Source organism: Rhinolophus hipposideros (genome assembly GCF_964194185.1).
Source record: "Rhinolophus hipposideros genome assembly, chromosome: 18".
Taxonomy (NCBI): domain Eukaryota; kingdom Metazoa; phylum Chordata; class Mammalia; order Chiroptera; family Rhinolophidae; genus Rhinolophus; species Rhinolophus hipposideros.
The window spans coordinates 53,345,394-53,417,482 of record NC_138064.1 but is presented as its reverse complement, the minus strand read 5'-3'; the positions used below and the strand labels follow the sequence as shown (position 1 = coordinate 53,417,482).

Sequence of the window (72,089 nt, the reverse complement as noted above, 5' to 3'; positions counted from 1 at the left end):
CTGGATGTAGGATTCGTAGCTTTCACTAACTGCATAAAAACAATCAATATATCTATGTCCTTGTGTGCTCCTAATGGTTCAGTTTTTGTCTGTGGAAATAATAGAGCTTATTCGCAGCTACCTCGCAACTGGACAGGATTATGTGTATTAGCCTCCCTTCTACCTGACATAGACATCATCCCTGGGGAAGAGCCAGTCCCGATTCCAGCCATAGATCACATGTTTGGGAGATCCAAACGGGCAGTACAAATTATCCCCTTGCTTGTAGGCCTGGGAGTTAGTACAGCTGTAGCCTCTGGGACTGCTGGCCTGGGGGTCTCCTTAACCCAGTACACCAAAATATCTAGACAACTTATCTCAGAGATCCAGACCTTATCTAGTACCGTTCAGGACCTTCAAGACCAGGTAGATTCCTTAGCAGAAGTAACCTTACAAAATAGAAGGGGTTTAGATCTATTAACTGCCCAACAGGGAGGCATCTGTTTAGCATTACAGGAGAAATGCTGTTTCTACGCGAATAAATCCGGGATCGTCAGAGACAAGATCAGACAGCTACAAGATGACCTAGAGCGAAGAAGAAAAGAATTGGCTGCCAATCCACTATGGACGGGATTGAATGGACTATTGCCATATCTCCTCCCCTTTTTGGGCCCGTTACTATCCCTATTGCTGATTGCCTCGCTTGGGCCTTTCTTATTTAACAAACTTATAGCCTTCATTAAACAACAGATTGAAGCCATCCAGGCCAAACCCATACAGGTCCATTACCACCGTTTGGAAATGAGAAACAAGGGTGGCTCATATTTGTCATTAGACGATATATGATAAGACCCCCTTCCCCTGTGAGATGGACTGGACAGTCAACGACGGGTATGACCAGGAGTCGGGTTCACTGTGATGTCTGGTGACAGGGTCACATTAATGCTAAGATTCATGGTTGACTCACTGCTCACCCCACATCCTGGCAACCTAAGACAGACGCAGTCCCCGAGGGGCCATCTCTCTATTCCTCAAAACAAAATAAAAAAGGAGGACCTGTCCGGGGCCGGCCTGCCCAGACCCGCCCAGACATGCCCGGGCTTGTCTGCACCTGGCTGCCCCTGGGCCACGCTTAAAGTTTCGATTCTATTGTTTAAGTTTAACTTTCGATTTCTCAAACAGCCCGCCATGACGAAGCACCCTCTGATTGGTCGGTCCCCATATTGGGAGACCGGGTGTTTCTTTGATGTGCCTAAATCTATATATACAAGCTGTTACCTTCAATAAAGAGAGACTTGATCAGATTCCTGTCTTGTCTCCATTTCTCGCGTACCCCTGTCCCCCCGAGCCCCTATTTCTCCCCCAGGTCTTCCGTTGTCGATCCTGCAGGTCGGGACAGTGTATAGTGCTGCAGTAGACGTAGGAGTGCATAAAGATTTTGAATTGGAGTTTTGGGTTTCTCCGGATAGATACCTAGGAGTGGAATTACTAGATCATAAGGTAGTGCCATTTTCAGATTTTTGAGATACCTCCATACTGTTTTCCATAGTGGCTGCACTAATCTGCAATCCCACCAACAGTGCACAAGTTTCCCTTTTCTCCAAATCCTTGCCAGCAATTGTTTGTTGATTTATTGATGATAGCCATTTTGACTGGGGTGAGGTGGTATCTCATTGTGGATTTTATTTGCATTTCTCTAATGATTAGTGAGGTTGAGCATTTTTTTTCATATGTCTGTTTGTCATCTGTATGTCCTCTTTAGAAAAATGTCTCTTCATGTCCTCTGCCCATTTTTTAATTGGGTTGTTTGTTTTTTTGGAGTTGAGTGAGTTTTTTTATAAATTTGGGATATTGTGGGGACAGAGCCCCAGAAAGCAGTTTCCAGGCTCTCAGCCTCACATAGAAAGGTGCTGGCCCGCTATGAAAGGCAGTGTGGAGGTTCCTCAAGAAATTACGAGTAGAATTACCATATGACCCAGCAATCGCTCTCCTGGGTATCTACCCAAAAAATCTGAAAACATTTCTCTATAGAGACACGTGTACTCCAATGTTCATTGCAGTTTTGCTTACGGTGGCCAAGACATGGAAACAACCAAAATGTCCTTCGATAGATGAATGGATAAAGAAGTTGTGGTATATATACACAATGGAATACTATTCAGCGTTAAGGAAAGATAATATAGGAGCATTTGTGACAACATGGATGGATCTCGAGAGTATAATGCTAAGTGAAATAAGTCAGACAGAAAAAGCAGAGAACCCTATGATTTCACTGATATGTGGTATATAAACCAAAAACAACAAAAGAACAAGACAAACAAATGAGAAAGAAAAACTCATAGACACAGACAATAATTTAGTGGTTACCAGAGGGTAAGGGGGTGGGGGTGGGTGATGAGGGTAAGGGGGATCAAATATATGGTGATGGAAGGAGAACTGACTCTGGGTGGTGAACACACAATGGGATTTATAGACGATGTAATACAGAATTGTACACCTGAAATCTATGTAAATTTACTAACAATTGTCACCCCAATAAATTTAAATAAAAAAAAAAAGAAAGAAAGGTGCTGGCTTGGGTAGTAAATGGCCATCAACTGTGATCAGATGGCCATCAGCTGTGGCTAGTTGGCCATCAGCTGTAACCCATAAGCCATTGGCCACTAATATAACTGCTGTGGCTATGCTAGCAAAAAAAAAAATGAGGGGCTAGCAAGAAGATGGTGGCTGGCAAGCGCGGACTGCTGTTAGGACGGCTGGTTGCAGATTATGTAGATCCTGCTTCCTGTGTCTCCAGCCCAGCCGCCAGCGGGAATGTAGTAGTATGACTCCCCTACTTATGGCTCCGTGGATGTTTCTTTTTGGCCTCACCATATTCTGCGTTCTTATGTGGGGAGCGGGAGCAGAGACCCCACAGGACACCCCGGGTGACAGATATTAACTCCTTATTGTATATATCATTGGCAAATATCTCCTTTCAGTAGAATCCCTTTTTGTTTTATTGATGGTTTCCTTTGCTGTGAAAAAAAGTTTTTAGTTTGATGTAATCCCACATGTTTATTTTTTCTGTTACTTCCCTTTCCTGAGGGGATATACAGTGGTACCTCGGTTTCGAACGTCTCTATTGATGAACATTTTCATTTATGCATGCTGTAAACCCGGAAGTAAATGCTTCGGTTTTCAAACACAACTCAGAAGTCAAACATGTCACATGGTTTCCGCTGAGTGCAAGATCCTGAGGCCTAGCTGTCGGTTGTTTTGAACATTTCAGATGTTCGAAAACCGAGGTACCACTGTATCTCAGTAAAAATCTTAGTCTGTGTAACGTCTGTAAAGTTTCTTCCTATATTTTCTTCTAGGAATTTTATGGTTCAGGTCTTATTTTTAAGTCTTTAATCCATTTTGAATTTATTCTTATATATGGTGTAAGGAGGTGGTCCAGCTTCATTTTTTTGCATGTGTTTGTCCAGGTTTCCCAGCACCATTTATTGAATAGACTGTCTTTACCCCACCATAAATTCTTGCTTCCATTGTCATAGATTAAATATTTAAAAGCTCTAAAGTGCAGCCAGAGTCGAGACTCACTAGGATTAAGAGCGGTCTTTAAGAAGTCCTCACCTGCTAGCCATTTCCCTTGTGTTGGGTAAGGCACTATGCGCAGGAAATTCAAGAGTAAGACTCAGTCTCTATCTTCAAATGGCTCCAGGAGCTGGAAAGCTGCTATGTTTTCTAACAAAGACTTGTCGGAAAAGAGCTCCACCCCCACCCCCAGCTTTATTGTTTAAACTAGGGCTGGCTGGGGCTGGGTTTGCCTAGAGAGAGCTGAACTGAGTTTAACAAGCCAGGCTTTGAAAATAAAGAACAACCTGGACTTGTGATTGGCCTCTAAAGCGGAGGGCAGAGCCCTTAATTTGAGGAATCTGATGCTGTCTCCTGGTAGATGGTGTCAGAATTGAGATGAATTATAGGATAACCGGCTGGTATCACAGAGCATTGCCTGGTGGTGTGTGTGTGTGTGTACTGGGGAAACTTCCCCCTACACACACACACACACACACACACCACACACACACAGATAGTGGAATTGGGGTGCAGAATCCATATAACTATGTCCCTAAAAGTGGAATTGCTGGATCATATGATAACTCTGTTTAACCCTTTCAGGAACTTCCAAACCATTTTCCAGAGCAGATGTACTCTTGTACACATTCACCAGCAGTGCATGAGGAGTCTAATTTCTCCACATCCTCACCAACATTTGTTATTATCTGTCTTTTTTATTGTAGCCTTCCTATTGTGTGTAAAATAGGATCTCTTGGTTTTGATTTGCATTTCTGTAATGGCTAAAGATGTTGAGCATCTTTTCTTGCGCTTATTGGCCATTTGTATATCTTCCTTGGAAAAAATGTTTATTTGGATTCTTTGCCCATTTTAAAATTGGATTATTTTTCTTTTTATTGTGAATTATAAGAGTTTTTTCATATAATCTAGATACAACTCTCTTATCAGGTGTGTTATTTGCAAATATTTTTTCCCATTCTGTGGGTTGTCTTTATGTTTTCTTGAGGGTATTTTGAAGCACAAATGTTTTTAATTTTGTTGAAGTCCAATTTATCTACTTTTTCTTTTTGTATTTTTTGGTGTTGTAGTTTAGAAGGCTTTGCCTTATCTAAGCTTACAAAATTTACTTTTATATTTTCTTTTAAGAGTTTTGTAGTTTTAGTTCTTACATTTAATTCAATGATTCGAGTTAATTTTTGTGTATGGTATAAAGAAGGAGTCAAATTGAATTCTTTTGTATGTGGATATCCATTTGTTCCAGCACCATTTTGTTGAAAAATGATTCCTTCTCATTGAATTGTTGTGGCACCCCTGTCCAAAATCAATTAACGATAAGTGTAAGAGTTTGTTTCTGGACTCTCAATTCTATTCCACTGATCTATTTGTTCTCATGCCAGTCTTGTTTAGTTTAGCTTTGTAGTGAGTTTTGAAATCATGACTTTGTTCTTTTTCTAGGTAGTTTTGGCTATTCTGAACCCCTTGAATTTCCACATGCATTTTAGAACACGTCAGTAAATTTCTGCAAAAAAAATCATCAGGGATTTTGATAAGGATTACATTGAATATTTGACCATTTGAGGGGGTACCTATTGCCATCTTAACAATACTAAATCTTCCAACCCATAAACACAGGATGTCTTTCCATTTATTTAAATCATTCTTCATTTCTTTCAACAATTTTTAAAAAAGTTTTCAGACTATACATTTTGTACTTCTTTTGTTAAATTTATTCCTAAGTTTTTTATTCTTTTCACACTATTGCAAATGGAATTATTTTTCTTAATTTCATGTTCAGATTGTTCATTGCTGCTAGTGTGTAGAAATACAACTGATTTTTGTATATTGATATTGTACCCTGCAACCTTGCGCTGAACTTTGTATTTGTTCTAATAGTTTTCAGTGGATTCCTTAGGATTTTCTATATACAATCTCATGTATATAGAGATTTTCCTTAGGATTTTCTATATACAATCTCATGTCATTGGCAAATAGAGTTGTTTTTCCCCACATTAAAAAAAAAAAACAACTTTATTTTTTAGATCGGTTTTAGATTCATTGCAAAATTGAGAGGAAAGTACAGAGATTTCCCATCTACCCTCTGCCCCCCACATGCACAGCCTCCCCCACTATGAACACCCCTCCTCAGAGGGTAGGTACATCTATTACAATTGATGAACTTACATGGGCACATCATCATCACGTGGAGTCCATAATTCACACTAGGATTCACTCTTGGTGTTATATAGGCTATGGGTTTGGACAAATCTATGATATTTGTCCACTATTATAGTATCATACAGAGCAGTTTCACTGTCCGATAAATCCTCTGTGCTCTGCCTGTTCATTCCTCCCTCCTCTTCAATCCCTGGCAACCACTGATCTTTTTACTGTCTCCATAGCTTTGCTTCGTCCAAAATGTCAAATAGTTGGAATTACACAATATTTAGCCTTTTCAGATCGGTCCTTTCACTTAGTAGTATACATTTAAGTTTCCTTCATGTCCTTTCATGGCTTGCTAGCTCATTTCTTTTTAGTGGTAAATAATATTCTCTTGTCTGGATGGACCACAGTTCATTGATCCACTCACTAAAAGACATCTTAGTTGTTTCCAAATTTTGGCAATTTATGAATAAAGTTGCTATAAACATCCATATATATGTTTTTGTATAAACGTAAGTTTTCAACTTGTTTGGACAAATACAAGGATCACCACTGTTGGATCATATGGTAAGAACATAATTTAATTTTGTGAGAAACCGCCAAACTGTCTTTCAAAGTAGTCACACCATTTTGCATTTTCACCAGCAATGAATGAGAGTTCCTGCTGCTCCACATTCTCATCAGCATTTGGTGTTGTCAGTCTCAGGATTTTGGCTGTGCTAGCAGGTGTGTAGCAGTATCTCCTTATTGTTTTAATCTGCATTTCCCTGATGATATATGATGTGGAGCATTTTTTCGTGTGCTTATTTGCCATCATCTTCAGTGAGGTGTCTCTTAAGTCTTTGGCCCATTTTTTAATTGAGTTGTTTGCTTTCTTATTGTTGAGTTTTAAGAGTTCTTTGCATATTTTGTATAATAGTTGTTCATCAGATATATCTTTTGAAAACATTTTCTCTCAGTCTGTGGTTTTTCATTCTCTTGACAGTGTCATAGAGCTGAATTTTTTTAATGTTAATGAAGTTCAGTTTATCAATTCCGTCTCTTATGACTTGTAGCTTTGGTGTCATATCTAAAATGTCATTGTCAAACCAAGGTCATCTAGATATTCTCCTTTGTTATCTTCTAAGAGTTTTAGAGTTTTTCATTTAGATTTATGATCCATTTTGAGTTAATTATTGTAAAGGGTGCAAGGTCTGTGTCTAGATGCATTTTGTTTGTTTGTTTGCATGTGGATGTCCAGTTGTTCCAGCACTATTTGTTCGAAGGACTGTTTTCCTCCATCATATTGCCTTTGCTCCTTTGTCAAAAATCAGTTGGCTTTATGTATGTGGGTCTATTTGGGGCTCTATATCCTGTTTCATTGACCTATTTATTCTTTTGCCAATACCACATTGTCTTGATTACTATAACTTTATATAAGTCTTGAGTTCTGATAGTGTCAGTCCTCCAACTTTGTTCTTCAATATTGTGTTGGATATCCTGGGTCTCTTACCTCTCCAGTAGACCTTAGAATCAGTTTGTTTACACCCACAAAATAACTTGCTGGGATTTTGTTTGGGATTACACTGACTCTATAGATCAAGTTGGGAAGAACTGACCTCTTGAAAATATTGAGTCTTCTTATTCATTAACATGAATCTTTCTCCATTCAGTTCTTCAATATCTTTCATTAGTGTTTTGTAGTTTTTCTCGTGTAGATTTGTACATATTTTATTACATTTATACCCAAGTATAAATACAAGGAGTCCTAATTTAATTTTGAGAGTGCTAATGTAAATGGTATTGTGTTTTTAATTTCAAATTCCACTTGTTCAGTGGAAGCAATTGACTTGTATATATTAATCTTGTATTCTGCAACCTTGCTATAGTTACTGTATCAGTTTCAGAAGGGCTTTTTGGTGATTCTTTCAGATTTTCTACATAGATGACTATATCCATATAGTTTTGTTTCTTTCTTTCCTATCTGGATACCTTTTATTTCACTTTCTTGCCTAATTATCCTGCTGGAATCTTCAGTACAATCTTGAATAGAAGTGGTGAGAGTGACATCCCTTTCTTGTGAGTATGTAACCTTTTTAGAGTAACTTGAGGTCTGTGGTGGACAGAATAGTGGTTTCCCAAAGATGTTTACGTCCTAATCTGGAACCACTGAAATACATTAGGTTATATAGGAAAGGGAATTAAGTACTAATCAGCTGACTTTAAAATAGTGAGATTATTCTGGAATTTCCTGGTGAGCCCAGTGTGATTATAAGGATCTTTAAAAGTAGAAGGGTGATGGGAAGAGAAAACCAGAGAGATGGCATTGTGAGAAGGTCTTGGCCTAGTGTTGTTGGCTTTGAAGGTGGAAGAAGATGACTGTGAGTTGAAGAATATCAGGAAGCTGGAAAGGGCAAGGAAATGAATTCTCCCCTAGAACTTCCACAACAAACACTGACACCTAGATTTTAACCCAGTAAGGTCCATTTTGGACTTCATGCCTCATATCAGATTCTTCATACCAGAATTATAAGATGATAAATTCATGTTCCTATTAAGTCTGTGGCAATTTATCACAGCAGTCATAGAAAACTAATACCAGGTCTAATGATACTTTTTAAAAAAATTAAATATGTTGGGATAAAATTGGTTAGTAACATATAAATTTTGGGTTGATTTCTTTATAATGTGACATCCATATATTCTATTGTGTTCTCACTACCAGAATTCTAGTCTCTTTCTGTTGCCGTATATTTGACCCTTTTACTTTCTTTGTCCTCTCCCATCCCCCTTCCCCTCTGTTAACCACCATTCTGTTGTCTGTACCTATGAGTTTGTTTTTATGTCTTGTTTATTGCTTTTTGTTTTATATGCCACATAAGAGTGAAATCATACAATTCTTGTCTTTTTCTGTCTGACTTATTTCACCTAGCATAATACTTTCAAGATCCATGTTGTTGCAAATGGCAATATTTCACCTTTTTTTATAGCCGAGTATTTCATTATATACATATATGTACCACATCTTTACCCAATCATTCATCAAAGGACACTTACCTTGTCTTGGGTTTCCATGTCTTGTAAATAATGCTGTATATGAACACAAGTTGTTCCTTTTTATTGCTGAGTAGTACTCTATTTTATGGATGTCCCAGATTTGCTCAACTATTCACCTATTGAAGAACATTTGGGTCCATTCTAGTATTTTGTTATTACGTATAAAACTGCTTTGAGCATTTGTGTACAGGCTTTGTGTGAATATAACATCATTTCTCTAGGATAAATATCTCAGAGTTTGATTGCTGAGTAATGCATAGTTTTGCTAATAAATTGCCAAAATGATTCCAGAGTGGCTGCACCATTTTTCATTCTTACCAGCAATGTAGGAGAAACCAGTTTCTCTGCATCCTTGCCAACATTTGGTATTATCACTGTTTTAAATTTTAGCTGTTGTAATAAGTGCATATAATATCTCATGGCTGTACTTTGCATTTCCCAAATGGTTAATGATGATGAACATCTTTTCATGTTTTTTGCCATTTAATGAAATATCTGTTTATGTCTTTTGTCCATTTTCTAATTTTTTTCATTTACAGTTGAGTTTCCACACACACACATATATATATCTCCAAAAAATGTGTATATATATATCCAAAAATGTTTATACATATAGCCAAAAAAGTGTGTGTGTGTGTGTGTACAGCCAAAAGGTGTGTGTATATATATATAGCAAAAAAATGTATACACATTTTAAGAAAGGAAAACGATTAACAAGTCACATTTGACTTCCGCAATTACAAGAGGTGCTCAAAGTGGTTGCCATCAGCATCCAGACACTTCTGATTATGGTGAACTTGAGCAACATTGACCAAAGTGTCCACTTGTATACATTTTGTTGGCACCCCCCGTATATAAATATATAAATATCTAGATATAAGTCCTTTGTTAGATATGTGTAATTATATACGTTAAAAATTAACTTCAATTATGTAAGTAGTACATGAATGCATTCTTCATTTAAATATTCTACAACAAGATAAAGTTTAAACCCTCAGATTCATCCTTTTCCACCAGTTTGGGGTAACCATTGTTATGTATCTGAAGTATATCCATCCAGATATTTAAAAAATGCGTTTTTTAAGATAAACTCATAGAATGTACATGGTGTTGTTTTGTAAATGTGTTTTACAAAAGTGTTATAATGTTTATATCACAGTGCAAGTTGCATTTTGACAAGAATATTTTAGCAATCTCTGTGTGCTGATAAACACGTCTAGTCTGTTCCTGTGAACTGCCGTGTGGTACGTATTGTTCTGATGACTAGGGCACGTTTAGTTTGGCCGTTCCTCTTTTCCTACACGTCTTGGTGTTCCCGGTGCTCCTTAGTAAACAGTGCTCCAGGGAATCACCTTGCACATGACTCTGGAAACATGTGCAGTTGTTTCTCTCTTTCATTTTTTTTCAGCAGCTTGAAACATCACCAATTTACTTTCTTACAATTCTGTACATTGTAAGCCTGGCGTGGTCTCAGTGGCTGACATCTAGGCTGAGTTCTCTCTGGAGGCTCCAAGGACAGTCTGTTTCCTTGCCTCTTCCACCTTCTAGAGGTCGTCCACATTCCTTAGTTCACGGCTCCAGCTTCAAGGCCATCAACAGCAAATTGAGTCCTTCTCATACTGCGTCACTCAGACCCAATTGTTTTTTTAGAGAGACACAGAAAAAGGGAATTTTGTGATTAAGGTATGTGCTTTTTATATTTTAATAGATCCTGCCAGATTGCCCTCCTAGATGTGTGTTTCCCCACACCCTGGCCAACAACCACGTATCTTTTGAATATAAAGCCTCATAACCGCAAAGAGGAGAAATGTCTGAGGTGGGCTTTGAGGAGTGGAATGTAAACATATTGCTGGTGAGGGTACCATGTGGAGAGCTCCCACGTACTGAGTGTGTTCTATGTCAAAGGTCACACACTTTCAGTTCCTCTCTATTAGAAATTGATCGGAGAAGACTAAGCAGACACGAAGGCTAAACTCGATGCAGTTTCTGGATCAGATTACAAAACAAAGTTTCTGGGAAAACTGGTGAAATCTAACAAAGTCTAGTCTAACTAACTGTATTGCTCCAGTGTTATTTCATTAGTTGTGACAAGTGTGCCCTGGTTGCTAACATTAGGAGTCACTGGGAGAAAGACACACGGGAAGTCTGCACCAGCTTTGCAACTTTTCTGTAAATCTAAAATTAGTCTAAAAAACTTATAAAAGACTTGAACATGAAATAAAATACAAGGTGTAGACCCTATTTGGATCCCGACTCAAACAAACCAACTACAGAAATTTGAACACAGACTGGGTATCAGATATTAAAATTATTTTGTTAGGTATGATAGATACATTTAATGAACCAAAATCACCTTGGCCTATTGAAGGTGCATGCTGAAGTATTTATAGGTGAGAAGAGATGACAGCTGGTATTTTGGGTAAAGTATTTATGGGTAAAGTGATAAAATTACTCGGGGTTACTTTAAAATACTCTAGAAAAAATGTAGTTGGGGAAAAAGACGAAAATGATTGGCAAAATGTTGGTAACTTATTGAAACTGGATGAAAGGTGTGTGGGGGCGGTTCTATTCTACTTTCATGAATAATTTTTCATAATAAAAAGTTAAGTAGATAACACTGCTCCGTGGGTGTTAGTGACTTCCCACTTCTTATTCTGGACCTTTTCACACCTGATAGCTCTTTCTGTGTCGTTTTACACTGTTCACAGGAACCTGTCTCTCTCCTTTCTGCTCTGAAGGCTCCTCGTGGCTATTTTCTCTCTGCACCAACTCCATTCACTTCAACAAGTACTTTCTGAGCAAATATGTGTATGGGGCCCCGTGACGCCCATGGGACGTGATGGGTAAAAGCAGACCTAGCTGCTAACACATTGAACTTCCAGTCCAGGGGGGTCCACGGACATTACATACTGTGCCAATCAGTGTAACTGCTACTAAGGGTGTTCTGTGGGAGAGAGCCGGTATCCTTTAAGGATTAATCCATAAACAAGCAAGCAGACAAGAGTTGGCATGTGATGTTGCAGCTCCCAGGGCCGCAGCCTGCTATTCCTGGTCCTTCCTTCCCTTGAGTTCCCTTTCAGCAGCGGTTGAGAAGTTAGCTCTCACACCTGCTCCTTTCCCTTCCAATTCAACAAGCCACGACTCCCATTTTATTTTTGGCTGTTTCAAACACTCTGCCCTTAGGAGCATTTTCTAACTTCTAGATGCTTGCAAGCACCTAACCCTTCAGCTGTTTGTTTTCCTTGGGCTTTTGATGAAAACAACCTCGTCCTTCTATTAGATTAGCCAAGAAAATTATCACAGATCTCACAGCCTTTTAACCAGATGTTAGATGCTCCCCGCCCTCTCTAACCCCTGAATTTGAGTTTCCATGAGGACTGAGAATACAGACGGCCAAACCTCGCTCTTGCCCACTTGCCACGCATCTTCAGGCAGCTGTCCACATGGCTGCATTCCTGGCTGCTGGAGCAAGGAATGGGAATGAAATCATTTTGCAGTGAAAAAATATAGGAAAGCTTCCGACCCGCCAAAGGAATGCTGCCTGTGTAGTGACATCACAGAGCCGGCTGTGCCGACTCCACAGCCCCACTCTGCACAAGGTGCTCCCTCGGGCACTTCTCTCTCAGCAACCGGGCTGCAAGCAGAGGCTTCTTTTCTGTTCACAGCAACCTCTTCCAACTTTCTGGAGACAATCATGGAGTATGTGGCCGCAGCCTTGGGGACATCTTGGGCATTCCCCACCTCAGCACAGGCTACTGAGTAACTTTAGCCTCCACTCTGCTTCTCCTTCACTGTGCAGTACAAAAGAGCATGGACTTGGGAGCCAGACTTTGCTTCCAATTTCAGTTAATACTAGCTTTGTGGTCCTGGGCAAGTTATTCAACTGCTCTATGCTTGTCTCCATTTGCAAATCAGGGGATAATGACAGCACCTACTTCATTGGGTTAATATTAAATTTAAATATATATAAATACAGTATCTTGATATAGGGTGCATTGTTTGCTGCCATTACTGTTGGGGTTGAAAAACATTAATGCATTAATGTGGCGTAGTCCAGAGTAAGGAGCCCCAGCGTTCATCTCATCTTTAACTTCATTTCTGTCCTGTGCGTGGGGCACACAGACGTCCTTCAGTGTCAGTGTCTGTTCTTGCCCCTCACTCATATTTGTCCTTGACCTGTTGCGTTCCCAGCAGTGCCTCTAGTAGCAGTCCATAAAAAGCTATTGAAACTAAAGGCATGAACGACGACCTCTGTCGATCTGCCACTCGTGACTTCCAAAGTAGTTTGCTAAAGGAGACTCCCAACACTTGGTTGAATAACAAGAATTACTTTGAAAACTTTATAGAACTTTTGGTAAGTGCTTTGATAGTTCTTTTAAGGTAGTAATATAAGGTTGCTAAATTTGTTTTATATCCTTGTCACAAAATTTTGAGAAATGACATTTTGATTCAGTTTAAGACTAGAACTTAACCTAACCTTGTTTGGTGGATATTTAACATCACACTTGGTACTGTTAAAAATGGGTCCATACAGTGAGGTTAAAATGATGCTAATTATAACTTAAATGGGCTCGTTCTGCCATTGCTATGAGTCAAGGAAGAAGTTACAATGAATGGATTTGAAAGGCTGTGCTCACAACTGGGCCAGATCATTTTTAACCACAGGCTACAGAACAGTTCACAGGCTGCTATTTCTCACCAGACCCCGAATGAGAAAGAGAACAGCCTGGAGCTTGGTGAAATGGTAACAGGGTGGCTACTTCTGCCACAATTTGGGATTAAACAGTCTCTGGGGATCATTCTGATTAGAAAATGAATATAAAGCTGTCACCTATTCTGCAGTTTAGTAATATGCTCAAAGTAATGCACACATTTGTGACTTTCATGACAGCTAAGGGTATCTTCTGTGTCACGGGGACGTGGGATTCTTCCACTTCTGACCCGATGAAACCTGAGCAATGACACTGCTGTGGGAAATGTGGTGTGACACAAAACCAGTCCCTAAACTGACAGCTCAAAAGATTTTCTTTTGAAGTCTCTGGTGAAGACGCCCAGGTTGATAACCCTGAATTTGACCTGGCATACTGTCAACATCAGGTAACACCACAAACATTTTTACAAAAGGAAGTTTATTGGTCTTTAAATGGCTCAAATTGCAAATAAACCAGTCGGGTAGTGGCATCAGCCTAAGACATGTGACGCATCTTTGTCAGTTGGCTTCATAGCACCTCAGTACCCAGGAGAGGAAGGGTCTCAAAGCAAAGTGACAATGTTAGTGGTTAGGACCCCTGGTTACATAAGACTGCAATGAGTACACAGGGAGAGCGCTGGGCCCGCGGGCGGGCCAGGGTTACATTGGTACTTTATTTCTGCACATGGCATAGTCTATGAAAAGGACGAAATGAAACATGTACATCTCAAACCCCTTACGGACAAATATTTAACATGACAAGCTGGATGTAATATCTAAAGAGTTGAGTTTCTAAAACGCCTATTTTTGTTAACTTTACGTACACGTCTGTTACCTGGAATGCCTGAACACATCTTTGATTTACTGAAATGAGGACTGAATAAAAAGAAAGAAAAGCTCTGTGAATCAACTGTTTTAGCTCCGTTCCAAAGAAAAGAAAAATCTGACAGTGGTGGATTTCCCAAATAATGTACTAGCATCCTTCCAGCCGGCGCACACACAACAGTGACACAGCTCTGAGTATGGTCTGTGCACGCCGGACGTGTTTTCTGCACTGGACTCACGTTTGACTGCTTGAGGTTAACTTCAGGAAACTGTAGCTACAGCGTTCTTCCTTACGAACACAGACTACAAACACCAGTAACTCCTGTAGAGCCAACTGTACCCTCATGAGTACACATTTAAATATTAACAGGTGGCAAGCAGGAGTATTTCCCCAAGGTGTTCTAGTGCGAAATGCATTAGCACTATTGCTGCTTTTCCTGGGCCTGCTCCCAAGAGATCAAAAACTGAACACATGATTAACACTTGCAGAAAGGGATTTCCAGGGACCAGCAGCAAAAAGAAAGAGCGGGCTCACTAAACCAAGTGGTACTGAATCCTCGGTCTAAAACAATCTCACAAGTAGACACTGCCCTGCATTTTAAACCACCACATAGTTAATCAGAAGCAATCAGAAGCTCTGGAACCTTCTTTCAAGAACCAGAGTATGGCACACATTTTAAATTTGGACAGACTCCTAGCAGTTATTTCTCAAGAATCTTCTATACAAAAGCTGTACTCTATACGAGGCATATACTCTCTCACCAGGACACACAGGGCAACGGGCCCATGGCGCCAGTGAGGCCACACCCAGTATGATGTAACTGGGTATTTTTCAGTTTCTAAATTAAGGCATATTCAAAAACTTCCATGTACAAGTTTACACCACTTTTCTAAGTTAATTGCCAGGTAATTAATATAGGCTCACATATGAATTACTTTCAAGTTAACTATATGCAACAATCATGCCAAAGAGTTTTCTTCTCTATTCTGCGTAACAGTGGTTTAAAAAAAGTGGTACAGTTTAACTATCATGTTCACAATTGTTATGTTCAAGGCAGTAGAAGACCAAGACATTTTAAAATGATATAAAATTTGAGCTTTATAATAAACCAGAGGAAGCAGCCTTTCCTCCCATTTCTCACCCCCATTCACCTCTAACAGAGTAAGACTGCCCTAAAAACACAAGCTCAGACGTTACATTCAGGACCGGGGTAACTGTAGGCAAATATGAAATAAGCTGAAATTTGCTTCTTGGTGAAGCCACGTTAATTTCTTTTTTTTTAAATGAATTTGACGTTCAGTGCAGTTCCAATTCATGCTTTTAGTGATACATAACAATTTCCAAAATATTAAAGTAATTTCAGTCAATTGAGCCTTCAATGGCAATGCTTATAAATTATATTTATTAGTATGGTCAAGATAAGAAAGGAGTTTGGGCTTTGATTATAAAATGCAGCATCTTTCTCTGATTCTCTTGGCTAAACTTTTCCTCTTCTTTTTTCCATTCTTTTCTTTGCTGTCTTCCATCTTTCTGGCTCGAATTTCCCTCATTAAATCAAAAAATACCTACAAAGAAGAAAACAGGGTAAATAAAGCAAACATAACAGGGGCTTGGTAGTTCTCAGAATCACAGCAGTAAACTTTGCGAGTAAGAATAAGTAACAGGGGTGTCAAAAAAATGTCTACACATTTCAAGATACATTATCTATATATTACTTTACGAAGTTGAATTGAATTACAGTTGGCTCTACAGGTAGCAACGTGTCGTATGACGTCCGCTCAAAAGATGGTGTTAATCAAATGACTGATAGCGTCACCAGCAACAGGCAGGACAGTCAAAGAAAATGGCAGAAGCACAGTTGTCGTTTAAGGAGCGCAAGACCATTTTGAAGAGGTGTTTGAAATTTGAGAACGTTGTGGAAGTACAAGGACGATGGAGGTGTGAATGTGCAGCAGAACCTCCAGCACGCCTGACAAGTGCACACATTTGTTTGTGGTAAGTGTGAGAGACACGGCGCTGTGTGTGACGTGCACATGGGAAGATCTGGAGGCCTCGCACAGAAACAAGTCCTGCTGCTTCTGCTGTGGTGCTGGAACTGTTTACACGCTCGCCACAGAAGTCGACCGAACAATTTTCGCCGTCACCAGAAGTGTCTGGACGCTGATGGGAACCACCTTGAGCACCTCTTGTAATTGCAGAAGTCAGACGTGACTTGTATTCATCTTTTGTTATCGGTACACATTGAGTATTACAATTTTAATACAGTTTTCCTTTCTTAAAATGTGTATACATTATTTTGGTACCCGCTGTATTTAAGAGTTCTTGTTTGGGGAGTATAGGGAGAAGAAAGCACAAAGCACTACTTCTTTAAGTATACTAGGAAAATTGGGAAATTTCCTGATTTTAAGATAAAAATTAAAAAAGCACTACACATAATAGCTCCAAAGATAAAACTCAATGGATGATGTCTAAATTATGAAAAAACCTAACTATGGAAAACATAGCAGATTTTAAAAAGAACGTGATTTACCTATATGTAATGACATGGAAAGAACTACAAGACCTATTTGTTGTGTAATTTAAAAGGCAAACCACTGAAATTATCTATCTACGTACACAGAAATACTACATAATAGATATATGCTATATATTTATACACTATAAAATCCTATTTATACAGGTGAAAACAAGCAAATACAAACTTTCCCTTAGATTCTGTATGCCCACCTCTAAAATGCAGGCAAATATTTGGAAAGACACAAGTGTTAGCAGTGGATACCACAGGCAGGGGAGGGGAGTAGAATTTGGGCAAAGAGTGACTCACTTTTTCCTCCTTATGCTTTTCTTTCCATATCATGAATTTTTCTTTACACAATAAGTATGTGTTCATGTACTACTTTAATAATGAAAAAAACAAAAATACTATTAAAGAGCCAGAGCATTTAGCTAGAAAGGTACTAATGGGTCATCAGATGAAGCTGGCACCCAGTGTGTACACAAGAGGCTTTGTTGGGTGGTCCTCTAAGTTCTGGGGGACTCCTCTGTGACAGGCACTGCCTCTGAGCCAGGTTAGGCCCCAGCCCGACAACTCTGATGACAACGACATTACAAAGCTTTTTCACGGGGGCGGGGGGGGGGGGATTTACAATCTGCCTCTTTGAAGCATCTCCCCAGTGGTCGGTCTATTTGGGGTTCAGATGAGGATAAGGCATCCGGCAGGGAGCTAGTTTGTTTTGTGTGACAAAACACGATCCTTTCCCATGAAACAGAAGGAGACAACAGGAACACTGCTACCCCGGAACATGTGCCGCAGGTGTCTGTAGTGGACGACACAGTATGGGGACACCAACCACTCTGAGTAAATACTGAGGCGAGAACATGGGTACCTGGGGGCCATTCCCAGAGCCTGCGGATGCCACTACAACCCTGTGAACTTGAACCAGGCACGGAATCGCACTGCACTTCAGTTTCCTCAGTTAAAAAGCGAGCATGAGAAGAGTATTAATGCTTCACAGCGTTAAAGATGAAATGATTAGTGCTTGCCATGGTGCCTGGCTCCTGTAAAGCTTTAACAAGCACTAGCTATTTTAACCATTATGTTATTTCCTCAGCAAAAACAAACAAACAAAAACATGAATATAACCTAATTCTAGAAACTGAATAGTAGCTGCAAGTTACTTTTCTGTAGCCCCTGAGGTACTTTATGTGGTAGCGACTCTTCAGACGGTAGCAGTACCAGAAGTTAGTTTCAGCATAAACTTGTACCTCAGTTTACATGCAGTCTCATGTAATGTAAGTCTGCTCTGGAGACGTAACCAATGACTAGACAGTATGTCCCACAACTGGCCCCGGCAGTACTGCGTATGAGCTTCTCCAGACTCGCCCCTCTCCAGCAAGAGGTGGCGTCTACTCCCCCGCCTCCTGAGCCTGGGTGGGAGTCTGACTACTATGACCAGTAGAATGGGGTGGAAATAATGCTGCGTAACTTTGGAGGCGAGCTTTTCATACAAGGCTCCTGGTTTGCATTCACCTGTCACACTTGCTCTTGGAACACGTAACTGCCACCCGCTGTAGGGAAAGCCTAAACCAGCAATGGTGGAAAAGGTCACCTGGGCAGGGATGGAGGTGTCCCTGGACAACGTCCAGCAGCGACTGGCTGAATTAGACGCGGTAAACAAGCCATTAAACCAGTTTGGATGCTTCCAGTCCCCAGACTTGAAGCTTCTCAGACTTAAAGCGGCAGACCTGAGGGGCACAGACGCCACTGCATGCTGTCCAAATTTTTGGCCCCCTGAGTCCGTGAGCATAATAAATGGTTATTTCACCATTAAGTTTTGGGGTGTATTTTTTTACACATCCATAGTAACTAAAATAGCTTTATACCTTTAACTTTCCTCTTTTGAAAAGTAATACATGCAAACGGCAAAAAAATTCAAACACAGAAGTCCAAAGGGGTATTTACAGTGAAAAAAGCATTTCCCGGTGATAGTTCTCTGGCGACCACAGGTACTAGATTCTACATATCCATCGGATGTATGCACGCGCCCGTGCGCGGGCGAGAATTTAAAACCCAGATGCAGCAGATTCAGATGCTGCTCTGCACTTCGCTGTTTCCTCACTTTATGCTGAAGGCCATTCGCTACCAGCACACTCAGGCCTTCTGCTGTCTTGGTAATGGTTGCACAGTCCTCCGTTATACAGACACACCACAATTTTAACCGGTCCATCACCGGAACGTGAACATTTGGTCTTTTGCTTCTTCTACAAATAATGCTTCAATTACTACCACTGAACATACATTTCCATGCAGATGTATGATTTTATCTGTATATAAATTTTTAAAGCTTAAATTGTTGAAGTTATAATTTTGATAGATGATAGTCAGACTGACCTCCACAAACACCTGCGAGTTACTGTTTCGCTATACTCTGGTCAACAGTATATTATCAACCTGTTGCTTTATTTTCCAATGTGACAGGTAAAAAAATGTCATATTTTTAAATTGCACTTCCTTTTTTATAAGAGAGACTCAGGCTCTTTTCAAGTTGAAGAGTGATTTGCATTTCTTTTCTGTGCATGCCTGTGTATGTTTTGGACCATCTGATATTGGTTTTTCTTACTGTCCTGTGAGAGCTCTGATAATGCACACCACCATACTTTCCGAGGGCCTCTGATGCCTGCCAGCAGATGACACTACAAGGACTGTTAGGAAGCAGCGTCACAGCTTGGACAGTTACTGTCCCCTCGCCTCCCTATGCCCCTTCGTTCCAGTAGGTTTTAGACTGTGTTCTACAACCTGCTCAAGACATCAGCTAGGAGGAAACAAAGTAGATATGTATACTATGATAATGTTCAATATTACCTTTCAAAATCCCAAACACACTGAACCTTAAAACACATTTTCATTAATACTGTCTAAAACATTTGCGTAACTTTAGAAAAAACTGTCATACTGAATAGAAATCTTGGAGCATTCACTTTGTACAGATTTCTTGGACCTATAGAAATCTGACCATGTGACTAAAAAATTAATCAGCTTACGACAAAAATGACACTGTCGTTGAGATCTACAGTAAATGAACAGAAAAAATCGCTAATATATTTAACCTAAGGGTTTTTGGATCAGGGTTATAAATCTGCAAGTATAAGCTCTAAAACCTGAGGACACCTCGAGCCCAGGAATCTGTGTTTATCAAGCTGTGTAGCCATTTTTCAGTTAGAATTTGAGAGGGAGCTGATAGGCCTAGATGGTTGGGGGCTGAAAAAGGCCCCACCTGGAGGGCTCTCAGCACCTGTGTGGCCTCAGCCCAATGGGCAGGCTTCCTAAAGACTGAAGATGGCCTCCGGCAGAAGGAAATGCACCTGGGAAGGCTCCTAGACGTGAAGTAAAGGTGTCCTTCAGTAACGGTGTCCCTCGTGGTCTCCAGGAAGGGCCAATCGGAACACAGTGGGAAGATAAAGAGAGCGAAGGGTTTCCCTTTCCACTCAGGGAATACCGAAGTTGAAGGTGGGGAGTGTAGCTGTACTAACAGAGGTCTGAAAATCCTCTAATCTAGGGCTCCTTCATCTTGGGAGGTCCCTTGACATCTGAAAACTTAAATGGGGCCAGGCAGTTGTCAGCTCTGAGGAATCACACAATTCCTTCTAAATTATCCAGCTCATCAACGGGTGGGGAAAAAAAAAAGCAGGGATTCAGGTCAGGAACTTTGTCAGTACTAAAAAAAAAGTGTATTTAGCTGCCGTGTCTCATGTTTTAATGCCTCCCGGAAACCCAGGGACAAGGTGAAGTCCCATTCCTACCGTGCTGTACTTGAGCATTCAGGGCTGATAAAGATCAACATGTGTTAAATGGCTATTTGAAAGTCTCACACCCTCCAGACAAACGGCCTAGTTACAGCAAACAAACCTACTGTAACACCAGCAGTAAGGAGAGTGGCCTTTACCTTGTCAACATTAGCACGCGTCTTAGCTGATGTTTCCACATAGTTAACATTCCACTGGTCGGCTCTGGTTTTCGCCTCTTCTACAGAAACCTGCCTTTTATCTTCTAAATCTGATTTGTTACCAACCAGCAGAAATGGAACATTCTCATCTTCTTTTACTCTTAAAATCTGCTCCCTGGATACGAGAAAATGAGAAAGAAACATTAACATCACCTCTATATGTTAAAGTAACAAAATAAATACTATCTGCAATGAGCATTTATTTATGTTTGTGTAGAACAATCAGCTCATTTATTACATGGCAGGAAATGAGCAGCACCTCTTCCTTATTCTACCACCGGTCATTTGAGTCACACCTTCACTTCACAGACAAGGAAACATACACCAAGACAGACAGTATAAATCTGGCAGATCAGGTACGAAATGACAGTGTCAAATGCAACTTCCGCTAAATGCTTTCTAGGATCCCATCCAGGATTCGAGACATTTAGTCATCACATCTCCTCAGATTCCACTTGGCTCTGACACTTCTCGGACATTCCTTTTTTCTGATGACCTTGACTGTTTTCAGGAATGCCCGCCAGGTAATTTGTAGAAAAATGTCTCACCTGGTATTTGTCTTTTTCTCATGATTAAACTGGGGTGATGGGATTTGGGGAGGAGGACACAGAGTGAGAGGGTGCCTTTCTTATTATATCCTATCACATCAAAGGTCCAACTAAATGTTTTCAAAGCCCCACATATGCCAGGCATATCTGGAAGTCAGCTCTTGAGTACAGATTTTCTATTTAGAGATAGGTTACATGCTGTGAAAGTGTCTCCAATTTTCAAGGTATCATGACCCTGCCCTTCCTAGTTACGTGACTCTGAGCAAAGTCCTTCTTTGCCTCAGTTTCCTCATTTGTAAAATGGGACAATACCTTCCTGAGCCGAAGTACTAATGGACTTCCCACTCAGCCTCACTAACCACTAGGAATGTGAGATTGACTCAGGTATTTGTGACTCTAGCACTTCTGGTCATAGTCATTGATTTATTTCTTAATAAATCCGTACTAAGCTATGAGTCATGTGCTTCAGGAAACCCATACTGAAATTACAGTGTGAATAATGCTACCAGAAACATGGCCCTGGAAAGCTTGGACCTACAGGTTCAGAAGCGAGAAGACAATGTTCTTCAGAGTTAGTAAGTTGGTTTTTTTATCAGCTACTTCCCTGGATGTCAGAAAAAGAAAACGCTATGTTTATAACCTTGATACGCATTCTCTTAACACGATGCTCCCTTTAAACAGAGTATGAGAGGCTATTACAGAATTTTAGAATAGGAAAGTACCTTTATACACTGATCCAGCTTCTTCATTTTTGGCATAAGGAAAGTGAGGACCAAAAAAGGTAAGCGAGTTTTCTAACATTTCTTCCAAATGTTTACTAAGCATTACATGTCATATGCTAGCAACTGTGCCAAATATGGGTACTAGGAACACAGACATGGGTAAGAAGTGGGTTCTGCTCTGGAGAATGTCTATCCTGTCAGGAAGAACATATACAAATCAAGCTCAGAACAGTGTGGTTAAGTGTGCTGTGGAGCTGGGCAAGTGCACCACACAGAGATGGGGAAACAACAGACTCTGCTGTGGTGGTGGGAGGACCAGGAAGGCCAGAGGGAAGAGCGGACACTTGTGCTGTACTTTGCAGGTTAAACCTCGTGCACAGCTGACTGTCTCAATAATCCCTTCCCTATCACTGGTCAGGCACTAAGACATTGTTATTTATGGGAAGGGCAACACATAGGAGAGCCAACAGAAGAGTGACGAATGACTCACTGCAGCAGTAATAGCCAAGATTTTTTCTCTTGGCATACAAATAACTTCTTCCCTTGAGATAGCACTTCGGATTTCGTGACTACGGTGATAAAGTTTATTCCATTACCTACAAGAGGACCTGCTAGACATAATAAGCACTCAAATATTTGTTGAATGGATGAATAAGCACTAACATTTATGTAACTTTCAACTTGTCTCCCAGGTTTACAAGTTCCCAGAATCCGCCACCCTTTGCACTTCATCACATACGAGTACAAAACTCCTTCCTTATAGAAACCAACAAACTTAATTTTACAAATAAGTGACATGCATTTTTGCAGAGAATATTATTCCCTTAGAATCCTTTAAGTTCCTGAGGCTTTCAAATATACACAAAAAGGAATACTTTGCATACGTCCAGGTTCGGTCTTTTGCTCAACAACCTGAAAACACTTCTTTCCTCGTCCACAGAAATCCTTCTTATCCTTCAAGCTCATCTATTTCATGAAGGCCTCCAGGCTTCTCTCCTTTCCTGGGTCCCTTGGAATGATCCCTGTCCATGTCTCCTACTCTGTCACTAATTTACTCTTAGTTTCATGCCTTACACAACTAGGCTGTGTGAATCTTGAAAACAGGATACATTACATGCTTCTTCTGTGTTCCACATACCCAAGCAGACACTTAACACAGAAATAAAAATATACAATTAAAGGATACTTTTGATTATGCATGTGGTATTTACGAAACTACTCAGGAACTTATTTATGTCATATTTTTCTTAGGTATAGAGACAACCCCTCTCCCTTTCATGACCACTCTCTCCCCCCACCAATGGATGACAGGTTTTGATTAAGGAAACAGTCAATAAGAGATAAAAGATACTGCACAACACAACCTAGTATGTCAATCTATGGTATTATTATTTCTATTAAAAAATTCAGCTGTCAGGGCATTAATATTGTGAGAAGGATGGTATGTGCCTGCTGAGCATTACACTAAGACTTAACTACCGGGCTGAGAGCCCAGTAACTAATGTGGAAAGATTTAAAATCTGGGTCAGAGCTCCATTATGTGATCCAAATGTCAGCCACTATGGCAGCAGCAGTATTGTACTCCAAAGAGCAATACTTCTGTAACGCCTATAGACACTTTGGGTACTGAGCGTGTCACAAACTCAAGCTCCAATACAGCTGGCACTGGGCAGCATGTGAGTATAAGTACACAGCAGACAGCCATATACTGATATTAAAGAGGAAATAAAAACCATCAGACACAGAGTGAAAGACGGCCAAGTTAAGAACCTCTAGCTGTCCGCTTGTTTCTGAAGAAGAAACAGTCAGGCAAGAAGTCAGAGCTGTAACATCACTCGCCGACATACCTGAAGTCAGCTGTGGCTGCAAAGGATTCCATTTCTGTAATGGAGAAGACACAGAGGAAGCCCTCCCCGCTCCGGAAGTAGTTGTCTCTAATCGCAGCGTAGTCCTCCTGTCCAGCTGTGTCCAGGATATCAATCTGTACTTCCTCCCCATCCAGCACCACCTTCTTCCGGTAGCTGTCTGCTTTGGTAGGCTCATAGTCCTCCACAAACTAGAAAAGACCAAAAGCATATCCATTTTTAAATTATCTTTACTTTTCCAAACTTCTTATTTTGAAATACAGATTCACTTGAAGTTGCCAAAATGGTACAGAGGTCCTGGATGCACCCTTCATTCAGTTTTTTCTAATGGTAAAAACTATGTGAATTAAATGTTCTTTTTATATTTTTTTTCCATTTTTAAAATTAGTTTCAGGTGTATAAAACAATGTATTAATTAGACAATTACACCCCTCACAAAGTGATAATCCCCTTCCCCAATCTACTGACCCCTGACATAGGATATAACTGTTACAATTCCAATGACTATATTCCCTATGCTGTACTCCACATCGCATGTATATACATATATATGTACATACATACACATATAATTATAATTGACATTCAATATTATTCAGCTTCAGCTTCAGGTGTACAGCTTACATTTTCATTTTAGACAATTTGGTGACTTCCTCATTTGCAAAAAAATGGGGGTTGAATTATCAACTCTAGGCTGTTTACAGTTTGAAATCTGTCCCTTTTTTCTTATTGCAGGTAGAATAAAGCGAGTAACGCAGTAAGCAAGTCATAATCTTTTTGCTGATGGAGGATCTTGCCCTCAATTTGTAAAAAATGCAACACTGGTGCTGCGTGGTAAAGCAAGGTCTGCCTGTACTTTATCAAGTGTGGAAGAATCCCTTTCTATGTGACTAAATATAAATTTTCATGCCAGAATTGTGGAAATATCTTGAAAATAAGTACATATTTAGGTATGCATTAAAAGTATCGTTAAATCTTTTTTTCTCCAAAAAGAACGAAGTCAATAAAGTTGTTTATACTACTCTGCAGAAGGTCAAATCTTGAACTTTGAGATTTCTGCTCAAACTTTTGACTTTTAAGATAGTATAATTAAACAACTTTACTTTCCCACTTCTGTTTCCAGCCTCATACATCTCACCTTGATATGTTGATCAGTGTATTATTATTAGCATGTGTGTATGTATACACACACTTTTGTGGGGTTTTTATTAGTTTCTTATAAATATCTTAATTTTGTAGTATTTTCTTATTGATTTGCTCAATGTCTATATCTTCCTGTTAGAATTGAACCCCCCGAAGCAGGAACCCTGACTACTGAACTCATCACTATCTCCAAAGCCTACAATAGTGCCTGGTACATGGTAAACACTCAATAAATAGTTATTTAAAAAAAAAAAAAAAAAGAAAACAGTGTATTTGTAACTGTAAAAGATATAGACCATTCTACCATATTTACATACTAATAGTTTACAAATATTGAATACTTATGAACATGCATGATATTGTAATGAATAGAAATATTCAGGTATACCAGATATTATGACTATTAAATGAATATTAAATATTTGTGAATAATAAATGAAGGCTTATGCATTTAGCAAATGTCAGGCATGTGAATACTCTTATTTTTGACCTCCTTAGTGTCAAGAAGGAGACTGATTTAAGGATTAGTTTGAAAAAAGAATAGCTAGGTTCTGGTCAAGATGGCAGAGGAAGTAAACTGTGCTCGCCTCCTCCCACAACCACACCAAAATTACAACGGAATTACAGAACAACCATCAGTGAAAATTACCTGAAGATTAGCTGAACACAATTACTATAACTAAGGATATAAAGAAGAAGCCACATCGAAACTGATAGGATGGGTGGAGATGCAAAATGGGCTGGTCCCGCAACCATGCGTTAAGATTAAGAATCTGGAGGGTTATTTCGGCTGTGAAGGGTTCCCTGAGGAGCAAGGGGTTCCAGCCCACACCAAGCTCCCCAGCCTGGGGCACCAGTGCCAAGAGGACTCCCCAAACATCTGGCTGTGAAATCCAGCGGGGATTGTGTTTGAGGACGGGGCTGTTGGAGACTGAGGCAAAACTCTTAAGGGGCTCGCACACAGACTCATTCACAAACTCACTTTTTCTAAGCTCCAGTGCAGAGGCAGTGGTTCGAAGAGCACCAGGGACATACAGAGAGAAACAAAATTGACTAACTTTAGGACAAGGACTGGAGGGGCAGGGGTTGGGGCAATTCTCTCTGGGGACAGAAGTGCTGGCAGGCGCCATTGTTCCTTTGTTGAACTCCCCTCCCACCTAGCTGGCCAGGTGCAGGTGGGAGTCAAATCTGTGCTCTCCATTAACTTGGCTAACATTGCTCATCTCACCCTGGTGTTTCCCTGCGAACCCACCCAACCAACTCACCTGACTGGCCCCTTCCAGAAGCTCCTACACACAAGCAGCCTGCCTTGGTTCATGCTGCAGACTTTCTCCAAATCTCTCAAAGACCCACAAACCCCAAACAAGTAGTGTCTGACCTCGGTATACCTTGGTCAGCTAAAACAGCAGGCAGTCTTGGCCTGGAACACAGCTTCAACGAACCAGCCACACACCAGGCAAAAGCCGCACACCTGGCTTCAGTGCACACTGTGGTGTCCACCAGAGGGTCACAAGCCTGGTACAAGCAGCAGCTGGCCTTGGTTTACAGAGTAGCCTCTCCCAGGCACCTTGAAGCCCAACGCAAGTGGCAACCATCTGCAGATCACTTTGTAGCTCTCACCAAGAGGCTCCAAGCATGGCACAAGCAGTGGCTGACCTTGGCCTACACCGAAGTACGTCCCAAGAGGCTCCAGAACCAACACACCTGGGGACTAGCTTCAGATCACACCAGAACACCACCCAACTAGCTTCACAAATGACATACACAAAGGGCAGGCTCAGCTGGCATGAGAGCCCCACTGAAGCAAATCCCGTTTGGTGAGGACAGCTCCCACACTACAGCTCGTCTGCTGTAGTCAGACAGCCCCCACAGCCGGTCAGCCTTAGGGTTAACCCAACCCACCGATGTGCCAACAGCTATCGAGGATGAACTACAACAGGAGAGGACACAGGTGGGTAACCTCTCTGAGGGTCTGTTTTCTCATCTGTAAAACGGGGATAGCATCACCTATCATGCAGGACTGTTATGAGGATTAGGTAAGAAAGAGTAACCACATCGCTTCTGTTGGGAGGACGAACTGAGATAAATGCTTAAATTAGATTACCAACTCTTAAATCAGTTAGACTTGGTAACAGTCCTCTAGGGAGAAAATCTGGGTCAATAAGGTCTGATATAAATACATGCACACAAATATGTTAACTTGTCTAGTCATTTTATTTTTGGGATATAGCCGTTACCTGTTTAATGGTGAATGTAATGCCATGCCAAATACACACTAAGTTAAGATTTTCACTGAAGTTATTAAGGATACCTTATGTACGTTAACCTCAAGTATCAATCAGGTATTATATCCACCAGTTCTATTAATTCAAGGTGAGAATTGCCATTAAAACACTAAAAATAAAAAAGCCAGAGTTAGATTTCTCAAAAGTAGGTATTGTTTTCAGTATTGTTTTGCATTTTAAAGCATGATATTTTTATGAACCTTGAGTTCTTGACTTGTTAAATCAAGTTGTGTATAAATGTTGGCTCTAAATTTAAAAATGGGGGAAAAATGAGTTAATAGTTTTCAAGGATTCAAGGAATCCACCCCAAACAGCACCAAAACTAACCTAGAGAAAAACTCTCTGGAAGCCCAAGCTGTGATGTCCATGACATAAAACCAGCACTTACCTCGTCATACATGAACTGCAGAGTCAGAGCTGACTTGCCCACACCACCACTGCCCACCATGATGACTTTGTGTAAGGCCAGGGAATTCTGACCCTTTGGCTTATTTGTGGCCATCTTGTGAAGAGAGTTTTCACTGAAGGATTAAGAAGAATCTAAAAAGAATGAGAGGAAAAGTAATGGTCAGTACATTCTTCTTCAGAATTTCAATGTAGGAAAGAGATACGATGTCCTCAGGCTTCAAGATACTACTTTTCATTCTGCAGTGATTTTAAACAGATGGCAAATGAAGTACGCTCACTTAGGGTAAGAACTGCTTACCACAGAACACCATGGCAATAAAACAAGTCTATGACTCAAGGGCATTTCTCTTCTAACAGTTTCCAGTAATGAGCTGTGACCAAAAGTGAAAATTTCCCAGTGCAACCATATGCTGACAATATGGAGCACAGTTTCATGAAAATATAATCACACATTATGAAAACAGGTACAACACTTTGTTTTCCTATTAACCCCTCCTGCCACTAACAATAATCAAAGAGACGTTTCTTCTAATTTCAGTAAGAAACTGACCAAAAACAAAACAAAACAAAAACACCAATTGAAAGGCCTACTTACTGCCAATTTATAAAAGAAGAAACGGCATCCCAACAACTTGGTGGTAGGACCACCAACAGAACCCAACACCACCTACCAATTCCCAAGCTTTTTACATGAACATCTGAGTGCCTTGGGGTGGATGGCCCGAGGTCCTGGGTCTCAGGTGGCGCCCTTTCTCTGGACTGCGTGTCATGTTTACTACATTTCTGTGCTCAGTGTGGGAAGACCAACTTCCTCCAGAAGCTGCAGCAGTAAGGGACACTAAAGGCACCCAGTTACCTTTGGCCATCGTACCAGGCATTATAAAAGGAGGCCATGGGGTCACAACAAATACTGAGTCTGCGTGAGGCCCAAGCAAGGAGACTGTTACTGGAGGATGCAGGTGGCTGACCCTCTCTGATTTGCGTTGGTCACAGATCACACCCCATCCTGCCGGCCTCCCTCCTAATCCTGGGCCAACCTCTCCCAGCATGGCGACATCAGATCCATCCTAGGCTCCTTCAGTTTTCATACGCTCTTCTCCCCATCCTGGCCTTGGCCACGCAGCTTCCCCGACTTGGCATATTCTTGTTCCAGCTGTCTAACTACTCTCCGTTTTGGGGTCTCGGCCTTACCTCAAACTCTCGGCCTAGATTAGACTCTCTCCTGCCCTGTGCTCTGTCATTATAGCATCTGATACTTTTCCTTTATAGCCATTATCTAGTTGAAATTACTTGAGCGTGTCAGTTGTTTAATATGGGTCTTCTTCCCTAATATACCAGAAATACCTGGAGTACAGGGTCCATGTCTATTTGGTTTACTTTATGCTTCATGTACTAACATGACTTGGCAAAATCAGCCATTCCATTCTGATGTGCTGAATGAACAAATGTTCGAATCTGACTTAACCTAGTGCTTTAGACTAAACTGGTGTAAAACACCTGTTGTTACTAGAGACTCAACCACAAGCTGGGCAATGGCGCATCTGCAGTCGGCCCCACACACTGCACTGGCCCTGAGAGCTGGGCACTGCTTCAGGCTGCACTCAGAAAACAAGCCCTGTGCCTTCTTCCCAACCCAGGAAAACATTAGGAAACAGACTCCACAATCTGCTATCCACTTAACAACATGAACATATTAACATACTTATTTTGAGACTGCTTTTAATCCACATGGAGCATAATTGAGATCACATAATATATGCAATTGTTTTTTAAAGCTTTTGTTGGGGAAGGGGAACAGGACTTTATTGGGGAACAGTGTGCACTTCCAGGACTTTTTTCCAAGTCAAGTTGTTGTCTTTTCAATCTTAGTTGTGGAAGGTGCCATTCAGCTTCAAGTTGTTGTCCTTTCAGTCTTAGTTGTGGAGGGCGCAGCTCAGCTCCAGGTCCAGTTGCCGTTGCTAGTTGCAAGGGGTGCAGCCCACCATCCCTTGCGGGAGTCGAGGAATTGAACCGGCAACCTTGTGGTTGAGAGCCCACTGGCCCATGTGGGAATCGAACTGGCAGCCTTCGGAGTTAGGAGCATGGAGCTCCAACCGCCTGAGCTACCGGGCTGGCCCAATCCTTTTAGATTTAAGCACTTTCAGGGGTCACATACTTACTGTACTATATATAAGGCCTGGTCTTGTCTAACATAATGTACGACTGGGTTTTATATTAATTTTTGCTCCAAAAGACGCAATAGAGCTGATGGTCCGGCTACGTCTTATTTTCGGGGAAATGCGGTACACCATGTTTACAACGTTCATTTAAATTACGAATTACCTGATTTTTTTTTCCCTTCCCTCCTTCCTTCTTTCTGCCATCAACAAATATACTGAGTACGACAAAGATAAGAGATCCTTATTTGTACGGCACTGCTAGAGGTTAGGGATAAGGACTTGAATTCTATAGGCCTAGGTCCCTGCCCTCGTATGTGCAGTTAGCGGGTACCCATACTGTGTTAGTTTCCTGTTGCTGCTGCAAAAAAGTACCACTGACTTATAGTGGCTTCAAACAACACAAACTTACACGTGTTGTCTTCCGATTCCAGGGGCCAGAAGTCCAAAATGAGTCTTAAGGGGCTAAACTCAAGGTGTCAGCAGGGCAGGCTCCTTCTGGAGGCCCCGGGAGACTCTGCTCCTCAGCTTTCCCACCTCTGAGACTGGCTTTCTTTTGTCCCCAACGGCACGGCTCTAATCTCCTTCTGTGGCCATACAACCTTCTCCTCTACTGTGGCTAAGCCTCCCTCTACCTCCTTCTTTTAAGGACACTCGTGATTACATTTAAGGCCCACACGGATAATCCGAAATCCTCATCCCATCTCAAGAGCCTTAACTGAACCACATCTGCAGGGTCTCTTCTACCACAGAAGGAAATCTGCACAGTTTCTGGGGACTCAGACGTGGTGTCCTGCCGGGCCACTGTGCGGCCTCCCCACACAGGAGGTGGGCAAGGACTCCAGACCACACAGCTCCAATCTAAACTCGAAGCTCTCTATTTTAAACATTAAGAAACTGTCTAACCAACAATCAATCTAGCTCTCTAATACTTGATAAGGAATACTCTACCGAAGTATTTCATACAAAAAATTCACACGACATACTCTATCTGTATTAAGAATCTCTGCTAAATTAAAAAAAAGGGAATTCAGTATAAAATAAACCATTTTAGAAAAGTTAGAATATACCTGACCAAGAAAACAATATACACAATTCTATTTTGAAAGGGATTTAAGACTATTTAGGTTTATTACCAGGCACAGATAATATCACTGGTGTATTCTTCCAAACATTCAAAGAACAGGTATTATCAATACTATTTAATGTTCCAGAGCACAGAGAAAGCTTCCAAATTTTTTTCAGAGAGTTACCTTCATGCTGATGCAAAGTTCTAACAAAGCAAGACTAAAGGAAAAGTAACTTGACTAAAATTGACTAACCTGTCATGTGAATGTGGTGCAAGAACTTAAAATGCTACCAGATGGATAAATCCAAGTTGCCAGGTGCTGTTCAATCAGGTATGCAAGAATGTCTCTATATTTTAGGAAGTCAATATAATTCTTTGTATTAATAGAAAAAACAGATGATTATCTCTACAGGATATGGAATGACATTTGATAAAATTCAAAGTCCACTGCTTATTAAAACCCTTAAATAAAGAAGAAATTCATTGGTGTTCACTTAATACATCCAGAAACTGGCTAGCTTAAAACCCAAACCATAACAATACCATAAGCTTAATGATAAAATAAAAGCATTCCCACCACTGTCAGAATAAGATAAGAGTGACCACTCTCATCCCCCTTATTTAGCATTGTGCTGGAAGTAATATCTGATGACACTAGAAAGGGAAAGGAGGGCAAATGAGCATTATAAATTGCTAACATGATTTCACACTTAGGCCAAAGAAATAAACTGAAAAATTGCTATAAATAAGAGATTTAAAGGGTAATCAATATAACACATTATAATCAATGTTATGTATAAAATACGTTATATAATCCACATATTATCTAAAAATAAAGATAATACAAAGAGTACATAACAGAATAAAATTAACACAAACTCTGTAAGACACACGTGAAGACAATAACGACAACATAAAGGGCAACTTGAATAAATACAGATCCTGTTCTTGGGACAAGATTGTATACTAGCAAAGGTGCAAAACCCTGAAAATAAAGGACTATTAATTACTAACATATAAAAATTTCTTCATGATAAAAAATAAGTTAAAAGACTTTGGGGTCATCTGATCTATCTCCTAGAGTTTTCTTTATTCTTAATCTATGAAGAGAATTTCTGATGTTGAAAACTGGCTTTAACTTTTTTTTTAAGGCAGGTTGATTTATGTACAATAAAATCACCCTTTTAACGAGTTTTGATGAATGTAGTTATGTAACCACCACCACCATCCAGATATAGAACAATTTCCAACATTTTAAAGTATGCAATCAAGCTCTACAGGAGCAACATTCAAAGTCAAAAAGTCCCTGAGGCAATGTTTTACTTTTGAAATGTAACCATATTTTCTAATTACCCAAACTACATTGAATAAGGAGAACACAAAATTATAACAAAGACTGAAGTAAGGAAGGTACTAGTCTGTTTTAAGGGTACAGTAGTTGAAAACTGTTTAATGAGGGCTTAACCTTTTGCACAGTCAAATTTATTTATATGCCTTGCCAGGCATGCTGTCAGACATCAAAGCACAGACTCTTAAAATCACAGAAGCTCAAAGTACTTTATCTCCTTGGGTCTCAGCCTGTTTGTAAACATAATGTTAAGATGAATAAAACAGCATATGTAACATGTTCAAGTACACATAGCAAGGATGGGTAATGTAAACATTCAGGCATGTGTATAGAAGACCCTCCTTTTATATGCAATATATTCAGCCCCCAGTCAGTGCAAAATTCTTACCAACAACACAAAGTTAAAGCCCTCACCACAGTTAAAACTAACAAAAAATTTCTAGAATGCATGAGGAAGTGATGGCTACACTGAGACTTGAAAGACTGCATCAGCGGACCAGGTGAACCTGCAAAATAAAGCTCTTAAGAAGGGTCAGAAACAGAACTTGCCAGGAATTTGGATTTTTATCCTCCGAGTAATGGAAACACCACAAATTTTTAAGAGAGAGACCACGAAACAGAAGGCAGGGAGAACAGCTGAAAGGCAGGGCAACTATGACGTGAGTTTGGACTAAGGGGAAGATGTGGGTGGATTCAAGAGATATTAAGGGGAAAGAGTCAACCAATCTGGGGATATATCATATGTGAGCGGTGAAGGAAAGGGAAAATTCAAGTGAAATTACCCAACTTTCTGGCTTGAGTGGCTATGGAAAAAAAGAGGAACGAGCAACTCTTCTCACCACCTCCTAAATAATATTCAAAGCCTGGATGTTTAACAGATCTAATAAAAAAAGTGTCATAATATCTGCTTTAGGTTCTACTATGTATGAGCTATAAATTGTCGACACACTGTTAAGAGTTTCTGTTGTTGTTATCGTTATGAACTTGATATTGTCTGTGAAAGCTCTGCTAATTGAAAAAAATGCAACCAGAAAAGATAATTGAATTAATCGTGTCTGAATGATACAGCTTAAAAATTATTCAACTGAATAAAACTTGTATTTTTATTTTTTTAATAGCTTCAAGTGTACAAAACATAATGATTAGACACTGACATTTTCATGGACATGCTTCACTTCAGGGTTCACAGCTAAGGAGTAGGTTGCTACTAGGTTGGATCATTCTCCAAATACCAAACCAAGGAGAGTATACGTGGGTCACTAACTCTTTCATTAGAACTCCTATTCCTCCTCACCCTGAGAGTTTAAAAAAATTTTCTGAAAGCAGATTTCCAAAATTCGCATGGGACCAGTGTTGCTGCAATCTCTGTCTAGGCGGGGTGTGTGGGTAGGAGATCCAGTTCGTTCTTAGTAGATCCTCTTTGAATCAATCCCGTGTCTTATCATCTCTTCAGCTCTCTGTCCCTGACGTGAGCTTAAATCCTCCTCAGGGTCTGAGGGAAGAACAGGTCCCACTCGCAGCCTTCCCTCAGTCTGCTCGACGGGCTTCCTCCACTTGGTTCACCCGTCTCTTGGAGCCTGAAACTCTTCTGATTTGCTGATGGTCACTCCATCTGTCCCATTCTCAGTGCTGTTCTGGATTTACAAATTTCTGTCTGTAAAATTTGTCCCCTCTGTCATTTCAGGGAGTTGGGGATACATGAGTAAGATACATGAATTTAGACTATTGGCTTTCACCATAAATGAGTTAAAATCCGAAGTTTACTTGATTTGGAATCCCAAAATATTTCAAACTTAGAAACTATGAAAATCTCAAGTAGAGACATCTAATTAAAATTAACCTGAGTTTTAAATAATACAATCATTCAGTAGCAGTTTTAAGGGTAAATCAGTTTCCTGACATGGGTGACCAAAGAATCATAAATAAAGAAAAAGGTTAAGATTAGGCAGTATCTGGCATAAAAAGGAGTGGGAATGAGGCACAAGTGGGAGAGAAGAGAAAGGAGAGCCAGTAGTCTTCATTGCTACCAAGGGCTGAAAGGATTTCTTAGAAACGTTTTCTTTACCATATTGGGACAGGTGAGCTAAAACTGAAAATGTGTATGAGGACATATTGATCAGTCGTGGCCCTGCAAATGATGAAGTGGAACTATTTTTACTTAAATAGCGTTGATCACTCTTCTCACTTTCACTTCCCTCACATCAGGCACGCATGCATGGGACTTACGCTCCTCCTTCTCCCAACAATTTGTCATGATTATAAAAGTAACAGGTGCTCATCATATATAACTTGGAGAGTAGAGAGAAGAGGGGGAGAGGTCACTTGTGTGGTCCTATCATCTAGTAGTAATGTTTTTGAATTTTTATCTTCTATACGACTATCTTACACAAGGCATTCAATCAATCATATGGTTCAAGAAGCTCGAACATCCAGAGCAATCAGACAAGAAAAAGAAACACAAGGCATCCAAATTGGAAAGGAGGAAGTAAAATTATCATTATATGCAGAAGACATGATATTATATGGAGAGAACCCCAGAGACTCCACCAAAAAGCTATTAAGAACTGATAAATGAATTTAGTAAAGTAGCAGGATATAGAATATTTAGAAATCAGCTGCATTTGTATACATCAATAATAAACTATCAGAAGGAGAAATCAAGAAATCAATCCCATTTACAACTGCTTCAAAAAGAATAAAATACCCAGGAATAAATATAACCAAAGAAGTAAAAGACCTGTACTCAGAAAATTATAAGACACTGAAGAGAGAAATAAAAGATACAAATAAATGGAAACACATACCACGCTCATGGATAGGAATAATTAAGATAGTAAAAATGTCAATACTACCTAAGGCAATATACAGAGTCAACACAATTCCTATCAAATTATCAATGACATTTTTCTCAGAAATAGAGTATATAATCCTAAAATTTATATGGAACCATAAAAGACCCCAAATAGCCACGGCAATCCCGAGAAATAAGAAAAAAGTAGGCGGTATCATGCTACCTGACATCAAATTATACTACAAAGCTATAGTAATTAAAACAGCATGATACTAGCATAAAACAGACACATAGGTCAATGGAACAGAATAGAGAGCCCAGAAATAAATCCATTCATATATTGTCATTTACTCTATGACAATGGAAGCAAGAATTTACATTGGGGTAAAGACAGTCTATTTAATAAATGGTGCTGGGGAAACTGAACTGACACATGCAAACAATGAAAGTGGACCACCTCCTTACACCATATATGAGAACAAATTCAAAATGGATTAAAGACTTAAATGTTAAGACCTGAAACCATAAAACTCTAGAAGAAAATATAGGGAGTAAATTTGCAGACATTACCCTGAGTAATACTTTTACTGATATATCCCCTCAGGCAAGGGAAGTAAAAGAAAAAATAAACATACGGGATTACATCGAACTTAAAAGTCTTTTCACAGGAAGCCATCAATAAAACAAAAAGACAAACTACTGAAAGGGAGAAGATATTTGTCAATGAAACATCTGATAAGGGGTTAATATCCAAAATTTATAAAATATTCATTCAACTCAACACCCAAAAAACAAACAACACAATTAAAAAATGGGCAGAGGACATCAAGAGAAATCTCTGAAGAAGACATACAGGTGGCCAACAGACATATGAAGAAATGCTCAACCTCACTAACCATCAAAGAAATGCAAATAAAAACCAAAATGAGATACCACCTCACCCCAGTCAAAATGGCTATCATCAATAAATCAACAAACAACAAATGCTGGCGTGGATGTGGAGAAAAGGGAACGCTTGTGCACTGTTGGTGGGACTGCAGATTGGTGCAGCCTCTATGGAAAACAGTATGGAGGTATCTCAAGAAACTGGAAATGGAACTACCCTATGATCTAGTAATTCCATTCTTAGATATCTATCCAGAGAAATCCAAGATGCTAATTCGATAAAATATATGCACCCGTATGTTTATTGCAGCACTATGTACAATAGCCAAGACTTGGAAACAACCGAAATGCCCATCGGTAGACGACTGGATTAAGAAACTGTAGAACATTTATATAATGGAGTATTACTTGGCCATAAAGATGAAATCTTACCATTTGCAACGATATGGATGGACCTAGAGAACATTATGCTAAGTGAAGTAAATCAGATGGAGAAAGACAAGTACCATATAACCTCACTTACATGTGAAATCTAAAGAACTGAATAAATGAGCAAAGTGAACAGAAAATGTCTCAAAGATATAGAGGAAAAACTGATGGTTGCTGGATGGAAGGGGGTGGGAATAGGAGAAGGGGAGGGGATTAGAAAGTACAAATTGGCAATTACAATATTGCCACAGGGATATGAAAGACAGTTTGGGGAATATAATCATTAATGTTGTAAAGATTTTGTAGCGTGTCAGATGGGCACACATCTTATTAGGGAGAGCACTTCAGGGATGGTGTAGATGACTGATCGCTGTGCTGTACACCTGAAGCTGAAGCTGAATAATACTGAATGTCAACTATAATTTAATATATATATGTAGTTACAGGATGTGGAGTACAGCATAGGGAATAGCCAATGGAATTGCAACAGTTATATATGATGTCAGAGGGGCAACAGATTGGGGGAGGGAGGTTACACTTTGTGAGGGGTGAAATGTCTAACGGTTACATTGCGTTGTACATCTAAAACTAATAAAAAAATCACAATACCTGGGGACAGGCCAATAACACTGGAGAAAAATAGTATTTTCATTTATTGAGTGTTTGCTCTATATCAGATACTTTTTCAACTACTTCATTATCTCACAAGACTCTCAAAAGAGTCTTATAACTATTATCCACATTATATGTGTATAACTATCATCCACATTATACAGGTGAGAAAATTGAGCCATACAGAAATTTTTAAAAATGCCCCAAATTACATTGTTGAGGTAAAACCAGGATTTTTAAAAATCCAGATCCTAAATGTTTAGCATCTAAACTTTACAACCACTATAGAAGAAATCGGTAGGAATGACCTTTTTTACAAAGCTGGGGGCCAGACAGTTTTAGAGGCAATTTCTTTTAAACATAAAAAGGTCATTCTCACGGATAGCACAGAAAAGCTACCTAAATCATTTTATTTAGGTAATAAAAGTTAGTGGTACCAAAATAGCAGTAATCGTACCCCCGAAAAAGCAATATTACAATTTCATTCATGAACATAAACATTTCATAAAATACAAACACCTGAATTTTACGTCTTAGTAAAAAAAAAAAAAATCCATTAGTTATGTTTTATCCCAGAAATAATAGCTTACGAATGCCATAATATAAGTGCATGAATAGGCCCAACAAGAAAAGCCACGTAATCGACACAAAAAGGCATTAGATATAATTCAATATTCCTTCCTGGTAAACTTTTTTTCTGAGTTAAAACACCAGAGGCTGCCTGTTGTTTATATACACACACACGGTCCAAAAAAAATGTTTACTTATTTTTAAGAAAGTAGAAAATGTTTACTAGAAAGATGTTTACTAGTAGAAAGTAGAAAAATCGTAATACACAATATACACTGATAACAAAAAATGAATACAAGTCACGTCTGACTTCTGCAATTATAAGAGGTGCTCAAAGTGGTTACCGTCAGAGTCCAGACACTTCTGATTACGGTAAACTACTGCTTGAGCAACGTTGACCAGTGTCCACTTGTATACATTTTTTGGCACCCCTGGAATGATTACATATATATGAAATCTTTCCAGGGGTGCCAAATATATAAAATGAATATATATAAAATGAATATATATATTCACAAATATATATAAAATGAAATGCTTCACAAAACTGAAAGTCAATTTTGTACAGGAGCCACACTAAACTTCTCTGTATTTGAAAAAAGTATATATGCGCAGGGACAGCCGGATGGCTCAGTTGGTTAGAGCACGAGCTCTGAACAACAGGGTTGCCGGTTCAATTCCCATGTGGGATGATGGGCTGCGCCCCCTGCAACTAAAGACTGAAAAATGGCAACCGGACTTGGAGCTGAGCGGCCCTGGAGAAACACACTGTTCCCCAATAAAATTTATAACATTAAAAAAATAAATAAATAAAAAATAAATAAAACAGTATATATGCCGATTTTTAAGGAATGCAAATTAGAGTGAACATGAGAGTGGGAGGTAGAAGAAAAGCTCAGAATTCTTTTTCCTGAGTTTTAATATTGTTGTCTACAGTTACCAATGAAGTAATAGAAAACTTTTGCCCAGAATTTTGGGCTTATCTAGAGCCCACTTACCCAGAGATTTCAAATCTGGTTAATAATAAGAGCACAGCACATAAATTACCATCAATGAAGGGAGATAGCTACTGTTCAAAGAAATTTGCCCCGTTTTCTCTTGGCTACATTACAATTATAAATCGCGCAGATAAGCTGAACTGTCAGTCACCTGAGTCAAGGCAAGTTAATACTGAACTGTGGCCTGCTTACTACTATTGATTCTATTTTATGAAAAGGCAAAAGAGTATATGAAAAGTGCCAAATGCTAAATTTAACTCATATGAGAAATAATATGAACTTACAAACTAAAAGAAAAATGACTCAGAAATTCTTTGAAAATCATGGAAACATCTTAAAGCACTCCAGATTTTTCCTTCCCAAGACTCAGTACTGATAAACCTTGAGATTTGATCATATCTTAAAGTTAAAAATGACAGTAATTTGTGGAGTTATGAAACTAAAGTTTCAGTTTGTGACCTGACCACTGACTATATAAAAAAACATACTTATCTGTATAAAAGAACTTTTACACTAAAAGAAAACCTAAAGAGAAAATTCTCTTACAGGTGTTTTTAAGCAGGGGTATGAATCAGAATCCCTGTGGAGCTTTTATAAAATGTATTTACCCCGGACCCATGCATGAAGATCCTAACTCACTGGGCCTTAGAAGATGGGCACAAAGTATATATATTTTGTAAAAAGCTGTCTAGATAATTCTAATTTGCATTCTGGTTAAGAACCATCACTCAGCATATCTACAAAATTGAACCACATGAAACTGACAACCTGAGATCTTTTTTTATTCTTTTTACACATAAAAACAGCAATTTCATATGGTTCATCTAATAGAAAGTGGCGATGGATCAAAAACAACTAGCATTCACTTTGTACCCTGCACTAAGTTCTTTATACCTGTTGTTGACAGTTTGATAACACTAGGCAAGAGGTGGGCAAAAATGAGCCTGGGCTTTGTATGAGGAGGTAAGGGGGACAGAGAGGAAGCTGAGAACCAGGAGGAGCTGAGTCAGGGATGATCCCACAGGCAGAATAGTGCTATGTTCAGGATAAAGACACTGGATTTCAGAAGGATGACGGAGGCAGGAGAAGAGACCGGAGAACATTAATTTAAAACAAGTCCCACATCAAACAATTTTCCATGGTCTTAAGGAAGGGACAGCCCTCCTCAGTCATTTCCAACATGTCTAACAGCAAGAATATGGACCAGAGTGCTTGTCCTTTACTCTCAGACAGAGAGAGGGGAGGAGATGGGGGGGGGGTGGAGAGTAAGCAAGAGCGTGCCCTCTCTTTGAGGGGCTTACTGGGTACAGTCAGGACTCATCAGGAGTGGCTGGCAATCAGGCTGAGCAGCAGGCCCATGCACAAGCCAACCTCCAATCTTTTCAAAATGTATTACTAAAAGCCAATTACACAGTTTAAATGAGAACATTAAACATATGTACCTGAATTCAAACTAGTGGTCAGAAGCAAAGCTGTAGCATCTCACTATCACATGAGGCCTACAGGCTTCAACTAGTAACATTTGATTGATGATCAAAGAGAATATTTGGAAGGTCTGGGTCCCATAGAAAGTGAGATTTTCCTGGGAAACCTCGTCCAACCACAGCCTTAAGTATAGTAACCTATTTCTTCCAATTTTACATGTGATATGATTTCAACAAGTTACTTTCGTGTTCACCTAGAAGTTTCACCGCAAGATATTTTTTAAGTCAAATAAATGATACAACTAAAGAACCACAGGGGTGGATGGGCGGCTCAGTTGGTTAGAGCTTGAGCTCTGGGCAGCGGGGCTGCCGGTTCGATTTCCACACGTGCCAGCGAGCTGCGCCCTCTCCAACTACAATGAAGTCAATGAGCTGCTGCTCAGCTCCCGGGTGGCCAGATGGCTCTCAACCACAATGTTGTCTGTTCGACTCCTCGACTCCTGCAAGGGATGGTGGGCTGCGCCCCCTGCAACTAGCAACGGCAACTGGACCTGGAGTTGAGCTGCGCCCTCCACAGCTAAGATTTAAAGGGCAACAACTTGACTTGGAAAAGTCCTGGAAGTGCACACTGTTCCCCAATAAAGTCCTGTTCCCCTTCCCCAATAAAAATCTTTAAAAAAAATAAAGAAAGAAGCACAGAAGGCAGTCTTAAAATATCCAATTCTCTCATTTTTCTTATGAGGAAATGAGGGCTTAAGAAGAGTTAGATCACTTGCAAGAAATTCCACAGGAAGTTGTGGTAGAGTTAAAACTGAAACTGACTCAGGATGGCATGATCCAGAAGATTCTATGTACCTGTGCTAGTGAGGTTAGATTAGCTGTGAAATCACCGTGTACTTGCAAATGACTTCTGAAGCCGACAGAATACCCTTTACCCTCATTCTTTCACTCTACCCTAAATCTGAAGTTCGATTCAAGGGGTGGGCTGAGCATGTGTTTTGTACTTACAACTGGTACCCACTTACAGGCTTCCACATTCACCAATCCATCGTCAGTGAACGCTGAGTTTAGCCAGTCGAATCTGAGTTTAAGTACCTTCCTGAGTAAGGGACTTGGCCTCAGTGTGATCCAACAGTGTCATGTCATGTGAAGTTTTCAAAACCACGGTCTTGGTTACACAGTGATAGGTGCTATGTGAAGACAGAGACTTGTTACAACAGACTCTTTAACAACAAAGTATTCTGGTCGCCAGATAATTTGGCTGTTTCTCGTAAGTCACCTTTCCTCCTTTCTGGGTTCCTGCTGTCATCAAGACTCAGCAGTGGCTCTACAGAGAATCATAACCAATCCTAAATTAGTGAACCTTGATTCTAAAGGTTTGAAGGGAAGAAAAATAAAATATTAAAGCTCTACCATGCTATTTTATAAGATTTCATATTGAGAAACAGCAAGCATGAATAGATGAGGCCTATATTTTTAATTCCAGTACACTAAATTCTTAGGCCTAAAAATAGCTGTCATTCTCATAAACCCAAGAAAGAGTCAGAGGCAAGATACTTCAGGTGGCTCCGAACTTTGAATTACTAGTTATGTTTCAGTTGACCGAAAGAGGATGCAAATATAATGTACAAAGAGCACGGGGACAAATTGAAAGTACCAGGAGTGCTGGCCCTGCCCCGCCCCCCCAGATTACATAGTAACTAAAATACTAAAGGACTCACACAACCCCCCCCCCCATTATTAACACTACCTGTCGTTCATGTAAGTGCAACCTAGCACAATAAAAAGTGAAATTACCTGACGTGGCTTACTTAAAATTCTTCAAAGACTCCGTATTGCTCTTAGGCAAAAATCTAAATTCCTTACTACTGTCTGCTGATATTATCTGCCCCTGCTCGTTTCCTCTGTCTTCTTCACCCCCTTAAACCTTATATACCTTAATTATGATGAATTTTTCAATTCCTACTAATGAAATATTTGTGGACAATTTAGGGAAGTTTGGCTTAGATGGTAATAAGTAAAGTTACCATTTGTAGGTAGTTGAACAATGGTACCAAGAAAGGTTAACAGAAAGGTTTTTGGTGATGTGAATGTACATAAAGGTAAAGAAAGCTATTAAAGAGAAGCTCTTCTGTGAAGCATTTCCAGGCTCCTGAATGCTCTCCAGGCCTGAGTGGTGAATTCCTTGGTGGTTCCAGAGCATTATGGACAAAACTTCTATCCGTGCTTATCACCATGTTAATTATGGGAGCTTTTCAACAGCAAACAACTCTTTTTAGTTCTGTAACCCCAGCACGTAGCACAATATCTAGCAGATAACTAGTACAGACATACACATTTGAAAAGGAAATCAAACCCTAGAAAATGACTTTGGAGAACAGGTAACCAGTATGGGTAAAATTCCGAGGCATCCCCCCAGGAAGAACAGGAACCCCAGCTAAGAACAGCTGATTGAGGATATCGGCAGGGAAAGGAGAACCAGCAAAGGAGACAGACTGCTCCCACATCTGATAATACTACGTTGTATTACCTGGAATTACCATGTATTATGCATTATGGACAAATTGAACACTGATCTCAGAAGCTAAGTTTGGTTTTACCAGACTAATGTTCAAAAAAAGCCCCTGAAAAAAATAAAATAGAATTGTCAGAGAGAATTCTGCTACGATGAGCTGATAGTTGATGTAACTTTCTTAATAAATACAACCATGTCAATGTTACATGACATTTGACTAGAAAGAAATTCAATAAGGTCATTTAGTAAAATTACTATAGCAAGTACCAAATCTCTGCAAAACATTTCTTGCTTCTTACCTTATATACGTATTAGGTGGCGTAGGCGTTTGAGGGACATAAGATGTGTTGTGTTCTCATATCCAACTCAATAGGCTTATGGGAGACATGTTTATAGTGACTGAACTCCATCTGCCACAACTGAGGAGAGGAAGACCCCGATGAAATCTATGTACCCTCAGCACTGAGCCACACCAGGGTCCTAATATAAATGTTACAAAGCTTATACTTAACAGTCATTGCTTTTGCTAAACCTGTATGTGAACTATTAGTAAGATCTAATATTTGGTTTTTAAAAAAGGCTTTCGTAATTATGGTTGTGCACACAGAATTAACAGCAAGGATATTTCTTGTAACATTAATAATGTTACATTTTGTAACACGAAATGTTACAATTTGTAAGATTTTGTTACAAGTTGTAACATCAAATGAAGGACTGCATATGGATAGCCATACAATGGAATTACAAAAGAAACTATTAAAAAATGACACCAAGCACTGAAAGACACTGAAAAATGTTCTCAAAATATGTGAAAGCAGCTTACAAATAGTATTTATGTATGAACTTCTTAAACAGATAAGCACTATAACAGGAAAAACACTGGATCGCAAAATAAAATTTCAGTAGGAAATCGTTCAGAGGAACGTGAACGATGTTTAATTTCCAGGGCTTTTTGCTTATCTGTATTCAACTTTCTACCATGAATATCACTTTTGTAATCAGGAAAAAAAAAAGCTTAGTAAAAAAGAAAAAATATTTTAAAGTGTTTGTGTTTGGGTTTTAATATAACCAAACTGCTACAAATAGCTGCTGTGGGCCAATTATGGAAACACTGGTCACGTGGCAAAGCTGGCCGCACACAAGGTAACTAACTCACAAATTCTGCAGCCATTCAAGCCAGCCTCCAAGATGGCTCCCAACCATCCCAATCCTCCCGGTATTCACACCCTTCTATGGTACCAGCCTGACGTAATGCTGCAGCAGGTTGTAAGTCAGGCTTCTGTCCTGCGCACTCTTATTCTTCTCGGCCGGGAAACCATGCTGTGAGCAGTCCTGGGAGACAAGTGAAGCCTCTTGCCAACAAGCATGTGAGTGACATGGGAAGCCGAGCTGCAGACCCAGCCGAGCCCCAGGCGACGGCAGTCCTGGCTGACAGTAATGCAGCCTCATGAGAGACTGGGTCCGAACCATACAGCTAAGTAAGCTGCTTCCAATTCTTGACCCACAGAAACTGTAACACAGTAAATGTGTGTTGTTTGAAGCCACTAAGATTGGGGTAATTTGTAACACAGCAATAGTTGACTAGACAGTGAGTTTACGCCTTTGGAAAAAGAGCCCTTCCCAAAACCTAGTCCCTAAGTTGTGTAACTAACTCTTTTTGCTCTAAATTCCAGGTCCCGATGCCCTGTTTTGTCTGACCCAAACCACAAATGGTCTTTTCAAAATGTCCAGTTCCCTAGATTTGCCTTCTACTTCATCCCCTCTCCTACTCATATTTCAGCCCATCTTCTCTTTTAGTTACTGCAAATCTAGGACTAGCAAACTCCTATAAAGAGCCAGATACTAAATGTTTTAGGCTTCTCTGTAGCAAGTATGCAACTCTGACTCTGTGTTTTGAAAGCAGCCATGGACAGTATCTAAATAAACAGGCATGGCTGTGTTCCAATAAAACTTTATTTCAAACACAGGCGGTAGGCTGAATTTGGATCTGGAACTGTAGCTTGCTAACCCATGCTAGAAACGGAATTAGTAAGACCAGTGCTTCCACTCATGCCGTGAATCCCACTACCTCCAGCTGACTCAACAGACACTGCTTGGAAATCCCCGCACCACCACGCACCAAGCTGTCCTTCTCTACTGGATGCAAACTTGTTATTTCTCCTATCTTGAAAAATAAAACAAAAACTCCTAGCCTGTACAGACTAGTTTTTTTTGCCTTACTAAACTCTAATGACCATGGTTTTCAGAGCTGTAAAATAAGAACTGAACCAAGAAACTTGGACTCCTTTAAAACCTATAAATTTCCACAAGTTTGCATGACTTCAGAGCTTATGCAATGACAGATGCTCCCCAAACCCCCAAGGATCTGACCATAGGCCCCGTAAAGGTGTTGATAGGGAAGCACAAGCCTGACTTCCTGGAAAGAATGTCATGCTGTGTAAAAGTGTCACACCAGCTGATAAGCTGATGACACCGAAGTGAAACAAACACTTACTTAAGTACTTAAAATGTCCAAGGTTTTATGTTAGATACTGAAAGAGTTATCTTCCAGTTTTCAACAATAACACTGGAAGGTAGGCAGGAATTTTCATTCTTTGTTTAGAGTTTTGTTAATAGACCATGTAAATGAGGACCCAAAAGTTACATAACATGTTCCAGATCACACAGCTAAATGGCTGAGTTAGAATTCAAACACAGGCCTGTAAAACTCCAAACCTACACCATTTCCAATGTACCACATATCAAAAGTTTTCTTTACAAGGACGTAACATATCTGGGATAGTCACAGATACCAAAGGAATCTTCTGACAGACAGACAACTGGTTGGACTTTACCTCTAGTATGTTTACAAAAATCATCTTCATAGCTGAGTAGATTTCCAACTAGAAAGAATCTGCTCATAAACTCAGTTATATTTCTTCATACAAATAATAGATATTCCTGATTATTTTAAAGGAAGCTAAAATTTGTGGATGAATGCCTACTGTGTTCTTATATTTCATAGTATTTATCAAAATGGCCCTATAAGGCAGGCATCAGATAGGTGAAAAAACAAGATTCCTAAGATTGCACAAGGGATAATGCATCTTTGATATTAATAATCAGCTGACAGGAGATGTGAACAGAGTCCATCTGTTACCAACTGTTACTGTTCATATCTTGGATATGCACAGATAACTCAAACTTAAAATGACTAAAACCACCTGTTCTTTCTCCTAAACCCTCCACTTCAACGAATGGCATGCACCACCAGCCTCTGAGGCTCAGGGACCCACAACGGCGCTTATGCTCGATGCCTCGTCCCTGACTCTGCATGTATAATTCATCACTAATGTCCTGTGTATCCCACCTCCTTATTATTTCAACTCCAGCTGCCTTTCTCAACCCCATCTCCGACTCAATTTAGGACATCATACGTATTTTAGCTGACACGTCAGAAATATTGTACTTTCATCTACCAGTATAAAAATGTTGTTCTTGTCACCTAAAACCTATGTGTTTTCCAGCAGTATTTGTTGATAGTGGGATACATTTTAAGTTGCCTTTTGTTTTCTCCATGTTATTTTAGCCACTTTTATGGCAGGAAGAACAAGTGTTGAAGGAGTGTAACGTGAATTTCATTATTCAGAGGCCGTAATGGATGCTTCTGAGCACTTACTGAGTTCAGAGAAATTATATGAAGTGTTTATTCAGCATTGCATTACTTTAAAGGTTAGTAAATACCTGGAGGTTTTCTTGTTCTGGACATTTAGCTTTAAGCACTGTATTAGCTTTGTTTCATACTACAGTTCCATAATACTTTATCTAAAACTTCCTGGGCTTGATTTGTTTTAGGACTCAGAATTCTTAGAATTTAATAAAGATAATTTCATGCATACACTAAATATTACATAATTTGGTGCAGTGCCGTTTAATCAAAATCATATTTCTGTGGTAAAACGCATCACTATTCACACTAATACAAATAGTCTTTTGTCTGTTCAGGTCAGGTTTTGCCTCAAATCAATTTGCACCAAAATTACTTGGAAAAAACTTCAATTTTCAGACGTTTTTGTGTTTTGATATTGTGGTTAACTATTGGGTAATACCCTAAGAAACAATTTACAATATACATCAGAGATCGCTGGTCTCAGTGTTCCTCTTCTTTTGTAAAAGAACTTCCCAGAACTTTGCAGGGCATGCACCTGCCCAGAATGACTACAGTTAACTGTGGCTAGGTGACTAATTTCTAACCAGTGAGATAAAAAAGAAATGATGTGTGAAACTTCCAGGAAGAAGGGCTCTAAAAGTAGGGGAGGGTCGCTTGCCTTAAACGTACTTGGAATGACTGGAAATCCATGTTGTACCATGAAGGCAACCACTCAAACACCGGAAGCATGCTGGTTGCTAGGTAATATGGGGGCCACAATATCAGCTCTGGATTGCCTTATGATATACTTATATCACTACAGAAATAATTTTCTATTTTCAACTCTTATTTTGGGTTTTCTGTTATTAGCAGCCAGACTTAAACCTAAGACAGAATTAGTTGGTAAATCCATATTACATTCTCCCATTTCAGTCTGGCCTACTTCTCAGATCTGATTACTTTGTCATTGTTTTCTTCCATGAGGCTGATAAAGAACTTACACTAGGACTGAAAATAAGTTAGAGTTCCGCCATTGTCTTGTTGCCGACCTGCACTTGCATGAATCTCTTCATGATTTCGGTTCAGAAATCTTATTAAATTATCTATTTCGTAGGGGTGTTTTAGGTAAAACTTAATTACTTACAAATCTACCTGCCTAAGTAATGTAAATTAAAAATACAGTAATATCCTAAAAGTAAGTGAACAGCCAGTGAGAGGACTCCTCTCCTCCTCTCTTGGGATGCCCACTCTCTTCCCTAGGACCTCCTGACCCCCACCTGTGCTGTGTGCACCTGACAGACACCCAGTGAGTATGTCGGGATCCCTCAGAATGCCAGCTATCAGTAAAGCTTCATTTCTCAGTTTTTAAGATTAAAAACGTGTAAATACAAGTGCTAATATTTTCCCATATTCCAGTGGCTTATTTTGTATTCATCCTGGGGTGTACGTAAGCCTGCTCTCAAGATCACTATTCTAGAGAATGCACTAGAAGCAGTAAGGCTATCGGGCTGGGATATGACTCTTGGAACAATTCAGGTTGACTCGTAATTCACAGCTATCATAAAAAACCTGAAACTGGAAATGCACAAAATGTTATGTCATTAATAAGGTTCAATCTACAAAAATAAGATACACCATGATCCAACTGAATTTATTCAAGAATATAAGGCTGGTTTATACATTTCACAAATCAGTGTGAATTCACAAAAAGGGAGAAATCATCTCAACAAATGCAAAAAATTGCATCTCATAAAATTCAATATTGACTCATCCATAGCAAACCAGAAATGGAAGGAAGCCTCTTTAAAGTGATAAAGAGTATTTACAAAAACTTTACAGGTGAAACAGTAAGTGGTTTCCCCAGGAGGTAAGGTCGAAACAAGAGTGTTACTGAATAACGTCCTAGAGATTCTAATCAGTGCAATAAGCAAGAGTGAGAAATAAGAGGCAAAGACTGGGTAGGAAAAAGCAAAACTGAGATTATTCACAGGCAATATTCCAAAAGAATCAACTTATCAATATTCACAAATGAACTTAGTGAAATTACTGGAAATAAGGTCCTAACTTGTAACACATTTCAATATATAAAAAGTAATTACTGGATCAAGGACCTAAATATAAGACCTAAAACAATAAAACTCTCGGAAGAAAACACAGGACAAAAGTTTCATGACATTGGATTTGGCAGTTTCTTGGATCTGACATCAAAGGCACATGTAACAAAAGAAAAAATGGACAAATTGTACTTCATAAAAATTAGAACGTTCTGTGCATCAAAAGACACTATCAACAGAATAAAAAGGAAATCCACAGAATGGGAGAAAATATCTACAAATAATAAATCTGATAAGGGATTAATGTTCAGAATATATAGAGAACTCCTAACTAAGACTCAGCAACAAAAAAACCAATCTGGTTTAAAAATGGGCAAAGGACTTGAACAGACATTTCTCCAAAGAACAGAATGAATGGCCAAAAGGCACATGAAAAGATGCTCAACATCACTAATTAGGGAAATGCAAATCAAAACTACAAGATACTACCTCACATCTATTACGATGGCCACCACTAAAAATCAAAAACAAACAAAAAAACAGAAACAAGTGTTGGTGAGGATGTGGAGATTAGAACCCTTGTGCACTGTTGGTGGGAATGTAAACTGGTGCAGCCACTGTGGGAAAGAAATAGTATGGTGGCTTCTCAAAAAATTAAAAATAGAATAAATATATGAGCTAGCAATTCCACTTCTAGGTATACGCCTAGAATAACTAAAGCAGGGCCTCGAAGAGATATTTGTACACCCATGTTCCTAGCAGCATTATTCACAATAGCTAAATCATGGAAGCAACCAAAATGTCGGTGGATAGAAGAATAGATAAGTCAAATATGGCGTATATATGTACAATGGGAATATTACTCATCCTTAAAAAGAAAGGAAATTCTGAACTGTACTACAACATGGATGAACCTTGAGGACATTATGCTAAGTGAAATAAGTCAGTCACAGACGGACAAATACTGTCTGATTCCACTTATATGAGGTACTTAAGATTAGTCAAAATCATAAAGACAAAGTATAATGGTAGTTAGCAGGGGCTAGGGAGAGGGGAGAATGGGGCGTTATTGTTTAATAAATAGAGTTGCAGTTTTACAAGACGAAAAGTTATGGGGATGAACAGTGGTCACGGTTACACAACAATGTGAATGTAGTAGTATTAAACATACTACTAAATTGTACACTTAAAAAGTTAAGGTAGTAAATAGTACATGTATTTTACCATATAAAGGTGTAAACAAACAATAATGTAATTACATACAATTAGAAAATAAAAATTTTTCAATAAGATACGTACAGGAGTACATTAGTTATCTACTGCTGCATAACAAATTACCCTAAAACTTAGTGGCTTAAACTAACATTGATTATTTTAGTTTGAGCAGTTTCGCTAAATTCTAGTTGAAGGGCTCTTGCGAGCTGCAGTCACAATGGCGGCACACAGCAGTCATCTGCAGGCTGAAGCAGAGGTGAAGCCTCTGCTTCCAAGCTGGCTCAGCAACACGGCTGCAGGAAGCCTCCGAGTTCTCACCTTCTGGGTCTCTCCACGAGGCTACTTGAATGTGCTCATTACTTGACAGCTGGCTTCCTCCAGATGAGTAATCCAAGAGTACAAAGCAGAAGCTGCAATGTCTTTTGTGATGTAGTCTTGGAAATCAGACAATGTCATTTGGTCGACTCTATTCAATGTGTAAGGGAACTACACACAGGGTGTGGAGGTTACCAAGAGGCAAAGAACTTTGGTGGACACTTTGGAGGATGGCAACTTTACATAGAAAACTACGAAACATTGCTGAGAAAATTTAAAGATGACCTACATGCTGCCGCAGGTCGTGTTTCTAGGTTGAACACTCATTACTATAAAAGTGTTAATCCTGCCCACGTGCATCTATAGAGTCAATGCATCACAATAAAAATTCCATCAGGCTTTTCTGTGGAAATTGATACGCTAATTTTTAAATATATACAAGAAATGTGAATGCCAAGAATATCCAAGACAATTTTGAAGAAAAGCATCGAAGTATGCAGGGGTTGGCAAAGTAGGCTGCTTGGGGTGGTTTTTTCCTGTAATGTTTCTTTTATTTAGTTTTAATGATACATATTTTCTTAATTGTTGAAACAATCTCAAATTTACAGAAAAGTTGCAAGTTCATACAAAAGGTTTTTCCCCAAGCCATCTGAGCTTAAGTTACTGACATGATGCACCATCTCACCTGAACACGTGTGTTTATTCCCCGCAAACCATAACACAGCCATCATCGCTGGGAAATAAACATGAGCACGTTCTGACCATAGAATCCTCAGATCCTACCCAATATTCTGCACAGGCTCAGAATCACGTGTTTGTTGTGTTTAGTTACTGCATCTGTTTGGTATCCTTCAGTCTGGAACAATTCCTCGTTTTTCTTTGACTTTCAAAAACTTGACAATTTTGAAAGATTACTGGCCAATTATTTTGTAGAATGTCCCTTGATTAGTTCCATCTGATTAGATTCAGATTGTGCATATTTGGCAGGAACAATACAAACTTTATGCTGCTTCTCCTGTCTGCATTTCTGTTTAATAGACTATTTTTTTAAAACAATTTTAGGTTCAGAGCAAAATGCCTCTTTTTGTATGTAATGTTTTACTGGGACACAGCCACTCCTATTTGTTTATGTATTGTCTGGCTGCTTTCTATTTACAACAGCTGAGGTGAACACATAGTTGTAACAGAGACCACACGGCTTGCAAAGTCTACAACACTTAATATTTGGCCCTTTAAAAAAACGTTTGCTGGCTCCTACTCTATTGACTATCAAGACTTACTACAAAGCTACAGTAATTCAGACAGTGTGGTGTTAGTGAATGGGTGGATAGATCAGGAGTTGGTAAATATGTAAAACGTGCCCACTTTAAAAGGTAATCTTGCCTGAACACCAACTTGAAAATTAATTTCTAACCTGTTTAAGTCTACAGGGTCACTAGACTTTGAAAATATTTATTAAAAACACACACAAGAAAGGGAACACATTTTGATGAGTTTTCAAGAAATGACTGATATCAGGGAACATGGAATTAGCAAGACAAATTTCATTTAAAAACCTGTTAAATACCCATTTTGATATTATATATGTTTATGAGGCATCTATTTCAACTATGACAGCCATTAAAACAAATATAAAACAGACTGAACCTAAAACCAGGCCTTTGAATCATCATATTACAGTGTTAACCTCCACTAGAATGAATACTCCACATCAACAGGATTTTTGTGTAGCTTATGGTCTATTATATCCCAGCACCTGGAAAAGGGCCTAGATAACTTATTTTAAATTTTTAACATTTCCAGCCTATTTGAGATATAATTGACAAATATAAATTGCATATATTTAATGTGTACAATGTGATGATTTAACATATTACTTGCTGTGTGAAAAGTTATACTAAAGCACATTCAACTACACTGTCACTAAAGTGATATAGTGCAAACAAAATATTTTTATACTATTAAAAATAAAATTTTAAAATACCTTATATAACCTCTCATTACTTTATGGATTATAATGTACACTGTATAACTGTATAGTAGTATATGTGCATGATTTAAAAGTAAACACACACACGGAAGTTTTTAGAATTCTGTACTGATGGGGCACATGACCAAAGAGATTACTCCTCTGTAGCAGAAGTACTCAAAGCATAACCAATTCATGACTAGGAAAAAGAAATGTTTGACAGAACATTTAAAAAACTTTGAGGAGAATTTGATAGTAATTTTATGTCTGTTCAATCTAATTTTTAAAATCGGCTTGCTTTCTGTCTTTTTGAAATTTCATTTTTCTTGTAATTCACTGTAAGTGTTATTTTACGCAGTATCAGTCTGCTAAGCATTGACAATTTTAAAAGCAGTCCCTCACCAGAGATCATTTCAGAAGCACTGCTGGAGATCAGAATGTGTCCCAAATGTTTTTGATGGCTCCCCAAGGGCTTGACACAAGAGACTCTATGATCCTCCTACAGTCCTCCCAGGCCTCTCCTCTCATGCTCTTTTCACTTCACCCTTCTCATCCCTCAGGAATACATCACACTCACTCTATAGCCACTGTATGAATTTTATTCTCTGGTCCTGAACACTCAACATCCAACTCAACCTGAACCATCTCTTTCACCAAACTCCTACTCATCCTTCTTGCGGTCACTTCTGGAAGGCTCTCCCTGTTCCTTAAGCCTAATTTTGGTGCCTGTTGCTGGGATGTGTCTAGCACAATGCCTGGCATACAACACGTGCTTTTCAACCAACAAACGTTCTATTAAACAAGACCTATGCTCACCTCACCACAGCATGCGGTCCCCCGAAAATGTCCTATATTGCTCTTCAAAGCTTTGCACTCTGCTATCAATAAAAGGTATCTATCAGCTTGAAAAAGAAAAGAAAAATCAAACAAAACAAACTATAATTTCTAAAGGTTAAAAAAACCCTCAATTACTATCATTCTGCCCTTTCTCATTTTATTTGTGAGACTATTATTGCCAATAAGTCCCAGTTTGGGAATGAAGCAAACAAGTATTAGTAAAACTGTTATCTCAAAATTACTTTCATATGACCGCCTTAAAATAGAAAGCTGCTTTCTGAATCCTACTGCCCCACCTCTGCTCCACACTGTGATACATACTTAAAAGACGTTTACCGATTAATACAAAAATAAGCTGCAACAAGGAAATGTCCTGCTGTTCGTCCTTGGCTCTACCTAGTATTTTAATGTTTATGGTAACACTTTACACGGACATTAAGTTGATAAATGGGTCCCGAGTCCCAACCTCAAATGATGTTACAATCTCAATATTTTAACCAAAGAGCACTTCACATTTTTAAGGTTTAGGAAAGTTTTCAAAACTTCTAGTTGTATCGTATGTCTTAATCTATCAATGTAAGAAAACAGCAAAAAGTAATCTGTAAGCAGAAACTGGATTTTCCACATTTTGCACAAATTTGTCAGGTGATGACATACACTGCACAATGAAACTTCTTCATATGAAGTTACTAAAATGTCACTAAAAGCACCGACAGGCTGACTAGTTTACAGTCCCCAATGGTAATAATGCGCTGAAGAGGATTACTGCTAGCTTTTAAACAACCAAGAAAAGAGCCCATAACTATTCTAGCACTATACATTTTAACTAATCTTTTTTAATTGAAGAAATTGTTAATATTTGTATCAAAGATTTAAAGATGTAATAAAATTACATAGTTTAAATTCATAAGGGCAGTAGCTATTTGGCTACTTACAGCAAAACAGCCACCAAATGAATAGCTGGGGTTTGGAAGATGAAGGATGAAACCTTAAGTATTTCTGGAGTAACACAATCTTATTCTTTTACTTCCCAATCTAAAAGAAAGCAACGCTAACTAGATAATTTAAACAGTACTCACATATATTTTTATATGAAAATTTAAACTATGTTTTGCTTAGCCTAATAATATTAGCCTCTAAATAGCCTCTAAATACTAAAAAACTGATAGCAGGGGAAGTGGGCCAGAATGCTCTAAAACACAAAGGGAAGTCAAGCTGTGATAAACCTTAACACATGCAAGATGGGAAAACCCTGGTAATTCAGTCAAGGATGTAAGAAATGATAAATTCTCACTGCATAGATTACCTCCCCAAATCAATCATCATTGAGTAAAAATACCTACAATTTAACAAGTACCTTATTATACTTAATACTTAACATAGACACACTGAAAAATAATCATCGAAATATCCCCGAAAGACAATAATCAATGAGAAACACGCAATTTAGCCATCAGAAACAGCATTTGGGTAAGACAGTATTTTAATTTTTGAATTGTATTTGACAAAAATTTTGAGTTCAAAATTTTATATGTCTCTCAAATTCCTCAACTTTACTGAATGATTTTTTTTTTTTTAAACTGACAGCCCAGAATCATAACAGTCAATAATTATCCTGTTCTCAGAGGCTATTAGGAATTCAGGGCAGTTTTCCTGGATTCAACAGCCCTAGAACGTGGAACTCTGAGTTTTCCTATCGTCATTTTACAGTCTTTCTGCCTTTCCCTTCCTTTCATATTTGTCCTTCACTGACCACTACTGCTATATGCTGCTTCCACAACATCCTGCACCCCTTAAAACTGTTTGGAAGCAAACTACCAGGCACATTGTAATCAGATATTAAGTAAGAGTCAGCAGGCTCTGCGTGATGGCCTAATTACACTCCTGAGAAGTGATGCATAAGTCTTTAGTGCTAGGACCATGCATTTCTACTTTGGATGCTCAAAAGTATGTCGTTTTTTCTTATTTGTTTGTTTTTAAACCTTCCTACCTAACAAGTGCTCAAATATGTTTGTGTACAAAATGCTTCTCCAGAGAGCAAATTAGGAACAAAAAGAAGTCACAGAACAACAGACTTCGGTTTGAAACAAGGATGGATTTTTAAATCAAAATCTAAAAATGATGCAGATTTATACAATACCATGACAAGTGGTAGGGGCTGGGTAGTTTTGAGATTTTTGAAAAGGGTAGAAAAATATACTAGAGGATCTTTTAAGCCCATTCTAACTCTATGAGAGATGATATATGGAAAATCCAAAACCAGAAGTTCTCATTTTCACATTTAATTTTCACACTGAAAATAAGTCCTGAAGAGTATGGAAGCAATGCAAAAGCCACATGGTATGCGAAGTTACTTATTCAATTTCATGACAGTACTAACATACCAGTTATATCAGTCTATTAAGAGTGTAGATAAGAGACAGTCAAGTGATAAAATTTATTTCTGTTCCATAATAAAGCTACTAGCACTTACTAAAAAAAAAAAAAAAGATTTCCATTTTTGAGCAGGAAAATCAGCATCGTCACCATCAGCACACACATCATACACCCAACGTCACAGAAAAGAAACTGCGAAGTATCCTTACTTTAAAAAAAAATCATTTCAAAGATGAATCATATAACATATGGATACTGACAGAGCTTGAGAGTCCAAGTAAATGGAAGAGAAGAAAACTAATTATACAAATTGATTTCAGCAATCTGTAGGAATGTAGGAACTCCAAGACAGTTGGTATAACCCCCACTCAGAGAGCTAAAGAAAACAACATAAAGGAACACTCAAGAGAAGTGCAGAAGAACCAGCCACAATTATCAAATAATTATCACTGTCAATGTGGGTTGTCATCCCCCCCCCCCCCGCCGCCCCGCCTCTAAGGGAGGCGAAAAGCGGTCTGTGGAATGTTTTAGCTTAAACCAAACATCACACGAACTTGTTAAGAAAAAGTGCTATCAGTGAAGGCTAACTTAGAGTTAATCAGATAACAAACATGATTTCTTCCAAATACTCCACATATTAACCTTCTATTTATTACTTTTGGTTTAATTTCATAAAAGGGGGCCAAAAGTGGCACGATGCTCCTAAAGCATCAGACATGTGACGATCTGTCTGGCCAGCACCCTTCATCCCTCTCCTTACTGCATTCTAACAGGGCTGCAGCAGGCTGCTCTAACTCCCTGAAAAGCGGGGCAAGAGACCCAGGCTGGCCAGAGCACTCCATTCCTTGGGCTTTTCTGGAAGGGCTAGTGAGGAAGACTGCCTCTTTCTGCTACTCAGGGAAGAACTGCACTGGGATGAAGGTGGCCGCCGTATAGAGTCAGCCAGTGGGTTGAAGAAGGAAGCGGAGCTGAGGGCGGGAGAGAAAAGTAGTGAAATCCTATTTTGCTTAAAGTAGCCTAATCTGGATTTCTGGCTCTTGCAACTGAAAGAGCCCTGATACCTATACTATCTCTATCTGCTTCTCATGGTTAAGAAGGGACCTTGCTTACTGACTGTGCTTTCTAATCTCCTCACCTTCCCCCTTATCTCCATTCCTCCCATCTAGCAACCCTCAGCTTTTCCTCTATATCTCTGAGACTGTTTTTGATTAGTTCCTTCATTTATTCTTTTCTTTAGATTCCACATGTAAGTGAGATCATATGGTATTTGTCTTTCTCTGTCTGACTTCTTTCACTTAACATAATGTTCTCTAGGTCCATCCGTATTGCAAATGGTAAGATTTCTTTCTTCTTCATGGCTGCGTAATACTCCACTGTATAAATGTACCACAGTTTCTTAATCCAGTCATCTCCCGATGGGCATTTCGGTTGTTTCCATGGCTTGGCTATTGTGTATAGTGCTGCAATAAACATAGGAGTGCATAAAGTTTTCTGAATTAGAGTTTTGGATGTCTCCGGATAGATGCACCTGAAACTAATAAAAAAAAGAAAAAGAAAAAATGCTAGGAAATTGAAAGGCAAGGGAATAATAAACACAAAATTTATTGTTTCATCACTTCTGTTAAAGAAAGCAGGAAGGTGGACTAGGAAAAAGGCATACAGTTGATGCTATGTTTCGTATGCAAAATGTTTTAATTATTAAATTCTTTGGCATGTTTATATTTAAAAAAATAAAAATGAAAAGGAACCTCGCTCACCACTTAATTGCAGAATGAAGATGAAAGTAACTATCACTGTCATTACTGATTTCTTCAGTACTAGACAGATGGAAGAATTAAGAACAGAAGATTTAACTTTTATTCCAACCCTTCAAAAAAGCCCCATGGCAAATTAGAAAAACAGATCAGGGTTTATGGTTAACAACATCACACAAAAAACAGCACTCTGGGAGAAAACCTTTGCAAATCGCCTTATCTGTTGAAGAACTTGTATCCACAAAACACAAAGAACTATTTCGACTTAAAAATGAGAAGACAACCCACTTTTAAAAAACGGAGATCTTGGGGTTGGTCGGATGGCGCACCTGGTGAGAGCGGCTCTCAACAACAAGGCTGCCGGTTCAATTCCCGCATGGGATGGTGGGCGGCGCCCCCTGCAACTAGATTGAAAGCAGCGACTGGCCTTGGGGCTGAGCTGCGCCTCCACAACGAGACTGAAGGACAACGACTTGGCGCTGATGGGCCCTGGAGAAACACACTGTCCCCCAATATTCCCCAATACAATTTGTTAAAAAAAAAAAAAATCCAGCCTTCCACTTCCCTAAAATAAGCAAAAGACATAAAAAGGCAATTCACAAAATAAAAAATATAAATGACCAAGAATGTACAAAAAGTTCAAACAGTCTTAACCAAATACATATAAACTTCAAAACAAAACAAAGTCAGGAGTGCGTTTTATGATCTAGACCAAAGGATAAGAAGAGATAACCAGAGCAAATGACGACGTTTTATTTTATTCGGAAGGCCCAAGCAAACTACTGAAAACAAGCAGCAAACAAGATGAAATGAAGTAACAGACAGAGAGAATTATCTTAGTTGTAGTATTTAGACACACGACGTAGGGAAACCTTGGTGACTAAAGGGTACTGGGAAAATCACCAGTAATCTAAGCATTAAGAGACCAGGGTTGGTGTCCTACAATCCTCAACTGTCAGGGGACGGGGATTTTCTGTCAGACAAAATGTGCTAGGCGGAAAGATGAGGGGAGACAGGCTGTCCTCAGACTAAAATGGTGGCGTTTGGGAAGTAAGGGGGAGAAAGAGGCAACACAAAAGATCAGCCTCCTAATCACCAAGCCCTGCCATTGGGGTGGCAGCATGTACCTACCAGAGGATGAGACCTAAGGGTCTGCAAGGCAGGGGAGCCCCCTACCCCCCAAGGCTGAATGGCATGTCAGTTAGGAAGCTACACCCAGAGAGTAAGAGGTAACATGGGTGCCAGGAAAAGTGGGGATGGACAACTGGCCATGCACCAAGAGTCCTCTCCTGGTGAGTAAGAGCACCTCAGCCTAGGGACAGAAAGAGGTTATTAAATAACCCACCTACCAGCACTCTTGGGACAGTGAAGATGGACAATGGGCCATGAATTGAGAATTGCAGAAACTTCTAGAGAGGAGCTCCTCAACATAGGGGACAAGAAATTAATAAATATCCTACTACCCAGCACTCCTGGTAAAGGAAATACTTAGACTGGCAGAGATAGACAATAAGATGTGGGTTAGGAGTTCACACGCAGACCCAGAGAAACTTGAAAAACAACGTACAGAGTACTCTCCTTGAACTTTCTGGATAAATTAGACGGCAGTGTAATGAAAACCCTCTCCAGCAGCTGGGAGACTGCACGTGGATGGGCTGTGTGCAGGATGTCGAGCCAGTACCTGATTCCACACCAACACATCCCTTTCAGCCAGAGAACTGGCTCTTCGTAAATGATCCAGGTCCTATACACTCGTCTAGAACCCCCCACAGCTGTGCACTCTAAACCACCCCAATGGGTAAGATAAACTCGTTATAAACCTGCCTTGCCATATGACCTACAGACCCAAGGAGCAAAGTCATAACCACATCAACACAACGTGAGCCTAACTCATCTGCAAAACACAGAAACCACTTAAGCCTGTGAAAGCCTAGAAGGGAACCCTTAGATTTGCACAGACCTACGGCAGTTTCAGCCTGGAGGTCACCCTACGGCATCCATGGCTGGCTGAGCGCAAAACTACAGTGCTGTATGGAAGAAATGTGTGGAGAACAGGAACAAAACTCAGGGCTGGTGTATGAACCGGGAAACCACGGAGCAGTCTTACATTGCTCATCATTGTACTCTGCTGCTGCCCACCAAGAAAGTCAGCCTGTCGTGACTCTTGCCATATCAATCTCCATGAAGCATCTCTTACAGAGACAGTGAAGGACTGCAGTCTTTGAAATACATACCCATAGCTAAATTAATATACAAATGTACATCTTTGTATATTCACAGGGCACAATAAAGCAATCAGCTTATCTACTATAGACACTGTAGTGCAGCTATTTAACATTGTTCTGGAGATACTAATCAATGCAGTTAGATAAGGTAAACAATGAGAAGCATAACACTGGAAAGAAACGGGAAAAATTTCTATCTACTGGTGATCTGACAATATATCTGAGTCTAAGAGCAGCAATGATAAATGAACTCAAACAAGAATTCAGCAAGGTAGCAGGAAAACTCCAGAAGCCCGCAATATTCATATACATAAATAACCAGTTAAAAGATAGAATGAATACAAAAATTCTATTTATAATAGCAACAAAAAAGATTAACTACTTATGAATAAATTTAACAAGAAATGTTCAAAACTTACATGAAGAAAACTATAAACCATTCCTCAAAAGTAGATTTAACAAAATGAAGACGTTGCTTGTTCTAGGTCAAGAGGTCTCAATATCATCAAAATGTCAGTTTTCTGTAAATTAAACCGTAAGTTTGATGTGATCCCGATGAAAATAACAATGAGCTTTTTAATGGACTTAGACAAACTGATGCTAAAGTTCATATGGAAAAATAAAACATGCAAGAATAGCAAGGAAAATACTGAAGAGGAGGAGCTGTAATGGCGTAGTAAGGCTACCAGATATTAAAACACACTGCAAAGCCTCTATGATTAAAATAGTGTGGCATTTGTGCGTGGACAGGAAACCCAAGAGGATAAAATACACCAAACTACATATAAAAATCTTTTGTATGATCAAGGGGGGAAAATTATTTTTAAAAATGGCACTGAACAACTGGATCATACTGTGGAGAAAGATAAAGTTAGATGCATTCCTAACACCATATACCGAAATATATTCCAAATGGATCAGAGACTAACTGAAAAATGAAACTCTATTAGTACTACAAGAAAGCATGGGTGAATTCCTCTATAACCTGGGGGTAGGAAAAGGCTTCCTAACTACGACTAAAAATCCAAAAGTGATAAATTTAAGATTAACATATTTGACTACTCAAAAACAAACTTTTGCATGGCAAAAACAAACCAACATAAGCAATGCCAACAGATGAGTGGGGGCAAAATATTTGCAATGTGTCCAAGTTAAAAGGCTAAGATTCTTAAATATAAACAACTTATAAAAACTGAAGAAATAAAGACCAAAAATTATTTAGAAAGTAGACAACATGAACAGACAATCAATTGAAAATTGTAAAAAATGGTCCTTAGGGGCGGCTGGCTGGCTCAGTGGTTGGAGCGCGGTGCTCATAACACCACCATCGCCAGTTAGATTCCCACATGGGCCAGTGAGCTGCACCCTCACAACTACAATGAAAACAATGACTTGACTTGGAGCTGACGGGTCCTGGAAAAACACATTGTTCCCCAATATTCCCCAATTAAAAAATAAATAAATAAATGAAAAATGGTCCTTAAACACACAAAAGATCTTCAATTCACTTGCAGTACAAGGAATACAAATTAAAACTACACCAGGAAACCATTTTTCATCAATCTGAAGCTTGGTAACATACTCTGTTGGTGAGATTGTGGCACTCATACACTATTGGTGGGAATTCAAAATAGTACAACTGCACAGGGAGAGGAATTTGGCAAGAGCTAACAAATCTATACATACATTTATCTCGAAGCCATACCTCCAACAATACAAACATATACACATGTGCAAAGTTTTTCATTATAACATCATTTGTAATTAAAAATATTGGAAATTACTTAAGTGTCCGAGTACAGGAGATTGGCTGAATAAGCCATGGTACATACAATGGAATACTACGCAGTTAAGAATGTAAGTTATTTAATTAATGTGGTTTTTTTCTAAATAGCTTCTGAATTGTTAGGACATAAATATTTATTAAGTTGCTTGGACCTAACTATCTAAGACATTGAACTGTTACATGTTTCTTTGGGATGCTACGAAAATATTACTGACATAATAAGGCTGCTGTGAACTGAGAAAGTTTGGGAACTTTTGATAAAGACCTGTGAAGCGTGTATGTGTGTGTAGTTATGAGGTTACTGTGCACAGTAGTCAATGAAGTTTACAACAGGCTAATGGGGCACTGTCCACAGGATAGTGAATGCTGTGATAGGTTTTACGGCAACACATAAGAGCAGCCCAGTCTTGGTTGTTTTTCGTTTTCAGGTTTTTTTGAGGGATGGGTTGAGAGAAAGAATCCAATCTAGACACAATTTTTGGAGAGGTATAACCTAAGCTGAGTTCTGAAGGACCAGTAGGACCATACTAGACTGGGGAAAGGAGTGGCTAAAAGTCCAGGAAGACGAAATGGGGGACTAAGAAAATGCTAGCATTCTAGAAGCTTGGTATTGCTGGAACGGAATATACTGGAAGAAAAGAGATGAGGCTACTGGGTTAAGGAAGCAGAAGATCTTGAAGATTTTGTCTATGAGATTAAGGGTAAAAGGAATTTGGTTGTTATTAATGAGCAAGAAGGAGCTACAAAAAGGTTTTAAGTAAAGGAGGGTCAGGACTGCTCTAACCAAGTATGGAGAAAGAGGGGAGGAGGAGCACCAAGCAGAGGTTACCCAGCTGCTGCACAACCCAGAGCACACCCAGACAGTGCAGCGGAACCGAAGCGCTGGCCACCACTCAGTGGTGCAGCAACCTCCAATTCCAATGGGCAAGGTTACCGTGCGAGCTGCTCAACTGCTGGAGGAAGCAGAAGAGATCCTGTGGCTGAGATGACCCGAATTATGATTTTTGTGAAACCAGGGATCTGTGCCCCATCTTCACAATGCATCTGGGAGTAGAAGTCATTTCACAATCCTGCTGTCTTATTCTTCAAGACGACACTGTCAAACCCTGATATTTAGTTTCCATAAGTGAATTCAGCAATGAAATTGGATCGTACACTTCAAAGAGATTACTGTGTCAAGCATTATGTCTACTGCATCGCATCCAGGACTAGCTGGTTAAGAACAGTATCATAATAATTTGCGGAAGCTTGTTTTGGCTTGTACAGACTACCCTCTTAACATTGAGGAATGAAGTCTTCACCTTCAGGTATAATTTTCTAAAATTTGTTCACAACTCTTCTAAAAACTCAGAGCTTTAACTTAATTTCTTCTATATTATATCCAAATCCTTATGAGTAAAATAAGAAAGGTGTCTTAGAGCTAAAGAGCAAAACAAAGAGTAACTGTTACTAATGAAGGCTACATAATAAGCTGCGTTTTTTTAAATCTATGTTTTTTACATAGCTATATACTTTTTTAAAACCAAGAAACGAACACATCCTTCAAATTAAGCCCATTTAAAAATGCATTAAAGGACCGACCCGGTGGCTCAGGCGGTTAGAGCTCCATGCTCCTAACTCCGAAGGCTGCCGGTTCAATTCCCACATGGGCCAGTGAGCTCTCAACCACAAGGTTACTGGTTCAATTCCTCGAGTCCCGCAAGGGACGGTGGGCTCCGCCCCCTGCAACTAAGAGTTGAACATGGCACCTTGAGCTGGGCTGCCACTGAGCTCCCAGATGGCTCCGTTGGAGCGTGTCCTCTCAACCACTAGGTTGCTGGTTTGATTCCCACCAGGGATGGTGGGCTGCACCCCCTGCAATTAACAATGGCAACTGGACCTGGAGCTGAGCTGCACCCTCCACAACTAAGACTGCAGGACAACTTGAAGCTGAACAGCACCCTCCACAACTAAGATTGAAAGGACAACTTGACTTGGAAAAAAAGGCCTGGAAGTACACACTGTTCCCCAATAAAGTCCTGTTCCCCTTCCTCAATTAAAAAAAATGCATTAAAAAAACCAAAAACCAAACTCCACAGATTTGGAAAGTGCAGAGAATTCTTCTAGCACTGAAATGGGCTAAGAGTTCTGCCCTCTTTAAGACTCCATATTAAACCCAAAGAGAAAATGATATATAGTTTGAAATGGTCAAAACCCAGTACACCTTTGCTTCTTTGACCATTCTTCCACTCCCCTACAACCTCTCCCTTCACTGTTTCCTTTAGTGAAAGACAGAAAAAACAACACGCTTTCAGGAACAACTAGGTTTCCAATAGTTCTCTCAAATCTCAAATACGTCAGAGGCAAAAAGCAGTCATCAAACACCAGAGTTGAGTTCCTAATACTCTGCTTTTCCAGAACACTTACAGGAACAATGCCCAACCTTTTTTTCTTTAATCACAGCACCCATAGAAGGTGATAACGCTGTATTTGTAGGCACACTGGAGATAAACAGAAGACTGGATACTGCCTGAGGCCACCTGGCCAGGGTCACTAGTAACCTCAGGCCCCACTTGATGATCAACAGTGCTTGAGATCAGTATCTTCACTTTCCTGAAGCTCAGATCAATCAAAATCTCCTTTTCCTCAGCCTTTTAGGATTAAATACAATACCAATGCCCTCAGAAGTCCTTAACTGTTACTATCAGGAGGGTTGATGGGTTAAAAAAGGGAAATCTAACCTCTGTACAGTGGTAATGTCAAAGAGATAAATTGCAGGGTTCCCTCTCCTTAGTGTCTCAGAATTAAAACATTTTATAAAACAATGGAAACCATGTACTGTCTCCCCACTTCTTCTAAATGATAATCTTTTCCCTCATTAACAGCCTCTTATTAAAGTATTTTTAAAGTGACTTGTCTTTGCCACCCATCTACGTAAGGGTTCCAAGTATATACACACTAACACAGACACACATATAAGAAGTGATACTGGTTATTTACGCTTTGTAGAAACTGAGCTTGCAAAACCAGTGCAGGACCACCACTTGACATTTGGAAAGGAAAGAAGATATAAGCACTTTTTTATTTGGATCTCCGTAAAGTGAAAATAACCCAACCATCTATAGACAAAAATTATCTCCCACACAATGGTAGACAAGATTCTTTCTTATAATTAGCCCTTTTTTCCCCTGAAAGCCCCGCGAAGACAGCGTTGTATGAAGAACTGCTTCAAAATAGACGATACAGATGACTGCATACTCAGCAGACGCACCAGAGAACAGCATCTGAATCTCTGAAAAAATGTGAAAGTGGCTGTTGGTGGGTAAATCATGCCAAGGTCATATCAGGATGTCAGAAGATTTCATGTATCCAGAGGAAGAACGAGCCCCGATAAGCAATTCCGTGATGCACCACGTTTCCCAAACAGTGGTAACTCCCCATTTCCTCTTTTTGATTAAGATAGGGTATGGTTATCAACTCCAAACTGAAATCTACTATCACCAGAAAATCTCCTGATAACCATGGACAAACATGCTCAAGTGGTAAACATTTAACAATGGAATACAAGTTATTATAATCCCCAATCACAGTACCCTACAGATAATTTTAATCTTTCAGGTGAGGACAGTATTTTGAGAGAACAGCAAAGGATTCTTCTCCAATTGTTCTTTGACCGTGCTAAAGTACTGTATGTATCAACAAACAAACAAAACACCTAACCCAAAATAAATGACTCCAGGAAGGTAACTGTGAGATCACCTATACATTCATTCATTCAGTGAAGAAAGAATGAGTAACTTCTGTGTTCTAAGCCAGGTATCATGGAAACACAGGGATGAGTAAGACATGGCTTCTGCCCTGAAGAAATTCAACGTCTAAAAATAATGTTTTTAGAGCCACAGTCATTATATAATAATATTGTATTAATACACAGAAAAACATAAACCAATATATATTTAAATGTATTAGTAAACATAAGCTAAAAGAAATGCCTCCTACAGTGAGTTTACTAATGGAATTTGTTATCCAATTTTTTGGGAACATGATTCAAGTCGCAATTTACTTTTAAGACCAGAATGAACTTACGCCATGTTTTATAAGGGTTTCCCCTACCAGCACCACCAGCAAACACAATTTGTAAATCAGGCGCTTTCAGCGTGACAGTCCCGTAGGGCGTGGCACTGGGGTTCTCCCACAACCTCAACGACACCTGGACGAGCTCACACAGGTCTGGGCATTCTGGTTTCCGGGCCAAGGCCAGTTAACTCCTTAATTCGCTCCAAACCTTGGAACAACAGTGCCACCTCTGCGTGGTCACCCCCGCCCCCTTACCACATCCACCCGGGCTAACGCAGACAAACCACGTCTTCTTCGGGAAGGCTCCACGGAGGAAACACCCCCTCACTCAAAACCTCTACATGCTCCCCGTTTCAGAGGCTGGGTTCCGCGACTACGGGCCAGACCCGTGCAAGAGCCTAGGACCGGCTATTCGGTTCAGTGCGGAAAACCTAATGACTTCATCTGAAAAAGCCATGCCTTCAACTGGCACAAAACCTCGGCGGGGATGCTGAAAACGCGACCGCTCTAGTGCAGGCAAGTGGAGAAAGGGCCGAGGGCCGAGGGGCGCGGTGGGGCGCGGCGGCGGCGGGCCCCCCAGGTCGCGGGCGCCGCCCAGACCCGGACCTGCGCCTGGGGCCAGCGGGGCGGCGTGACCTTCCGGCCGGGCCACGTCGGAGCAGGTGCCGGCGCGGGGCACCCCGCCGCAGCGCCCGGCCTCCGGGGTGCACTCGCCAGCACAGCGGCGCCCGCGGCGCCCGCACTTCCAGCTCGTCCCGCAGCCCGCTTCGGGCAGCACACGGATGTGCCATCTCGGCGGCCGGCCCGAAGCAAGGGCCTCCGCCGCCGCCGCCCGGACACACCCCCGCCGCCGCCCCTTCGGTGGCCCCCGCCGCGGCCCGCGCGGGCATCGCTCACCTGCACCGCAAACCAGTCCACCGCCTCCAGGGCTCCGGAAGCCGCGGCGGAGCTGACCTCGGCCGGAGAGTGCTCGGCCGTTTTCCGGGAGGCTCCGCGCCGGGAGCGGCAGGAGGAGGAGTCCGACGGGCGGCGGCGCGGAGCCTGGGCGGCAGGAGGAGGAGGAGGAGGACGACGAGTTCGGGCGCCCGGCTCCAGGGAGTTCCACCCTCCTCCCCAAGGCTCTGCAGCAGCCGCCGCAAAGCACTTCCGGGGCGCTGGGGAGCGGGGCGGAGCCGCAGGGGTGGGACTTCCTGTCCTCGCGCGGAGAGCCGGGCCTGGGGGGCTCGGGCTGGAGAACAATGGCTGGAAGGGCGTGGGCGACCCGTGTCCGCCCTCTGCGTGTTGAGGCCGGCTTGCGTTGCCTTTCGGGCGGCCGGACCCACAGCTGCCTGCGCCCGACGAGGTGAAGTCACCTCCTAGGGGGCCCGGGAGCGGCCGCGGCCTCGTGGAGGTCCCCGGATCTCGGCGTCGGTGCCGCGACGTCCTTGGCTCTCTTCTAGAGGATTAAAGGGAGTTCTTGGGGGAAGGCGGGGAGGCCGCAGGCCGCCATCTTGCGCGTAGGGGGCAGCCCCTTCGCCCGGGGCGTCAGTGTGGAGGCCGCTCCGAGTCGAGGCCGGGGATTCCTGCAGCGCAGCCAGCGATGTGCCGGTCCAGCGATGGGCGCCGGCCTGGCCGGTGGCCCGCCCCGGCCGCACGTCCGGCCGCGGATCCCTGGAGAGCTCGCCTGCGCGCGCGGGCTGGCCTTCTCAGGGGCTCGATCCCCTAGGGCCCTGCGGGCCTGGTGTGCTGGTGAGCTGATTCTCGTGTCGCAGCCTGTGATTTGGTAGCTTCAGTTGGAAGTAGTTCCACAAAATCGGTTGCTTTATTTAAACCCTTTCACAGATTTGGAATGGATGGTTTGCCTCACATCCGTTAGCAGCCACAGACCCTTGTCTCTTGACCTCTCATCTCCCTCCGCCCCCAAATTCACTACCCACTCCCGTGCTTTGCACCCCACCCATGCAAGGAATGCCCAGGCTAGTGAGTAGACAGACATGGAAGCATGTGATTGTGATTGCGAATATGGTATATAACCGTATACAGAGGAAAGAGTTGATGACGATACTAACTCTGCGTTAGATTTTAAAGATAAATAGGGGTTTCCCAGCACAAAAAATAGGGGATGGGATGGCAAATTCATATCCTGACAGGCCATGCAGCGCAGGGACGAATAATGTGTGTTGAGAAATCTGAGTGGTGATTACAGAACTTAAAAGTTCAAACCCGAGTTGCTGAAAAAGATGAGGCTGGAGAAGCAGTCAGGAGCCAGATCATGAGAACCATCTTTCCAACTATGGTGACGAAGTAAATAAAGTGGAGTAATGTCCCTGAATAGTTGTACAATTGAAACTGTAGGTGGAGGGCAGGTTAGCTGGGAGGAGCACGGCAAGCAGAGTTTGTAGACAAGCAATTGCAGAAATGAAAAAGGATAAAAGGAACATCATGTGAATGGCAGCTAGCATCCAAACATGGATTCCTAAAATATTCAGGAGGCCAAATCAAGTGATTTTGATAATTGATGGCTGGGGTCAGGTGCTGGGTAAGAGAAGGGGAGTGGCAATGATGCCATGTTTTGCTTTTTGAGGAGGATTACGATAGATTTTACCAAATGAGATAAGGAAAGGTTGGTATGGGCTGGGTGACAGAATGCAGAAAATGAGTGCCATTTTGGACCCGGTGAATTTGAAGTACCAATGGTTCTATCTAATGGCAGTTGTTACATGGATCCAGAGTTCTGGAGAGGATCTGGACTGAATTTAGAAACACTCCAGGTTTGTATTACCACATCCAGGCAGACTGCAGTCTCACTTCACTGAGCAGTTTCAAAACCACTTCTCCTTTCTCCCTACCTTTCCTTAGGAAAATTGCTTAATATTACATTAAAGAAACCCACATGTAGTGATATATGCCCCTCCATAGGCTAATATTCAAATGCTAATGGTCTAAGGATCATAAAGTTAGGCTTACAGAGAATTGAATATGGCAGTGGTAAATAGTATAGCATCATAAATTCATAAAATGAAATGTAATTTTAATAAAAAGGTTTTTAAAATTTAATCATTGACAGTGAACATGCTGGCCACAGATGAAGGATTGAGAAGAACTGAGTAGGTCCTGCAAATATCTGCTGAATGGAGAACTAGAAGGAGGATAACTTCAAAAATAAGCAATGGGAACACAATGCAAGACAACTTTAAATTCATTTATCAGCTTGTCTCAGCTGCGTCTTGGTTGTTCACAGCCCTGCGCATCTGTCTTAAAGCATTCAGAAATAGAATGGGTATTTTGAGCAGACACTTCAGAAAACCACAAATAGCAAAAGCCCTATAAATAATAGCTACAGTGTCCAACACTTAGTTTTTATTCTGTAGCATTTTGAACACAAAAAATGAGGAACTCACATATCTTTAGTTTTCAGATTATTCAAATACATTATTTTCAATTTTCCCAAAATAGAAATACATTGAAGTATATTAACCACATAATGGATAATATACTGAACTAATATACTGAACAGGAAATGTGAACAATGTTATCTGGAGTCCCTCTTTTGTTCGTTGTTCATTGTATGACAATAGCAAAGTCACTTACCCTCTCTAAGACCTAGTTTCTTTGACTAAGATATAATAACTTTGTACTAGCCTGCCTCTCAGAGATACTATAATAAGAAATTAATGCTTTATAAGCTCTTCGAAATACTTGAATGGAAGGGCATAATTGTAAATGCATGTTAATAATTAGCACTAATATCAGTAGAACTCATGAGCATTCCTAGATTTGCTGCCTGGGCAACTCAAAGATGTTGAAACAGAAACATGAACGATTCTGTGTCAAGATTTCTTCTTGATTTGTAAGTTTAATTTTTGTCTATGATCAAACCTGTATTTTAAAAGACAGATTGAGTAAAATGTAAAAGGAGAGAAGTTTTAGTAACTACTACAATTCTTAAGTTCGCTGCTACTTATAGCTAATAAATACTTTTGGGAGAAGTATATGGTAGGTATGCTTTTGTTAGAATCATGTTTCAGGTTTAACAATTTGCTGGTGTTATTGAACTGAAAATTTCTGTTAAAAGTATTACTCATGTCCCTACAGAATAATAAGAATTTATATGCAGTTAACATGTTTGTCTGAATCATCATGAAGGTGAACATTCCTGTGAAGCTCCTGTCATTTCCATCATTGTTTAATCAGAAATACAAAAACATATAGTCCCATGAGGTTTTGTCCAATGTCATGTTGATGTAAGAAATGTCCGAAACTGTAGAAAGATTTTAAAAATTTTATTTGAGCCAAATTGACAATTGATGGGAAGCAAGATCTCAAATGCTCCAGAGATTTGACAATTCTGCAGTTTCTTTTATGCCTTTGAAATTGAGGGAATGTAAGGAAAATTGCACGAAAGTGGGAGAAAGCAGATGGGACTGGATTACATGAGAATTAAGGTTATGTTCTCTCTTGAGGTGGTTACATTTATTTCAAAGGTGCGTTAACCTAGATGGACCAGAATAATGGACAGCACCTGCTTAGAGCAAAGATAAAGAAGTTATATGCCTGGGTGTGACTAGCCACCATGACCTGCACAGTTAGCGATTTGATCAGATTGCCTGGGGAGGTTACTTTCAGTAGGACCCTTCTCGTCCACTGTCTATCCCTAAAATAGATGAAATTTTATCCATTAGATTGGTGGCTTCTAAATTTCTCTTGAAAAGTGTATGCATATATGAACACATTTAAATGTATTTGTGGTTATATAATATGTATATATTTATACGTGTACTTATCATATACCAATTTATAAAAATATTATGAATGTATATTAACTATACATGTAGTAACAACAAAACCTCTGAGGTATGTTAGAGGCCAGACAAAAAAGTAGTTGGTTAATAGCAATTTGTCACTATTGGGGAAAAACAACTCAAAATACATGTTTTATTATTAGAATTATGAGCATTGTTTATGACACCTTAATATCTGTATTATTACATTTTTTTCACTACTTTGTGAGATAAGCATTGTTAAAAAAAATAGAGACAGAGCTTAAAGACTTGCTACAAATTGTCAAGTAGTGTTGCGTCTAGCGCAACATGGGCAGTGAGGGAACGAGAAGGGGCGGCAAAGGGTTAAGAAAGGAACAGAAATCAAGAAAGTTTTGAAACAGGGGCCAAGGATCTCACAGCCTCAAAGGACTGAGAGCCCCGAATCGGGCCACCTTGTGACTTTTATTGCACATACAAGGAAGTAGCATTGTTTTTTCCAGGGTCTGTGAGTCTCAGACACCATACCACAAAACTGGTTCAAACCAATCACCCTTGCCTGCCGAAAGTCCCATGATGTATAATTATTGTTTGTACCTCCCCAGGGGACAAAACCTTTATGTTGAAAACTTACTGAGATGGAGAACTGTTGTTATCCCATCTAGAATCACTTCCCAAGCAAGTTTTCGGAAGGAATACAGCCACAGAGGCAGAAGCTCTCCTTAGACAGGGGAAGGTGGGGGTCTATGCCCACCTCTATCACCCCCGTGAATTCTCCTGGTGGTCTCCACACGACTGTGCCTGTCTTAGGTCATTCATTTCTTGAGGGATCTTACCTGTCATTGGTTAGCCAGCCATCCTTTGGGGCCAAACAAGGAGATGGCATAAAAGTGAAGCAATGTCCTTAAAAGGAATAGTCTCACAGACTCTTCTTTCTTTTTAGGGGTAGGCATGAGGAGACAGACAGCCAGGCAGCTGCGTGACAACGAAGTAGCAGAGTCAAACTCAAATTCTTATCATGAGACTCAAATGCACTGTTCTTTCTAGTACTTTATACCAGGGTTACCAGCTTGATATGACAGTTATGCGAGAGTATGTATTTATACTATGGTTTATAATATGCATATGATTAATTGTCTGCAGAATCTCTAAAATTCAGCCAAACTTAAAATTTTTAAACTTGTTATGTTTATGACTGTATCTTCACTGCCTTGAAAACAGGCACTTAGTCTTATTCATCTTTGTATCCTTCATGGGATCAGGCATAGTATCTAAAATACTTTAGGGCTGAAAATAAATATATTGTAATGGTTAAATAATTTAAGGGAAAAAACCCATATAATCACCTCGAGAACTTTTAAGTGTGTGTGCGTCTTTTCTGTGCATTCAGTTAAAGAGCATTTGTTTTTTGTGCTTTGTAATAAATTAGTGAGGCCATTGCCTCAGTTTCCTGCTTCATTTTCATTGGCATCAGGCCTTGGAGGGATAGGCTTAAGTAGGTGCCATAGATGACACTCACCAGTATACCATTCAGTATAATGTTTCTTTTGGATGCAGATATTCTAGATGACCCTTTTGTCATCCCACTCTAATGAGAATCCAGAAAGAGTGGAGGTGTGACAGTTTAGGTCTTTATAATGCTTGCCTTCATATCCACCCTTGTGGACCACATATTTCCATATTTTTTTCTATCAGGATTAGAGGATGAGACTACTAGAATAATAATAGTTCCCAAGCATCGGTGCTTATCAGAATCACCTGTATAGCTTCAAAGGCAATTCAGATTCTCAAGTCCCACTCTAAACATAATCCATCAGAAAGTCTTGGGTAAAGCCCAAGGTAACTGTAACACCCTCCAGTGAATTCTGATCACCAGTCAGGTGTGAGAAGTTTTGGTTTCAGTAACTTATCCAAAGTCATGCAGAACCTTAAATAGAGCTGGAAACTAACTCAAATTTTATGAGCCAAAGTAAATTATTATCACTGGACTTTTGCTGTTCTTTTACTGACTGCTTGTGATGGGATAAGATGGAAAGGTGGAGAGGAAGACAGCAATTTTATTTTTTTTATTTTTAACATTCTACTACGTGGTTTTCAGATTCAATGAGTTAATAATATCTGTAAAGTGCTTAGAACAATGCCTGGCACATGGCAAGTACATATAAGTGTTAACAAATAAGTCTCCATTGTCTAATTCCAGCATTCACTTTGCCCAGGGTTAAATTAGGTAGAATGTATTAGATGTAAACATTTTCTATGTAGAAAAAAAGTATGTAAATAATGGTGGAATCCTCAGCCTTTTTTATCCATGGAAACTCTGAATTTGTATAGCTGAAAAAATGTCTATATTGTTTCTTTTAATATTTTCGATGTATTAAGAGAAATGTTAATATGCTAAGTAAAAATTTGTATTTGCAGCTGTGTAGTATTTTTATATCCTTTTACTTAAGATATAGTTAAGGTACATGGGATGATGTATTTTACCTTGTCTTATTACTGAATTAGCTCCAAAATTGATTCTTATTGTTATGTAATCAATTATTTTTACAAGCCATTGTCTATTTGGACTTATCTTCCAAATGAAATATTTCTCTTGAATGAGGTAATAGATA

At 39.9% G+C, this 72,089-nt stretch overlaps 1 protein-coding gene across 1 annotated transcript; it reads right to left on the bottom strand.

The window, feature by feature from the left end:
• Nucleotides 1-13,853: 13,853 nt before the first annotated feature.
• On the bottom strand, nucleotides 13,854-66,630 carry RALA (RAS like proto-oncogene A). The gene is made up of 5 exons (XM_081079626.1): nucleotides 65,636-66,630; nucleotides 27,707-27,858; nucleotides 23,873-24,081; nucleotides 20,696-20,870; nucleotides 13,854-15,817 (listed from the first exon to the last, which is right to left on the bottom strand). The coding sequence occupies exons 2-5, from the start codon at nucleotides 27,818-27,820 to the stop codon at nucleotides 15,695-15,697; spliced, it is 621 nt and encodes a 206-aa protein (XP_080935752.1). The 5' UTR covers nucleotides 27,821-27,858; nucleotides 65,636-66,630; the 3' UTR covers nucleotides 13,854-15,694.
• Between the last annotated feature and the right edge of the window lie 5,459 nt (nucleotides 66,631-72,089).

What these genes read in the sequence shown, in the direction of transcription:
- RALA (XM_081079626.1), bottom strand. Translation starts at nt 27,820, where the DNA reads ATGGCCACAAATAAGCCAAAGGGTCAGAATTCCCTGGCCTTACACAAA. An exon ending in GCAGCCACAGCTGACTTCAG is followed by an intron (nt 20,871 to 23,872) that starts GTATGTCGGCGA and finishes TCTCGTATCCAG; the next exon opens with GGAGCAGATTTTAAGAGTAA. An exon ending in CGCGTGCTAATGTTGACAAG is followed by an intron (nt 15,818 to 20,695) that starts GTAAAGGCCACT and finishes TCTTCTTTGTAG; the next exon opens with GTATTTTTTGATTTAATGAG.